We start from the raw sequence: 72089 nt of genomic DNA on the forward strand, positions 1-72089 counted from the left end.
TGTACCTTGTATGCGTAGTGATGGGTGACCGGAGTCTGTGTGTAACGAGTGATGACACTGTTGTGACTTACGGGTAATATGAATGCCTGACTATGTAACGGCTGATCTGACAGTCTGAGTGTGTGCTGAGTGATTTGACTGTCTAGGTACTGAGTGACTGATGTAACGAATCATTAATATCGGAATGTCTGATCATGTACCGGTTGATCTGACAGTCTGACTGTATGCTGTGTGATGTGACTGTCTGACTGTGTGCTGTGTGATGTGACTGTCTGACTGTATGCTGTGTGATGTGACTATCTGACTGTGTGCTGTGTGATGTGACTGTCTGACTGTGTGATGTGACTGTCTGACTGTGTGATGTGTGATGTGACTGTCTGACTGTGTGCTGTGACGTGTGCTGTGACTGTCTGACTATGTGATGTGACTGTCTGATCTGACTGTCTGACTGTATGCTGTGTGATGTGACTGTCTGTTCAATGTGTGATCTGACTGACTGTGTGCTGTGCGATGTGACTGTCTGACTGTGTGATGTGTGCTGTGACTCTGACTGTGTGCTGTGTGTTGTGACTGTGTAAAGAGTGATCTGACTGTCTGTGTAATAAGTGATTTGACTGTCTGTCTATTGCGTCGGACGTCTATGTGTCTACGTAATGGCTTATGCGACTGTATGTTTAATAGGTGATCGGATTGTCTGTATGCGTAATGGTTGATTTGACTGTCTGTCTGTGAAATGGGTGATGTGATTGTTTATTCAGTCGGTGATGCGACCGTCCATGTGTCTACGAAATGGTTATGTAACTGTCTACGTAATGGGTGATGTGACTGTCTGTGGAATGGGTGGCTGACTGAGTGACTGAGTGACTGACTGACTGTCTGACTCATTCATTCACTCACTCACTTACCCTGGTCCTGAAAGTATTATTCATTCAGATCAATCAATTTTCCATCACTGAAATTTTCCAGCATTAATTATTTCAAAGCAGTTATATATGTTATGCAAATATGTCTTCTTGACTGACATGGCATAGTTGACTTCATAACAGCCTTAAATCTTGAATGTCACATTTAACAGTCCATACTATATATGTAAGTACCGGTAATAATAGAATTTCAAAGATTAGAATAAATAAAGCATTACTTTGCAATCAGAACATCCCTAAAGTCTCTGAAATATATCTCTGAAATAGTAAATGTCTACATTGAAGAAGCAATTAACAGTTTATCTTATCATTAAAGCATAATCGCGTTCAGATATGGTGGATGATTGTCTTATTATAAGAACAGTCTATGGTTACTTTTTATCATTATAATTGAACATTCACATCAAGGAGAAATGTAAAGACTTCTAGGTCCGTGATATCATCCTTCAACTCCTTTTGAAATTTTCACGCTTAAGTTTTATCATCCAGTGACATTTCTTATCTGGATATGGTGAGTTCTATGTAATGTCTTACTCGTGTGTTGTGATTATTTCACGCGTACAACCTGTCTGCTATGAACGAGTCATATGTATAGGATGTATGTATCACGTGTATCATGTGTCTGGTATGTACGAATCATGTGTATATAGGATGTATGTATCACATGTATCATGTGTCTGGTATGTACGAATTATGTGTATATAGGATGTATGTATCACGTGTATCATGTGTCTGGTATGTACGAATCATGTGTATATAGGATGTATGTATCACGTGTATCATGTGTCTGGTATGTACGAATCATGTGTATATAGGATGTATGTATCACGTGTATCATGTGTCTGGTATGTACAAGTCATGTGTATCAGGGGGTGGTGGGGTAGCCTAATGGTTAAAGCGTTGGCTCGTCACGCCGAACACCCGGGTTCGAATCCCCACATGGGCACAATGAGTGAAGCCCAGTTCTGGTGTCCCCCGCCGTGATGTTGCTGGAATATTGCTAAAGGCGGCGTAAAACCAAACTCAGTCAGTCAGTCATGTGTATCAGGTGTATGTATCACGTGCATCATGTGTCTTGTATGTACGAGTCACGTGTATCAGATGTATGTATCACATGTATCATGTGTCTAGTATGTACGAGTCATGTGTATCAGATGTATGTATCACGTGTATCATGTGTCTGGTATGTACAAGTCATGTGTATCCGATGTATGTATCACGTGTATCATGTGTGTGGTATGTACAAGTGTCGTATCAGATGTATGTATCGTGTATCATCATGTGTCTGGTATGTACAAGTCATGTGTATCAGGTGTATGTATCACGTGTATCATGTGTCTTGTATGTACGAGTCACGTGTATCAGATGTATGTATCACATGTATCATGTGTCTAGTATGTACGAGTCATGTGTATCAGATGTATGTATCACGTGTATCATGTGTCTGGTATGTACGAGTCATGTGTATCCGATGTATGTATCACGTGTATCATGTGTCTGGTATGTACAAGTCATGTGTATCAGATGTATGTATCACGTGCATCATGTGTCTGGTATGTACGAGTCATGTGTATCAGATGTATGTATCACATGTATCATGTGTCTAGTATGTACGAGTCATGTTTATCAGATGTATGTATCACGTGTATCATGTGTCTGGTATGTACAAGTCATGTGTATCAGGTGTATGTATCACGTGCATCATGTGTCTTGTATGTACGAGTCATGTGTATCAGATGTATGTATCACATGTATCATGTGTCTAGTATGTACGAGTCATGTGTATCAGATGTATGTATCACGTGTATCATGTGTCTGGTATGTACAAGTCATGTGTATCAGGTGTATGTATCACGTGCATCATGTGTCTTGTATGTACGAGTCACGTGTATCAGATGTATGTATCACATGTATCATGTGTCTAGTATGTACGAGTCATGTGTATCAGATGTATGTATCACGTGGATCATGTGTCTGGTATGTACGAGTCATGTGTATCCGATGTATGTATCACGTGTATCATGTGTGTGGTATGTACAAGTCATGTGTATCAGATGTATGTATCACGTGTATCATGTGTCTAGTATGTACGAGTCATGTGTATCAGATGTATGTATCACGTGGATCATGTGTCTGGTATGTACAAGTCATGTGTATCAGATGTATGTATCACGTGTATCATGTGTCTGGTATGTACAAGTCATGTGTATCAGTTGTATGTATCACGTGTATCATGTGTCTAGTATGGACGAGTCACGTGTATCAGATGTATGTATCACGTGTATCATGTGTCTGGTATGTACAAGTCATGTCTATCAGATGTATGTATCACGTGTAACATGTGTCTGGTATGTACGAGTCATGTGTATCAGATGTATGTATCACATGTATCATGTGTCTAGTATGTACGAGTCATGTGTATCAGATGTATGTATCACGTGTATCATGTGTCTGGTATGTACAAGTCATGTGTATCAGGTGTATGTATCACGTGCATCATGTGTCTTGTATGTACGAGTCACGTGTATCAGATGTATGTATCACATGTATCATGTGTCTAGTATGTACGAGTCATGTGTATCAGATGTATGTATCACGTGTATCATGTGTCTGGTATGTACGAGTCATGTGTATCCGATGTATGTATCACGTGTATCATGTGTGTGGTATGTACAAGTCATGTGTATCAGATGTATGTATCACGTGTATCATGTGTCTAGTATGTACGAGTCATGTGTATCAGATGTATGTATCACGTGGATCATGTGTCTGGTATGTACAAGTCATGTCTATCAGATGTATGTATCACGTGTATCATGTGTCTGGTATGTACAAGTCATGTGTATCAGTTGTATGTATCACGTGTATCATGTGTCTAGTATGGACGAGTCACGTGTATCAGATGTATGTATCACGTGTATCATGTGTCTGGTATGTACAAGTCATGTCTATCAGATGTATGTATCACGTGTAACATGTGTCTGGTATGTACGAGTCATGTGTATCCGATGTATGTATCACGTGTATCAGGTGTCTGGTATGTACAAGTCATGTGTATCAGATGTATGCATCATGTGTATCAGATGTATGCATCATGTGTATCAGATGTATGTACCATGTGTATCATGTGTCTGGTATGTACAAGTCATGTGTATCAGATGTATGTATCATGTGTATCAGATGTATGTATCATGTGTATCATGTGTATCAGGTGTATGTATGGGATGTATCTGCTGTCATTCAATCAATGGATTTGAAGGACATGCTGTTATAAACCTGGAACACTGCTGACTGTAGAACATAACATTCACTACGCAGGCATTTGTTTGTTTTATTTGTTTGTTCGTTGTTTAGTTCCATAACGCCGTTATCAGAAGTTTACCAGCAGAATGACGACGTCTGATAAATAATCAAGTCAGGAGTATCGATCTACGCAACTATGATATAATGACATGTGTCGCATCATACGACAAACAATGGTTGCCGGAGATCAATTCTAACCTGGATATACGGTAATTTGTATACCGATCAAATATTTGTTCTCATTTTGTTTCTCCCTTTCGATAGTATTTTATTATGTATGAACGCGACATCTAGAGTGAAATGTAAACGCTGAACTTAATTTGTACATGATATTTCTTTCAAATGCTTATCGAACATGTGATCCTGTATTTGTAACATGGAAATGGGAAATCAAAGACTTGAATGAAAAAACGTAATTCTAACCTGGATCTTCACCTGTCCACTCCTAGGTATGCATGTAGCACACGGCATGTGTGTAATTATCACGATTAACAGAAGGTATATGAGGGTTGAAACTTTAGTATGTTATTTACGGTGCCGTGAAACACAACGGTAAGATACTTCCTACCTTCTCAAATTTATATGGGCGGTGGGGTAGCCTAGTGGTTAAAGCGTTCGCTCGTCACGCCGATGATCCGGGTTCGATTCCCGACGTGGGTACAATGTGTGAAGTCCATTTCTGGCCGTGATGTTGCTGGAATATTACTAAAAGCGGCTCAAAATCATACTCACTCATTCTTAAATTAATACATGTTTAACATATCCTACAGTAATGTAACTTAGGCTTCACGCAGAAGCAGAATTGCCGAGTCAACTGACCCATTTCATATTCAGTTCCAAATAATTTGCAGTCATACTTAGTTACAGTAAGTCTCAAACGGAAAACCCCTCTATAACTCCTTCGGAACCTTATGCTTCAATGTATGACGCTTACTGGGCAATAGACGACCCATTGACATATTTATCGGATCGTGAAATATATTTTATTGTATTTTAATAAAAAGAGAGAATATAATAATAATAATAATAATAATAATAATAATAATAATAATAATAATAATAACAACAACAATAATAATATAATGGTTTACCACTACATTTGTACATTCCATTACCCAATAAAAACTATTTTGGTAAGACCGCGAGACAATCTTTAAATGCACCATTTAACGTTCCTATAAGATATCTAAAACAAGTGTTTTAACATTTGCTGTCTGAAGATGAACATCCAAAAACTGTTGAATACATCTTCATGATTCATCTGACAGTGGTATAAGACAACGTGTCTCGAACTGCTATCAACGAATGTATTTTTTATTCTTCAATATTGATTTTTTATGAGTTGTTAATATTGTCGAATCGTCGTATTGAGGGTCTGCCATCAGACCCCGTTACTATTCCATTCACTTTACAGTACCATTTGAGAAGCCAGTTCAAATGTTTTAATCCCATGATGCGTATCTGGGAGAGCTTTCTATTTTGAACTTGTGAAAATATTTAGTAATGGGGAGACATGCATTATTCATGGACGTTATCTAGCGCTCACAAAATGTCTTTTTAGATGGTAAAACGATGCATTAATAAAACATAAGTTTTTGTAGTGCTTTTTTACGCTTGATATAATCAAACCAATATCATTTCTGTTACATTTGTGTAACATTTGGATAAAATACACATGAAATTTTGATTAAGATGAAATTATTCGAATTGTTTTGAACTAACATTCTGAGAAATTAACCACTTTCAACGTAGATTTTCATCCACACCTCATAAATATTCAACATAAACCTTCAAGTTTTAAACTGAGCATTAATTATTTTAATCAGGAGATACGCACTTGAATATACTGTGATTAAAGTGCATGTGTGTGAACACATATGTTTTGTACATAAAAAGGTGACATCAATACAATTTATCAAGATTAAAATGTCGAAATGCACACTCGTTTATTTTTATAGAAATTAAATATTTTGATATTTTAGTTTTGAAATAAAAAGTCTGCAATAGGTCGGCACAGAATCACCTATTCCCAAACACCTGCTAACATCGCTATTTGATAGAGATTTACAAACACGATCCTTTGAAATAATCGGAATCATACAATTCACTCCGCTTTTTGTAAAGAAACCTTAGGATTATGAGAAAAATTTTGGTGCGTATTTTATTATAAATTTGTTGAACAGAAATGAAACTCACTAATGCTTTGACCCGTGAATATCCAGGTTAGAATTGATCTTCAGTAACCCATGCTTGTCGTAAGAGGTGACTAACGGGATCGGGTGGTCAGACTCGCTGACTTGGTTTATACATGTCATCGTATCCCAATTGTGTAGATCGATGATCATGCTGTTGATTCCTGGATTGTCTGATCCAGACACGATTATTTACAGACCAGCGCCATATATCGGGAATATTGCGGAGTGTGACGTAAAATTAAACTCACTCACTCACTCACTAATGCACTAATGCTTCTGGGACCTTTCTCTGTTGGTCCTCAGTGACGTGACAAGATACGCATATTCATTAATATTTAAATTATTATATTAAAATTGTTTACGAATTATTTTAAACATGAAATTCCGATTTTAAGACTGGCGGGGATTCGAGAATTCGAGCAAGGGTCGTGTTTGGATGGACATGTCTGACTTCATTTATCGAGTATTGACCAGGGGAGATAACTCACATATTCACTCTCCAACACGTGCTAAACAGAGACAAAATATTGATTAAAATATACTGTATGGCATGTTGTTTCAGAAATAAACCACAGATAAAATAACATCATACACGGACACCTACCATGCTTCTTAACAGCTGTAATACTGCTGAAACAAATATATGCTCATGATATAGTCACAATTGTACAATCCACTCTGCTTTTAGGGACCGTTCATAATTTATGGCTAAGGGGGATGATGATGATTTTAAGGGGGGTCACCCATTTTGTTCTGGGGAGGTAGGGTGGTCATCAAGTTTGTACACATGTACTAGGGTGCGGGGGTCACAAATTTTGAACATCACAAGCAGGGGGTCACTTAATTTGTATATAAATTTTAGGGGGGTCATTCACATTGTACATGCTTCTCGATAAATATCATCGTCAGCCCCTAGCCATAAATTATGAACGGTCCCTTAGCAGAGATTTCTTATGGATGTTGAAAGGGTTTTGGCGCTTCTATTTTAATATTTATTCATCATATTCTATAACCTGGTCGGACGGTAGCGTTGGCTAGTAAGCTCTTAAATAGGCAAGAACTGCGACAAATTGTATTTAAGGACAAGCTACACGCGTTTCAGACGTGTTTATCACTCACGTTGAAGTGTCTGAGTTAACTAGAATGATACGAATTAAAATAGTCAATTAGGAGATAAACATACTGTGTTGGAAAATCAGAGATATAACGAAATTACGATAGCTTAAAATTTGATTTAAAACCGAACGCTACGCATGACTATGACTCCCTTAAGGTAGCCAGCCTCGTCATCTAATTAGCGACGCGCATGAAAGGAATAACGAGAATCCCACTTTCCCAGTCTACTATCGAACTCAAAATCAAAATCAAGCGAGCTATTGCTACGCGTTCAGTTTTAGAGCTATTATAATTTCGTTATATACCTCTGATTTTCCAAGACAGTATGTTTATCTCCATTCTTCCATAACCGCGGTGATGTTGCTGGAATATTGCTTAAAGCTAAACTCACTCACTTAAAGCTGTGTTGGAAAATCAGAGGTATATAAAGCAATAGGTATATTGCCTCTGAATGACTCTAATTAACCAATCCCAATCCAGTATTTACTGAAGTCATGGTAGAGTTAGTGATGTTATTTGTTTCATTGGTCAAAATCACTTGTCACTGATCGGTGACTCTCATGTTGACTTATCTCGATGAGCAAAGAATAATGATCATTTCAAGTCAAATTATTGCGGTGGATTCAATACTGCAGGGATTTTCAGTGTTAACGTCGAGAACTAGCGACTGCTTACCCTTTGTTCCGTGTATTGCGTTGCTTCGATAATCGGTTGTTGGTGTGAAGTGAAATGCGATTTAATTATTATGGCAACTATAAAAGGACTTTTTGTGTGTGTGTGTGTGTGTGTGTGTGTGTGTGTGTGTGTGTGTGTGTGTGTGTTCACCTATTATTGTCCTCCAGAGAAGATAGAAGTCCCAAAACCGTCAAAGGAAATTTGAACTTAGCAGATTTTTTAAACGAAGTATATTTTTGTGATTTTAAATTATGGCTTAATTTTCCTACACTCGCCAGCGGCTGAAGTGATGGTGTAAATCCATCTAGGGTCCATGCAGGTAACAAAGGTACTGGAAGTCCCTATGGTCCCTAGAATGGTGATCTACCATCAGTTGTTGGCTATCTACAGCCTGGGTTAGTAAGTTTTAAATTATATAGTTAAACTGTTTTAGATTTAATTATTAGTTTTAAATTTATAACTGTGATAATGTAGTTGTTTTACTGTCCTTCGTTGACAGCTTTTTATAAATTACCTTTAATTGTAATAAATCTATAACTTGATAAAGTCACGATATGACTGAAATACTGCCGATGTGACTTAAACTCTTAACTCACTCACTCACTATTATCACCTTACTGACAAACTTTATAGATAACAACTTCATTTATTTCGTGAGTGCAACGCTTCGATGCAGCTTCTTCACCGTTATCAAGCAGGGCATCGCACTCACGACATAAAATAAAGTTTGTCAGTATTGTACTTCCCAGCTTCTATAATGCCACTCAAAGACGTTAGTAAACCCATTTTGCAGGCGGGGAAATAATTACCATTCTTTTAACGTCTTTGGTATGACGCCACTGGGGATCGAACTCAGAACTTTTGGCTGTATTCAGGTACACGAGTCCTTACCTGAGTGTTCCACGTCAACTATTTATAACATTGCCTTAAGTGGCATTTAGAAGCTGGTATGATGAAGATAATAAAAGTACCAGCCTCTGTATCCAAACAATGCCAACTGTTTTCCTTCCAGGTATACATTTTGTTCATTCAACTTTTTAAATAAAAAGGAACACTTTTCATAGATAGACACCTTCTTTATTGCAATGGATGTGACGTTTCGAAGTAGGTCCTAACACAGTTATCAATCGACACGAATAACGAGATAATGTGACTTGAAATGAATTTTCTTTACTCATCGATCCATCCAGAAATCGTTAACGAGACAGTCCAGCCTGTCAGTGATTGACAACAGTGTTAGGGCCTACACCTAACGTCGCAACCATTGCAATAAAGAAGGTGTCTACAGTGGGCAAAATAGCCACTGGTCCGCTAGCCCGTGGCTAGTTAAAATCCAGTCGGGCCAGTAAATCTCCACAGTGACTGTCACCGGCTCGACTGGCCTAGTGAATTTTCGTAGGGTAATTTTGTAAATATATCACTCTCTCCGACTTAACGTACAACACACTTTTAAATCATGCACGATTATGGCCTGATAAAAATGTTCATCATACCAGTGAGTGAGTGAGTTTGATTTTACGCCGCTTTTAGCAATATTCCAGCAATATCACGGCGGGGGACACCAGAAATGGTCTTCACACATTTTACTCATGTGGGGAATCGAACCCGGGCCTTCGGCGTGACGAGCGAACGCTTTACCCACTAGGCTACCCCACCGCCCCTCATCCTACCAGTAGCTTAATGATGAAAACAGCTTCTACGTTCACTAGTGAAGTATTTTGTGGACTAGTAACTTCCAGGCATAGCTAGCCCGACTGGCTAGCAAGTTTTGGATACTATTTCGCACACTGGGTGTCTATCCACAAAAAGTGTTCCACTTTATTTAAAAGTTCAATAAACAAAATGTATACCTGGAAGGAAGACAGTTGGCATTGTTTGGATACAGAGGCTGGTACTTTTATCATCCAAGATATATAGGTTGATGAAGGTACGAACATTTCAAACAAGATGGTTTAAAAGAGGTGGGTAACAGAATGTTGAGCCTTGTTTCCAAAATAGAGGAAACAGGAAAAACAAACACAACTCAATTTGGTTCAGAGCATCTCGTTCATTTCACATCATTTGCGTGTATAAATAAGCAGATACAATATCACAAGCCGTAAGGAAAATGTTGTATTAAAGCTGGGGAACATTCAGTGAGATCAGAAAGTACAAAAGCTGATATATACACTTGAAAAAGGTTTAGGACCATTCCTCTATAATTTTCCATTCATCCAGAACATTTAAGGATATTTTGGAAATATATGCACAGGGCATTGAATAAATTGTGAAGAATATCTAAAATACTACCGATCCCTGCGAGAGACTGAAGTCTAACCACAAGAATATTTTAAAAACAAGAAACAAGTTCTGAGGCATATAAGACGCCAAGAGCGAGCGAGTATGTTTTTACGCCGTTTTAGAAATATTCCAGCAATATCACGGCGGGGGAAACCAGAAACAAACTAAATGATTTTTCGGTGTTTGCGTTTGAAGACGAGTAACTTACTGTAATATTTTCGTAAACAATGTTTCGTTAGAAAATAAATGCAATAACCGATTTCGAAACGTTTGTATATTTTGTTCTGAAAAACAAATTTACTTAGAAAATAAATCCAAGATAAAAGAGTTCTAAAATGGATCTATAGAGTGAAAGATACTTAGCCTTTTATCAGGTACATATAATATCACAGAGATCTGATCACGTCCAACTCCCATCTCTCCTCCAATCACTGAAGGCATTTCTTAAGGCAGCATTGTTTAACCATCTATATCCACACTCCTTACAAGATATTCGTCAGTTTCATTTTCCATGGTGCCAACACGAAATATAAAGAATTATGAAATATATTTTTATGTAAAAGAGATGGATTATGCAAAACTCTCCTTCATAGCTGATGCACCGAAAGAAATTTAATACCAAGTGCTGTTCATTTGAGAGATTTTAGCAGTAAAGATTACGAACTTGAAGCTTTCGTGAAAAGATATTTGTTTGTTTAATTTTTTTAAAATGGTGTGGAAACAGGATGGACACATAAACAATTTAGAGATGGATCACTGTCGGACTTAATTTGGTGAATTTGACAAACCAAGACGTAAGGGTTCGATTGCCGCTAAACGAAAAAGAGTTGACCAACATCAAGCGGCAAGGATCTACCAACAAAGGGTGAGACAGAGTTCGGTTTCTATTCCGAAGTACCGTACTTGTCCGTTATGTCTTGTGTCCCTACACACACGTATTCACATAGTTAAACCAGTTTTGTGTCACGTGCCTTATCATTGTCTGGTCAGTGAAACCACTTGTCCAAAGTTTGTATGCACTTATGGAACATAATCTTTGCTTTCATGGTTGGTTAGGCTGAACAGGCAAAGTAGTTGTATGAAACCATTGTTGTATCGATCACACAATCCAGCGCTGTTGTTGTACTTCACAGGTACCTTTGGGTCTGTCTCACCACGTGTACTTTGTAATTATAGCACATCAGACATCAGACACATATCTGAGCATCCGACTGCATCAGGAACACTACTAACACAATATGAATACAAAATGGAGAAGTTCGGAAAGAATGTGTCATTACATATTCGATTGGAACTGTCGTGGACATCACAGTAATCTAAAGAAACTAAACATTGATTCCTATTATTGTCAAACGCTGATAGACAATATAATTGTAGACATTGTGTAAGTATATCACGCCGCACATAGGGGTTTAGTATCACACACGTCACATGATCAGGTGAAGGTAACAAACAAGTCCTTCCACCGTAATATGACGTAACACTGTACAAAACGTTCCATGACTCGCCTTCAATCTGAAGGATCTCTATTGTCAATAGTGTAGGACATGCGAGGAGAACTCAAGCCTGTTAGAACATATCCTGCCACATGCGTTACATTGCCAGGGATTGTTGACATTGTGTAATCCCATGTGCAGCTGGAATAGCGTGCGGTCAAGGTAAATGATTTCACAATACTTACAATACGATAAATCTTTGCCTTTTGTTGACAACAGTTCTGCAACACTCTTATCACCTTCCATACACGACGTGTCCGTAACTTCCGGGCTCTTAGCCACTTCCGGTTGTTTCCTGACTTCCGGTGGCCTAGTAAACCGATGAGGCGTCCGGAATGGATACTTCCTCGTCGGAACTCTTGCTTTCCGCAGTTTCCGTATCTTCCCTAGAATCGACGATGTTAGTTGTCGGTCATGTCTGTGCATGACAACATCTGCGGATTTCGATCGGACATGATTGTGTATTGTGTTGTACTCAACTGTCTCGTTCTGTGCGCGTGGAACACGTGCAGGGTTTTCGGTCAGACACTTGATGATGTTGATGTCTGTCTCCTCGCCGTTGACGTTGTTGTTCGTTTTACGCAAGGCGTTGACATCAGCAGATTGTGAACGCAGGAGAGTGGGTGGAGTTTTGGGGGGATCGTATCTGAAACAGAAAAGCCTGTCTCTCACCTCTGTTGGGACAGTCGTCAAATCTGTTATGTCCTCCGAACAGGTCATGCTGATGGGGGTCGCTGGAACCTTGTTACCCTGTCCACTAAATATGTTCGGAGTTTTGGAAATTGACCTTTCCCCCTCCCCTACCATATTTCCATCCTTTTCGTCTTTGGTCCTTGAACTTATTGAAAGATCAAGGCCTTCATTAGCTTCGTCGCTATAACAAGGGTCATCAGACACTCCTTCGCTATAAGGCAATTCCGTGTCATTTGGAACATGCGCTACACCGTCAAAAGATTCCGGCAGAGTATCTTCAATTGGAATCAGCTCGTGATTTGAGATGAGATCCTCGGGGTTTTCCGTCAGGTCGGACATTGCCGAGGCATATATGACAGTCCAACCTCGACGACTGTTTTCCGCTTCAGTTCGCGTATGAAACATCATATGCATGGCAAGCGAGTCTTTACTTTGAAATATTTCCCCACATATTCGGCAGACGATCAGGTCACGTGATCCTCCTGGACTCGGGATAAGATCTGGAATAACAGGTTGATAGTCAAACACCTTACCCTCTGCTCGACTCTTCTGAAGCATCTGAAGATTCCAAAGACCTTGTCTGAGAGCGTCAGGGTTCTTCAACTGGGAATCTCCAAGATCATCTCTGTCTAGCCCCTCATCCCCCATCAACAGATGACGGGGCTTGGTGTCAGCTGTCAGAGCACCACAGTTCTCATCCTTAGCTCGCATCAACATATGCATTGCATAAGTGTCCCGACTGTTAAAAATGGTTTGACACCCATCACATTTGAAGGAAGAAGACTCAAACCCGAGCCTCTTTGGACTATATTGAAGCGTACACTGTCCGACGTCCATGGGGGGTAGACGGGTCCTCAATTCTGGCGCTGCCCCGAACCGATGGACTATTCCATGCCCGCGGAATGCACGTGCAGACTTGAACCTCGCTTGACAAATTGGACACTCATATTTCAGGTCGGATTTACCTCCTACCTCTGTCTCCCCCTCTCTTATAATGACAATCCCGCTATCGGAGCTGTTCGACAGCTGTTCTGATCGATCATTGTTCACTCTCTCTAATGACGAGGTACTTGCTAACCCGCCTGGTTGACAAGCAGCATCTCCGCTAGGTGGCGTGTTGTCACGAGACCCCCCGCACTCCTGTCCCAACGGACCAGGCTGTAGTTTGGTCTTGGTCTGGGTGACGAGGAAGTCGTCACATGGTTCCTGCTTAATGTTAGTAACGGGCACTGGTAGAGCTGATTCCTTCATAGCTTGTGATGATATTGAAGTACACAAAACTATTCCGCTTATATTATGTCAAAACAAGCCCCTGCCTAAATATAGCTGTCTCTCATCATACATTAAATACCTGCTGTTGACGCCTTCTCCTGTTTGTGTCCTGATCACTTACTGAAACAACCCGCGCCGTTTAAAGTTTGTTGCGTCCTGTAGACTTTTCATTGTGTTGCATAATTAATTGAATTCAGATATTGACACTGTAGCGGTAACTGTCCAGAGACAAAATCAACAACGGTTGGGATTTGTCCGTGATGAAACATACCCTTTCACTGTCTTTGATCGTTTACTCAGTATTTAGAAAGTCCGTGTCAGTGTCCCCATGTGGTCATTCACTGGTGAGGGTTGGTTGTGTTCTCGCGCTCCTTTTAAAGATGTACACTTCTTTGTAATTCAAAACGAAATCAAAGTCTTCTCTGATATCCAAAACAGAAAAGTGGTCTTTAAAAACTTCAAATTTGTGATAAAATAAAGTTTCTCTTCAACTGGTCACAGATAATGTTCAGGTTAACATTAGACAGATAGCGGAGTCAGCAAGTGTTTCTTCTCACCTTAGCAGGGGAAACAACTCATCCCAGTCCATTTACAGCACCCGTCCATAAAGATCACTGAACCTTGGCAAGCAATGCTTTTGGTTAACTCACTGTTCATCCAAGCGTACGTAAACACGGGGATCACATTATACGTCCATTACTAGGTTTTTGTGAACGTGAATCTCCAGCATGATGGGAAACGTTACTGCATTGTGTGAGAAACTGTTCTCGGTGTCCTTTAGGCGTGAAACCGGGGTAGTAGACGCGCCATCTCGTAGCTCCAGGCTAACGCTGTGAACGTTTCCCCGATCGCTATCTGTAGTGTGATACTGTTACAAAGGCCTAACTCACCTCACAAATATCACAGTTTAAAAATGCATGACGTTCTTCCACATAATGAATTGAACTATCTTCTCTGAAGAAGTTTACACACCCACATGAAACATATTATCATGTCGAGACGCTGTGTCTACCTCTTCATCTTCAGGTAAATGTATCCAGCAGCACAACGTCGTGCTCCCAAAGTTCCAAAGTCGCGGGGACGACAATTCCTCCAAACACCTCTCCCTCCGTACTGTGTCTCTCCCGCTTCAATGTTCAGTCCACACTGAGCCCAGTGGCTTGTTTAGATTCTGCCAACAAGAATTCTCTCAGAATTAAACGAATATTGCGAAACAATAAGCCCTCCGCTCATGCTAGCTTCAATTATTCAGCGCTATGCCAGGAGGGAAGGTAAATTATTCATGCCTCGGCATATTTAAACAAGCCAGTGCTCTGCCGTACCGCCTGGAAATTGTCAATCTCATCTATTATTCAAAGCAGCCTTATAAGCGTTTTGGTCACTAAATTGGAAAGCGCCAATTTTCGTGAAAGCGTTGGGGGAGTTCACAGTGAGTTATTGAAGCTCGGGGGCACTCGGGACGAGAATTGTACATTTTGGATAAATAATCTATGCGGGTCAACCATCGTAGAAAGTTTACAATATTTACACCAATGTATTTCGGGTCGGGCTGGCCTTGCAGTTCCTGTACACTTGAAAAGGAAAAACATGATCGATACATGAGCATGTTTGTACCATTGTCGCAACTTGAAAGCGAAATTGATTATGTTTGATAATCGAACATTGTACAAAACTGTCAATCATTCGTTTCATCATGGTAGATGGCAATACTTTGATCTTTTCCCGTTACCATGGGGACATGTACACAGACAAACTCCGGATATTCATATTTGAGAAAATGATGGAGGGAGCATGTAAATCACATCGTTTTGTGATAAGACAGCTTGAATTATGTATTTAGCGAACGCAAGCTGAGTGTGTAACTGTTGTCTAAATAGGAGAACGCGGCCGTAAAAGGATAACTAACAGTGGGCGCCCGGCGGACCCGGGGTGGGGTAGGGGTGAGGGTGAGAGTGGGGTGGGTGCTTGGGGGAGCTGGGGGTGCCTCCTTTTTGACATCTGATGACGTTGTTTACCTGCAATGCCTACCGTGGTAGTATATTGATTGTGTCTTTAAAATAACAGTTTTATTGGTTTGCATGCCGTTTGGAGGATGTTTCCACAAAACGCACGCTATTCCTCACGCTGTTACAATTGATCAAACCCCACATTTGTGAGACCCTGAATCTACCCCCGTCTAACGCTGGGCAATCGTTGTAAATAGAAACATGGATGGAGATAGATAGATAGATAGATAGATAGATAGATAGATAGATAGATAGATAGATAGATAGATAGATAGATAGATAGATAGGTAGGTAGGTAGATAGATAGATAGATAGATAGATAGATAGATAGATAGATAGATAGATATAGACATAGTGTGAGTAAGTATGGTTTAACGCCGCTTTAAGCAATATTACAGCAACATCACGGCGGGGGACATCAGAAATGGGCTTCACAGAGTGTACCCATGTGAGGAATCGAACCCGGGTCTTCAGCGTGTCGAGTGGACGCTTTAACAATTAGGCTACCCCACAGCACCACAGATAGATAGATTGATAGGTACGTAGGTAGGTAGGTAGGTAGATAGATAGACTGACTGACTGAGTTTGGTTTTACGCCGCTTTTAGCAATATTCCTGCAATATCACGGCGGGGGACACCAGAAATGGGCTTCACACATTGTACCCATGTGGGTATTCGAACCCGGGTCTTCGGCGTGACGAGCCAATGCTTTAACCACTGGGCTACCCAACCGCCCTCTCCCATGTAAAATAATGATTTGGTCCACATAAGAACTGATATTAAAACCTGACCAGTCACGATTACATTTCCATCATAACGAAGAATCACCGCCTTACACAACATTAGTCCCGATAATGGGAGCCAACAGATTGCCATCGATTACTCACTTACTCGATCACTTGTGTGTAACATTATTAACTTTGCTGGCTGAAACTGTTCTCGACTAAACAAACGCGTAATCTTACAACTCGTATTAATACAAGACAAATCTTATGGATAACAACTTCTTGATTTATTTTTCACAAGTTTCTGGGCTAGTTCTTGCCCCTTCTTCAGGCGGATTATTATTCATAAGTTGTTACCCATAAGATTTGTCCTGTATTACTACACCAACTTCTAAATGCCTTTGTAGAACTTGAAAAAATCTTGCTATGTATATAAATGGAATATTTAAACACAAAGATACATTAATTATACTTCTGGGTTTTTGTTTTGTTTTTGTTTTTATTTGCAATCTTGACATGTTAATTTATATGCATATTTTAATTTTGTATTCTCGTGTATCACCGTGGATGGTGTTTCGAGAAAAAAATTGAAATTGAAAATTGAATTGAAGTATAATGCTTTCAACTGATAGAATAACAACAGTTATTGTATCGGCTTTGTGGAACTTGATGAGTCAGTAATAAAGCATACAGCAATAAGATTTTTATCCATAGTCGTATGTTTTATCATAGACTAACAATAGTTTGTGAAACATAACAACTGCTGCATGCTAGTCTTTCAGCTGATATTGACGTGTATTTGATATATACTACTCACACTATATACTGCTAACCGTATGCCCTTGATACATGAGTAACCATAAATATTGTTGTCATGGCACCAACCAACCATTTTGCAAATCATGGAACGAGTCATTGACAAGTAAACAACACATGTCTATAGCAGGTATGGGATCCACAAGATGCAATGACATACTGAAACCTAGGATCCATGATTACAATAAGCTTAGATATTTAAACCAAATTTGACCCCCACATCATTGTTTTCTGTTGAATCCAAGATTTGATCCTTAGCAAAGTGTCAATAGTATACTTCATTTTGTATCTGTATGGCGGATAATCTGTATGAGTGGGATATCCACCTTGAACTGCAGCTGGAGCGGCTAGCTCATTCGGCTAGCACGGTAAACCCGATATAAGTCCGGGCTAGTTCAAACAGACAGAAACACAAAACAAAAGCACTCACACACGTTTGCAGATAGCGTATAAAGTAATGGCGGATTCGAATCCCAAATTCATGGGCCTGTTCGCTATTGATTATAATACATACATCCTGTGCCATCAATTATTTTCAGCGATCAATTCATATACTTTCCACATCTATTTTGCGTTTTATGATCAATGGAATCAGTTTCGGGACCTAATCTAGGGTTCTTATAGTCAGGTGTTGATGCTTAAGGTTATTAACTCTTCTGTTGGTCATTATGTTCAATGTCAAGAGATATTTCCTGTTGTACAGTATAGGTTTACAGACATCGTTATGGCAAGAATTCAGCTTGAAGAAAACGGAACCCATCTTCATAGCCTATATCACAACATTGAAATTTAATACAAGAATCATGAATAATATGCATACGCCTTGCATATTTGATTACATTTTGAATAATAAATGAAGACGAAAGAAGAACACCCAGAACAAGTCTCAGGGATTGTACATCAGGTTGATAATGACACCACTATATTGTAATCCTCCTCGAGTGCAGTATTGTCTTTGCTGTAGATGGTTGGGCCTTTAAGAGTGCGTGCGTGCGTGAGTGCGTGAGTGAGCAAGTATGGCTTTACGGGCTTTTAGCACTTAGGTTTTGCTGTGCATGGTTGGACCTTTAAGAGTGCGTGCGTGCGTGCGTGAGTGCGTGAGTGCGTGAGTGCGTGAGTGAGTGAGTGAGATGAGTGAGTTACGCTCTTTTAGCACTGTTCAAATCTTTTAGCACTGTTGAAATACGGCAATATTCTGCAAGCTTACAGGGTGTCCTGTCTCCTATTTCGATTATGTGAGTGAGAGACCATTTCAATTTCAAAAGATTGCATTCAAATAGTGAAAAGCCGGACTACTGTAAAATAGGGGAAAGAGTTGCACGGTACTATTCACCGAGAGATGCTTGAAGTTTACTCATATTTCAGCCTCCTCTATAACTTGAATATAAAATGCATTCGTCTTTAAGACCTGTGGTTAAACAGTTTAAGGAGCACGTGGTTGATACTTAGAGTGTTGTAAATGGAATGTTATTGTACCAGTTTATGCAGCATATATCAATATTTAAACATTATGAAGTCATTTATTGGATTTCAATACATTTTCAACAAGAACCCTAATGTGAAAAATGGAACAGTTATTGTGTTCAGCCATCCGCTGATCATTTACAAGCATGCTATAGCCCTGAAAACATTTCTGTAAAACAGTCGTTAATGAACAAGTGTCATCACACGTGAACGAGTCGTGATGCTCGTTATCCAGCAAAACGATATCACGATATTCACTGCGCGCTGATTTAATTTGAGAGTGAGTGAGTGATATTCGCGCTGATTTAATTTGAGAGTGAGTGAGTGATATTCGCGCTGATTTAATTGAGAGTGAGTGAGTGAGTGATACTCGCGCTGATTTAATTTGAGAGTGAGTGAGTGAGTGATATTCGCGCTGATTTAATTTGAGAGTGAGTGAGTGATATTCGCGCTGATTTAATTTGAGAGTGAGTGAGGGTGATACTCACGCTGATTTAATTGAGAGTGAGTGAGTGAGTGATATTCGCGCTGATTAAATTTGAGAGTGAGTGAGTGATATTCGCGCTGATCTAATTTGAGAGTGAGTGATACTCCCGCTGATTTAATTTGAGAGTGAGTGAGAGAGTGATATTCGCGCTGATTAAATTTGAGAGTGAGTGAGTGATATTCGCGCTGATCTAATTTGAGAGTGAGTGATATTCGCGCTGATTTAATTTGAGAGCGAGTGAGTGAGTGATTTTCGCGCTGATTTAATTTGAGAGTGAGAGAGTGATATTCGCGCTGATTAAATTTGAGAGTGAGTGAGTGATATTCGCGCTGATTAAATTTGAGAGTGAGTGAGTGATATTCGCGCTGATTAAATTTGAGAGTGAGTGAGTGATATTCGCGCTGATCTAATTTGAGAGTGAGTGATATTCGCGCTGATTTAATTTGAGAGTGAGTGAGTGAGTGATTTTCGCGCTGATTTAAGTTTAGAGTGAGAGAGTGATATTCGCGCTGATTACATTTGAGAGTGAGTGAGTGTTATTCGCGCTGATCTAATTTGAGAGTGAGTGATATTCGCGCTGATTTAATTTGAGAGTGAGTGATATTCGCGCTGATTTAATTTGAGAGTGAGTGAGTGAGTGATTTTCGCTCTGATTTAAGTTGAGAGTGAGTGAGTGATATTCGCGCTGATTTACTTTGAGAGTGAGTGAGTGAGTGAGTGATATTCGCGCTGATTTACTTTGAGAGTGAGTGAGTGAGTGATATTCGCGCTGATTTAATTTGAGAGTGAGTGAGTGATATTCGCGCTGATTTAATTTAAGAGTGAGTGAGTGAGTGATATTCGCGCTGATTTAATTTGAGAGTGAGTGAGTGTTACTCGCGATCATTTAATTTGAGAGTTAGTGAGCGAGTGAGTGATATTCGCGCTGATTTAATTTGAGAGTGAGTGAGTGATATTCGCGCTGATTAAAGTTGAGAGTGAATGAGTGAGTGATAATCGCGATAATTTAATTTGAGAGTCAGTGAGTGAGTATGGATTTACGCCCTTACAGCACTGTTCCAATAATTTTATATTGAAATACGACAATATTATGTTAGCTGTGAGTGAGTGTGTGTGAGTGTGTGTGAGAGTGAGTGAGTTGAGTGAGTGGTTGAGTGAGTGGTTGAGTGAGTGGTTGAGTGAGTGGTTGAGTAAGTGGTTGAGTGGTTGATTGATTGATTGATTGATCGATCGATTGATTGATTGATTGATTGATTGATCGATCGATTGATTTTCCAGCAATTTCACGGAAGGGAATACAGATGTTCACTTCAGACTTTGTACCCATGTAGTAAATTAGATCCCCGCCTGCGACGATCGAACACTTCAACCCCTGTACCATACCATTGACATGTCTACAACCTTCTCGTACGTCGACTAATAGCATGCTATCTAAACTTCGACAGGCTTTACGTTTGATGTGTTCGGAACATGCAGGGTCAGTGGGACACTTCAAGTACAGAGGGAATTATGATCGCACGAGATGAAGTGTAGTCTTGCTACATCGAATCACACTGGACTGGCCTTCACATCGAGATGCAAAAAGGCCCTGAAAAGTCGACGTTTGACTGGAATTAGCAACACTTCGAGTTATAGTGATTCTCTATAGGTCGAACACAATGGAACACCGTGACGCGTTGTATTTTGTTTGTTTGTGTGTTGTTTGACGCCGCAGCGTTCCAATAATATGGGCCAGACAATCCAGTGATCAACAACATGAGCATCGATCTACGCGGTGTAAAAGTTGACAGTTGGTTGACACTCTTTCACTTTATACCTATGTGCGGGTTACACTAACGCTTAGTCCCTGAATGTATATAATTTTGATAGTAACAAATAAACCCATTTAAATTGAAAAGGTGCCCCAAATGAGTTGGGAAAACCTGGCGAAATCTAGACTAGTTTCATTGAGGGCTTCAGCATTGCAGTGAGGGCTAGGCAGTACGAAAAATAATATGGTTCGTGGACTGTAAGACAAACAGTGGGCGGGCCTTCTTCTACATTGTACTAGTGCCTTTAGCTTTATGGCGGCACAAACAAACAAACAAACAAACAAGCGAACGAACGAACGAACGATCGAACGAACAAATCAACAAACAAGCGAACGAACGAAAGAACGAACGAACGAACGAACGAACGAACAACAAACAAACAAACAAACGAACAAACATAAAACCCCCTTGTACCCATAGCGCAGCTTACCCCCCACACATCCCGACTTTGACCCGACAAGTCCTCCTTTCACCCCCTAATGCCGAGCACCAGACACGTACATGACAGAGAACAAACTAAGTTTATAACTGACAATGAACACAATCAATTAATAATTGGCAATAAACCGACTGAAAGTGGGTGATAACGAACAGATTGAGTTAATTATTGACAATTGACAGCTCGATTCAGTGTTATTAAACATCAATTGTTAACTAATTCATGTTAACTGGGAAATAATTTGTTTTCGAACCAACATTATATAGAAAAGTGGTTTTAAGGAAAAGCGTCAGCCGAAGCAGTTAGGTTCGAAATCGTATCAGAACACCAAGCTCAGATCCGAGTGCACATTTCTACTAGGGATATTTGTGAAACCCATTGTCCCAGAGTGAATGAGTTTTAGTTCTACGCCGCTTTAAGCAATATTCCTGCAATATCACCGCGGGGAACACCAGAAATGGGCTTCACACATTGTACCCATGTGGGGAGTCGAACCCGGGTCTTCGGCGTGACGAGCGAACGTTTTAACCACTAGGCTACCCCACCGCCATCATTGTTCAAGAAGGCAAAGGATCTAAGATCCAGAAAGTTTAGACACGATGTGAGATGATATGGAAGGAAGTTTAAACGTGACGTTCATGATTAATACACAGAGTACACTTGTATAGCGAATTGCATGCCTGTGGCTGCTTGCGTTAGTTGAGACAAAGGCCTGTCTTGGAACACCACACCGAGTTACCATACTTTAATAATGATAATGATTGGCCAGATTTATAGCGTTGAACTCCACACCGCAGGTTCATGCTCTAAGCGCATACAACATAATGGACATTATCACCCGGAATAACCCAAGATGCTTGTGAGGCGCTAGAATAGTTACATGAATAATAGTCACATGAATAAAACCACCAGGTACCCATTTTCTGCTGGGTGAACAGAGGTAGATTTGAGCAAACTCAATTGCCTAACGTGTGACCACATAGGTGCTTCGTTGTGGGGCAGAACTGAAGTCCTAGAAACCCTCAGGAGTCAAGCTGCCAAACACTGTCACCCATCCAAGGACTCTCCGTGAACAACGATGCTTAACTTCAACTGATTTGATGCATCACACAAAAACTAAATATATAAAGTACGACAGTTTCAAAGAATAATGAAAAAGGTACACAATGATTAATCTCTGAATATATATACTTCTGAAAGAAATACATAATTCAGATGGGATTGAAAAGGAGCCCCGGCGAGATTGGAAATTCAGAACAATAGAAAATGACTTGCTTCATTTGGGGCTTTTGCCTCAAGGAAAAGGCTGGGTGAATGGGTTGCGGGACGGTGAGGCTATGATAAATGAAACATGAATACGCTTATCAAAACTATTTCAGGAGTTGTCATTCAACTCGCTAACCAGGAAGATGATGTTGATCACTGGATTGTCTAGTCCAGACTTGATAATGTACAGACCGCTGTCGTACAGCTGGAATATTGCTGAGTGTGGCGTTAAACAAACAAACAAACAAACAAACGAGCGAACGAACGAACAAGCATGCAAGCTCTAACCAGGCTATCAAACATTTAATTGTTCTTTTCAGCCGATTTCAATCAGTATACAATTATTCCATGAGCCGGTGTTATCTCCCGACACGTAGGTGATATCTATATGACAACGCTTCTATATCCGCGGCGATCAGCTACGAATTACCAAACAAAAATCATCAAAAATAAATGCGATTTTGTTGTAACACGATTTGCTTTCAGAACAGGACAAATAAATCATGTTTACTTCCCGAAATAATCACATCGAAGATCGATCACATTCACATGATCGATTTATACAGAGTCATTATAACGCTTACAAGATTACACAAATTTACGCCTGAAACGTTCCGAGACCGAATATCCTTTGCGAGAGATACGTAAGACGTCTTCAGAAGTGTGTGCATATTTGACACAAACACACGACTAAAATCCACCATTAATGTTTAACAAGCACGATGCCTCCATCCATTTGTATGGGGAACAAAGCGAGAGTCTCCCAGCTCACAAGTTCGATCCCAAGTCACGTGACCCGCGCGCGCGGACTTCTACATAGATTCTTTCAAATATTCATGTACATACTGCTGCGGCATTAATAATTAAGTCCAACCGACCGCACAGTAATCAATAATGAGTCTACAACGATTCTGGAACAGCATGCCAAACCCCGCGGGGTGAGGGTTGGGTTTTCTCTTGGTCTGATTCCAAACACGTCCACAGGATGGTTGCTGCAGCTGTTTAATCTTGTTTCAGTCTTATATATGCTACAGCGCAATATATACCCTCTACAGTCTTCAGCCCCTTTTAGTTTAACCTTCTATCTGTTTACTAGTGCTTGGCTACTGTTGATGAGTATGGGGGGTGGGGTGCGGGTGGGGGTTAAGCAGTAAAATAGTGGTCTGGGTGTACGTGTGTGTGCATTGTGGTATTGTAGGTATGCGACGACTGAGCGATCTCAATAAAAGTCAAACCTCGCTTATCCGGACCGTCATCTATGTAAATTCGTAATGAACGCTACCGTCCAGTTTTACGGGAGTTGATTTTACGCTTTTGTCTCATCTTAGTCCTAGCTGTGAGGAGAGGGTAAAGAAGGCTGGGCCGTTAAATCATGTGGTGTAAGTTTGCTCATTCATTTTGTATTTATGAAATTTAAAAAACTGAATCTGTCAATAAGTAGTTTGTAAATGTATCTGAATCAAGACAATGCTCACAAACCTTTATTAAAGCCATCTGATGTCATCTTTGATTTTTAATAATCCCTTCATATATTTTTCTCCGCTATTTTGCATTTTACCCCGCAACGAGTCAGTGGATAATTGAGACTGGTTATTCGCAGTCACTGAATTTAATGCTTCATATTATTATTAAGTCGGGGTGGTGGGGTAGCCTAGTGGTTAAATCGTTCTCTCGTCTCGTCCCGACTCGGGTTCGGTTCTCCATATGGGTACAATGTGTGAAACCCATTTCTGGTGTCCGCCGCCTTGATAGTGCTGGAATATTGCTAAAAGCGGCGTAAAAATAAACTAACTCACTCACTATTATTTAGTTTGTCCTGAATCAGCTGACAGGGAAACACATTTCAAGCGCCGGTATGAATCAGGGAGACAAAATTCAACATTGAGAGAAACTACATTCAACCGCCAGGGAGACAAAATTCAACATTGAGAGAAACGACATTCAACCGCCAGGGAGACAAAATTCAACATTGAGAGAAACGACATTCAACCGCCAGGGAGACAAAATTCAACATTGAGAGAAACGACATTCAACCGCCAGGGAGACAAAATTCAACATTGAGAGAAACGACATTCAACCGCCAGGGAGACAAAATTCAACATTGAGAGAAACGACATTCAACCGCCAGAGAGACAAAATTCAAAATTAAGGAGAGGCAATGATCAAGAAAAATTCAAATAATCTGTCAGAAATAAAGAATTCAACCGACCAAATCAAACAATGAGAGAATTTAAATTCAACTGTCAAACAGCTAGCCAGACTGACAGAATCCCACCGTTATTCATATGTACCGTTACATATTTAAACTATCTCACAGAGTTCGATATCACGTGCAAAGGGTGATCATGGGTTTGTGGAAAGAGATTATGAAGACATACGCTGTCATATATTCTCAGATGTGCTGTCATCTAACGATTGTCAATTCATAGATATATTATTCAGTCCAGTACAAGTCAACTCGCGTGATTATTCGAAGATAACTATGGCATAAACTGAGATTACCAGTCGAATTACGTTGATGTATATAATTCATAAATCCATCGCTAATATTAAACCAAGAAGCCTTTAATACAAGTTTATCCCCAGAATTATAACAACTAAACCGTTTTTGCTAAATATTGGAAAAAGTGTGGGTGAACTATGCTCGTTTTCCAAACCTTCCGATTCCGAACCTACAGATGAGCTTTCTTATTACTGTATTGAAACTAGAAACCCTTTTGAAAATTATTTACTGTTTTCAAAAAAGAACCACAGAGAAATTTCGCCTCGAAAACAGCGTGAAAAGACCTTTATACTATTTTTAAATCGTATATATGTTACAGTCAATGTGGAAAATTGCTTGAAACGTTCAGTCAATTTGTAAATTGCCTGATTCGCGCGGTCAGTTGGTAAATTGCCTGAAAAAATGAGTTGGTTTATTTGACAGATTGATTGAAAGTTAGCTTCTATGAAACACACGCGGTCATATGAATACTTTGCCTGGCTTTAGCCAATCTTAAGCTGACCTTAGTTTTATCGTATCTCATAACATTTTAGCAACATAACATTTTAGCAAAATGTTTATATATACTACAAACAAAAAGTATGAGAACAACCTAAAATGTGATAGTCATATATAAACCTAAACATGGTGAGGTCATTAATACCATAAGGTAAATGCAACTTTTTGTGTGCTTAAAGGGGATTCAATATTCGAACGTGTGGAAGACAGACTTTCCATGCAGTTTGTGGCAACGGTTACAGCTTGTGGCAACGTTTGAATCAAACATGGTGCTGGTGTGTTTCAGCACCCTTGTTTTTCACTGTTTTTGACAATGTTTCATTTCACTCAAACTCAACGAATATTGAATCAGTTGCTTCACTGCATGTTCCAACATGTCGTTTAAAGTGCCTATTAAGCACACAAAAAGTTGCATTTACCTTATATAGAGTATAAATGACCTCACCACGTTTAAGGTGTTAGATGACTATCACATTTAGGGTGTTCCCATACTTTATGTTTGTAGTATATGTCAAATAGTGTTAAAGTAAGACAAATGATCAGTTCTTGGTTAAAACACTGCTGTCGTATCTCCTTGTCTGCACCTTTCACCCTTCTTAGTGCATAGCCTTAATTCTCATCTCTATTTAATTCACCACCCCTTAATCAATGCTCTACCACGTGGGTTAGCCATGGACGTTGCGCTTCATGGTTCTTCTGTAGCGGCCATAAAATTTCCGAATAAGTTGTGAATAAAAGTGAGAAAAAAATATTTCAGCCTTTAATGAAAGATTTTATTTCGTGTCCATGGATACATTTATGAAATTAGTTATGAATTATTAACACTTTTAATATTAATTCATTCATGTTTACAAAAAGTGAAGATTTTTCGTATCAATATTGCATCTGTGATAAGGTGTGACAATAAAATGAATCAAACTGAGATAATCTTAATGAAATTATTTTTTTGTGTTTCGGCGGTAAAGAAAACTATTAAATATAAATAATCTTCACACACATGTCGTGGTATTATCATACGGAACAAATAATAAAGATATATCATACAAAACTTCAGATATTAACTTTTATATTTGTGAAAATGATATCTATTCAGAACCGCCATGGTGCTAATCCAGCTGCGGAAGGAGACCATGCATCCCAACAAACATGCATCCCAACAACGTACATACCAACAAACATGCATGCCAACAACGTACATACCAACAAACATGCATCCCAACAACGTACATACCAACAAACATGCATGCCAACAACGTACATACCAACAAACATGCATGCCAACAACGTACCTACCAACAAACATGCATACCAACAACATGCATACCATCAAACATGCATGCCAACAAACATGCATCCAAACAAACATGCATCCTAACAACGTACATACCAACAACGTACATACCAACAAACATGCATCCCAACAAACATGCATGCCAACAAACATGCATCCCAACAACGTACATACCAACAACGTACATACCAACAAACATGCATCCCAACAACGTACATACCAACAAACATGCATCCCAACAACGTACATATCAACCAACATGCATACCATCAAACATGCATGCCAACAACATGCATACCATCAAACATGCATGCCAACAACATGCATACCATCAAACATGCATACCATCAAACATACATACCAACAACATGCATACCATCCAACATACATACCAACAAACATGCATACAATCAAACATGCATGCCAACAACATGCATACCATCAAACATGCTTACCAACAACCATGCATACCATCAAACATGCTTACCAACAGCAAATCAGCATACCAACAAACTGCATTTTACATTAAACGTGTGCTGTTTCTCCCCTGCAGTCGTTCCAACGTCGCACTGATATCTACAGACGTACAGCAGCTGGTGGGGCGGTGGGGTAGCCTAGCCGAAGACCCGTGTTCGATTCCCCGCATGGGTACAATATATGAACCCATTTTTTATGTCCACCGCCGTGATATTGCTGGAATATTGCTAAAAGCGGCGTTAAACCATACTCACTCACTCACCGAATATGGGATAGTAGTTAACGTTTGAGTGAGTGAATGAGTGAGTGAGTGAGTGAGTGAGTGAGGTCTTACGCCGGTTTTAACATTGTACCAGCAGTATGGAAATAGTTTAGAAATTTGATATAAATGTGAAGCTCGCTGTCGCAAATATGACAAAGAAACTACGTCAGTGATATATACGAGTGAATATTGTTTTACACCTATTCCAGCAAAGTGAAGAAAAATCACGGCGGTTGAACAACAAAATTGTAGCCGAACCCGTGCCGTCGGTGTGACGAACGAACGCTTTAACCGCTTTAACCGCTGGTCTATTCTAATTTCTTATTCACATTTCGGATCGCCTCAGTACATTATGCGATACATCTTTAATTCCTGTTACTGTATTTGACATACGGCCAATCATTTTAGTGACATGATAACATGTGGCCGAAGATATTCTGCACTTATTGACGCAAGATAATGTTTTGTTGTCATGGACTATTCTTTGAACGGCATTTACAAGTGATACACACACAAGCGAGAGTTTATGAATGTCATTTTCTTTATTTCTTATGATCCATGTACTTATATAGCTATCTGTTTCCCAGTTTTTCAATCACCCGATGAAGGAGTAAGAATATACCCCGAAAGGTCGTGTTCCTAATAGTAGAGAAGTTGACATCCACAAATTCGCCCCTTCATTGACGATAACAAAACCCACTTGACATCCTATGAGACAACCATTTACAAACAAAACAATAATAATCTCCTAATCTGTGTTCTTTTTTATCGAGAACTAAACCGTCATTTGGCAGTAGAATGTTTTTAGTTTTAAAGGTACATATCTTTCTTTGTATAGAAAATACACTATTAATGTTAATGAACGGATATTTTTTGTGGTTAAAAATGAAGAACATTCTTCGAATTGATCAGGGTCCAAATTTATACCGTTTGTTCCAAGGAGATAGCCCTTATCAATTTTTAGACTTTCTTTATGAAAGAACTGGCATTTGAATAGACAATGGAATTCATCTCCGATAACCTCAGTATCATGTACATTTCCACCGTCCAAACGGGGACAAGCAAGGAAAGGTTTGAAGGGGTTCAAACGAAGGGGCAAACGAAAGTACACCAAGTATTTTTAATCAATTCAATTTTGAAAGAACTGTTCAATTTGATTAACGTCTATTTTTACCAGCACTCACTTTTGGATAGTTTTGTGTAAAAATAAACTGACTGACTGACTGAGTTTGGTTTTACGCCGCTTTTAGCAATATTCCAGCAACATCACGGCGGGGGACACCAGAAATGGGTTTCACACATTGTACCTATGTGGGGATTCGAACCCGGGTCTTCGGCGTGACGAGCCGACGCTTTAACCACTAGGCTACCACACCGCCCCTGTGAAAATAAACGGTTAAATAAGGAACGGGGTAAGAAATGAATTCCCACCCACGTGGACAACCAAGTTTGAAATGCTGCAAATTTGTGCCGAAAAAGCAAGTTTATTGATTTTCAAAGGTAAGATGTCTAATATAGAAATCAGCAATTATGCATTAAGCGAACATTCTTTAAAGTTTTTCACATTTTGCATCAAATTACGTTTGAAAAAAATCCACCATGAGGAAGTATTCTTTGATTGCTGTCTGAGCGTTCATAATTTGGATGTAATATCACCGTATAAAATCAAGATTATAGATTGGAGTCTTTCTTTTGCCTCTTTAACTTGGATAGTGTTTCCGGGGGTAGTTCATTTATTGAATATATAAGATTTGTTTGTTTGTCGTTAAACGCCGCACTCATAATTACCCTCGTATTAAAATGTTTATTGAATTGATGAGTACAAGAGAGTGATTTTAGTTTTACGCCGCACCCAGCAATATTCCAGCTATATCGCGGTGGTCTAAATATAATCGAGTATGGACGAGACAATCCAGTGATCAACTTCATGAGCATCGATCAACGCAACTGTCATGTGTCTGCGAGCCCGATCACCTGCGTACCCTCTTACAACAAGCATGAGTTGTTGATAGTGGTGGTCCGATTAACTGAAATAATTGAAGATTGGTCGTAGGGACTAAACGACCAAGCAATCGATCATAATTTGTCATAATCGAAACACAAACAATTCTGGAACACTTGTTTTCATTAACAATATTTTTCACATGGTTGGTTTTGTCTGTTACATTTCGTAAGCACTACAAGCTCGTTTCAAGTCATGATTGAATTTATCTTAAAGATTCCAAGAAATTTATGTTCCTAACATACTAGTCATCCTTTAAAGATGTGAAATTTTCCAAAACCCCAGAAGAACTACATTTTTTCCCCCTTATTTTAATGTGCATTAACAAATTTCGTAAATGACGCTAACTAATTATTTTCGATGATTGATCGGTAGTAATGAACCAATCATCAATTATGAGATATTAACCAATTCCCAACACTAGTTGTTGAAGTTGTTCTAACCCGGTGTTTCTAACGAGTCCTGATAATAATACTAGAAGTTCCCCTATTGTTTGACCACGGAATTAATTAGTACGTGCCATTTTTCAGTTCAAGAGTAGATAAGACAAGATAGATAGAAAAGAAATTTTAAACTTAAATACTTAATGCGGTATGTGTTACCTTTCTCATTGTATTTTCTCCAAATATTAAGTTGTTTGCAGTAAATAAATCCTATGGCGAAACAAAGCTCTCTTACAATTTTTGACTGAGGTTGGATGATCATTTCGACAGTTTAATTCAATAGCTGTGTCATTAAGTTTCACAATCAGTCGAAACATCAATAACTGATAACCGTTTCATATGTTGCTAAGAGCTGATCTATTTAAATAAATTTAGCAACGAGTTTCAAAACAATATGTTTTTTTATACAGCTAATAAACTTAAAGGTTAAATAACTTGCTTACTATTCACATCATCGGGGATATTTAAGCCGTAATATATTCATGTATTTTACAAATTTTATACACTGAAGGTATATATTCTGTGTATGACGTGCTAATTTCACGATAATCAAAAGTTATTATTGTAGAGCATGTTCTAAAGACTATTCAAGAGTTATACCTTTCCATAAGCCATGCAATAAATGGATTTTTCATTGATGTAATATCAATACAAAGTAGATATCCATTAAAGATTTGACGATTCCATTTTAGAAATATACATCTTTAAGTGGCCCCGCACATATCCTAACGCATCTGGTCGTTTTTGTTATCCCTGTTACATACAATTATTATGTTAATAGCAGATTTCGGATGAAACATGATGTTTATGGGTAATTTATGTTTCACCAATAAGCTTTTAAAGTTACAAACTTATTATACAGATCCATATCCTATTGTTTATGAATGTTTATGAGGGAAATATGAATTTTCAGAGTTAAGAATAATGAGCTCGCGTGCTTTTGTCTTTGCGTGTATGTGTATGCAATGACACTTGAAACACAATCCCAATCAAATTCTGAATGTTTCACAACTAAAGGTAACTCTTTTTTATCAATTTAGAGCAATAATTGCTGACAGAATTCATGGCAATAGATGTGATGAATATATAGGTGTTAGATGTCCAAATATGTACATAAATGTATCTCCTACTGACAAACGTATACCTTATTGGAACTTACAACACCTGAAAAATAAATTATTTTAATTGCCTATGCAAGGAAAAATGTAACATTTGCGATTCTTAAATGTCAGGTAAATTGTAAGAAGTAAATTTGCACTAAACAATCTTTTCTACTTTAATACGACATTTAGAACATGAACCACAGAGAATAATTTCGTTAGAATATGTTTCAACAAATTGTTATTATAAGTAACATTTACACATCAATTTCGTTAGAATATGTTTCAACAAGTTGTTATTATAAGTTACATTTACACATCAAAATACATGAATGCAACAATGAGGGGTCCGGTGAAAGTGACTTTGTCAGGCTGGTCAGACTCATCATCTGCTCAGGACCCTTGTCCCCTCTACATCAGCCCAGACAGCTAATAGGACTTCTCTCAGAAAGCGCCGTCTATTGGAGTCCACTTTGCAGAGAATGTGTAGACTCCCAAACACCGCAGCTTTCTGCATTATGCAGAGCGTTAGAAGGGGATGTGTTTCTTGGTAACAAAGACCTGCAATGTGTAGACTCCCAAACACTGCAGATTTCTGCATTATGCAGAGCGTTAGAAGAGGATGTGTTTCTTGGTAACAAAGACCTGCAATGTGTGGCCTCCCAAACACTGCAGCTTTCTGCATTATGCAGAGCGTTAGAAGAGGATGTGTTTCTTGGTAACAAAGACCTGCAATGTGTGGCCTCCCAAACACTGCAGATTTCTGCATTATGCAGAGCGTTAGAAGGGAATGTGTTTCTTGGTAACAAAGACCTGCAATGTGTGGACTCCCAAACACTGCAGATTTCTGCATTATGCAGAGCGTTAGAAGGGAATGTGTTTCTTGGTAACAAAGACCTGCAATGTGTGGACTCCCAAACACTGCAGATTTCTGCATTATGCAGAGAGTCAGAGTGGTTTTGTTTCCAGATACCAAACCCATGCACTCGAGCTCATTCAGTCAAGAAACATAAGGCACCAAGGACAATGGGAAGTCGGACAATCGTGACATTTCGTAAGCGAGGTCCGTAAGTTTGCCATGTTTTCTCCTGAATTCTGTCAAACATATATATCACCCAGATTGTCAATGTTAGCTTACAGTCTGGCATATTTCCAGAGGTTTTCAAAGAAGCAGTTGTCAGACCATCACTTAAGAAGGATAACCTTGATACTAATGTACTGAAAAATGTCCGACCTGTCTCCAACCTGAACTTCATCTCTAAGTTGATTGAAAGAGCAGTTTACATCAGACTGTCATCACACCTGACTCAGAATCGACTATATGACAAGTTCCAATCCGCCTACCGGCCCAGACACAGCACAGAAACAGTTCTCCTGAGGGTGCTCAATGACCTCAGATGCTCAGTAGACAGTGGCAATGTTGGATCACTTGTATTGCTAGACTTGAGTGCAGCATTCGACGCGATTGATCACAGCATTCTCCTCAAGCTTCTTGAACACCAAATGGGCATCACCGGTTTGGCATTGGGATGGTTTTCATCATATCCGACAGGACGCACTCAGAGAGTCTTGATAAAGCAGTCTTCATCCACAACAGCAGATCTCACATGTGGAGTTCCGCAGGGATCTGTTCTGGGGCCCATCCTCTTCCTCCTTTTCATGACCTCCTTGACCGACATTTCGGACAAGTATGACACTCCTCATCATTCGTTTGCAGACGATACTCAGCTGGTAGACTCTTTTGCTCTGAATCAGATTCAACATTCCCTAGAGAAGACAGCTATCTGCACAAAGTCCATCAAATCCTGGATGTCATCTATGATGCTCAAAATGAACGATGATAAGACAGAAGCTATGCTTGTCGGCAATAAACATCGTCTGAACAAAATCACGACTGAGAAAATCACAATAGCTGATGCAGAAATTACTTTAGCTTCATCCGTGAAAGATCTTGGAGTGTTCATAGACCAGGACCTATCACTTGATGCTCAGATCAACCATCTTTCAAGAATCTGCTTCTTCCACCTGAGAGCTATCAGTAACATTCGTCATAATTTAACAACAGATGCAACCCATACTCTCGTCAGGTCCCTCGTTCTATCTAGACTGGCTTATTCAAACAGCATTCTGTTTGGACTCAGCTCTGCACACTTGACAAAACTCCAGAAAATCCAAAACGTTGCAGCCCGCATTGTATCCCTAACATCTAAAAGATCTCACATAACCCTGTTCTAAAGTCTCTTCACTGGTTGCCCATCCAAGCCAGAATCGAATTCAAGATCTTGACCATTGTGTTCCAATGTCTACATGACCTAGCGCCTCAGTACCTCTCTGAACTCATCTCAGTGTACACACCGCCACGACAGCTGAGATCACACCAACAGTTTCTCCTAACAACACCCCCTGTCAATCTCAAGAACTACGGTCACAGATCATTCAGCTATGCTGCTCCTTCACTGTGGAACAGTCTTCCCATAACCATCAAAACAGCAAAATCTCTTGACTTATTCAAATCTTCATTGAAGACCCATCTTTTCAGGAAATATTACGAATGACTTGTACAATTGCTGCAGTTGTATTTTAGCTGTACACACGGGGCGCCATGAGCATACACTAGTGTGTGGAAACGGCGCCATACAAGTGGACATTATTATTATTATTATTATTATATGAGTCAAAAGGGATAGAAAATTCAATTGTATCAATAATTTCATTGGTTTTATTACAAACGTCTCAGACTCTATAATTTCTATAATTGTCTTTTACCATGACGCCCTCTTCATATTCTGGGTCGATCCCCGATACTCTGTTTGTGTCAAAGCTGGGCATTCAATGACAAGCTGTTGGACAGTCTCGTTAGATTAGTTATAAAATCTACGCTTCATATTTACATTTGACGCAAAATCAGACATGGTCGGAAACGAGTGGGATGTGAGTGAGTGAGTTAAAATTAACGTCACCTCGGCAATATTTCAGCCATATAGTGACGAGAAATGTTGTACATACACAATAAATACAAGTAGTTAAATAACCAGTAATACGAGTGTAAAGTGACTGGTCCTGAGCAAAAAAACCTTCACTTTCAGGCAAGTCGACTTAATCTAAGTGAAGGACTCAGCACACTGATCATATATATATAAACTCGGAGGTCGTTCAGAGTATGTTCAGAGTATGTGTTCATTTAAGGTGGCACTACGCTGCATTGACACTTATTTCTGTGCGGTTAAGCGGTACAGAACCATCAACAAAACCAACATTAGCTTTGAGACAGTACAACATCCTTGGGGGCGGTGGGGTAGTCTAGTGGTTAAAAGGTCCGCTCATCACGCTCAACAGCCAGGTTCGATTCCCCACATGGGCACAATTTCTGAAGCCCCGTTTCTGGTGTTCCCCGCCGTGATGTTGCTGGAATATTGTTAAAAGCAGCGTAAAAAAACTAGACTCACTCACTTACTCCTGGGCTGGTTTACGAAAACTGTGGGATGCCTTGTCATCAAAATTCTAGCTAAACCCTCATATTGTTACAAAGATTATGGTTACAATCCTACTATGAAATATGAACCTAAATGTTACACGCATTCATAATACGATGTGGTGGTGTCACAAGCTTGTTGCCATTAATACAAAGACGCAGGAAAACACATACAGACGTTCAGGTCACATCAAGGTTGCATCTTGGTCCCATGTTGATTGTGTATACATGTACTGCATATTTTCTGTCCCAGCGACTAGGGAATCCTTTTTACACTCGAGGATTCCATGTGAATCCATAGAGATAAGCTTTAACATGAGGAGGCAGGCACCCATATGAGTTGCCTGGCACTATAGCCATCTACCTAAACTTTGAACAATGACATGTTTATTTAGTGCACTAACAAGCAAAAGATGTGTACCAGAAAAGAAATATGTATCCCTTGTGAGATATAGTGTGTTTAGTTGTTTCCGTGAAAAGTGACGCTCATAAATGTTTACTGTGAGGAATAAGTGTACTGTCTTCTGAAGACAATAAAAGGAAAACTGTTTGTCAGCTGTGGTGGAGCAAACATTTAAAACCTTGATCTACACGGAGCGACACATGCAGGTCGTGTGATCCCAGACTGAACCAGTGAACCTGAACCCGAGAACTCCTTAGAGTCTTACAGGTCACACTGACTGACATAACCATGCAGACTAGCTTAGGGCCTTACATTTCACACTGAGTGACATAACCATGCTGACTAACTTAGGGCCTTACATTTCACACTGAGTGACTTAACCATGCTGACTAGCTTAGGGCCGTACATTTCACACTGAGTGACATAACCATGCTGACTAGCTTAGGGCCTTACATTTCACACTGAGTGACTTAACCATGCTGACTAGCTTAGGGCCGTACATTTCACACTGAGTGACATAACCATGCTGACTAACTTAGGGCCTTACATTTCACACTGAGTGACTTAACCATGCTGACTAGCTTAGGGCCTTACATTTCACACTGAGTGACATAACCATGCTGACTAGCTTAGGGCCTTACATTTCACACTGAGTGACATAACCATGCTGACTAACTTAGGGCCTTACATTTCACACTGGTGACTTAACTAACTGACACTGACATTTACATGCAGACTAGCTGACTAACTTAGGGCCTTACATTTCACACTGAGTGACATAACCATGCTGACTAGCTTAGGGCCTTACATTTCACACTGAGTGACATAACCATGCTGACTAGCTTAGGGCCTTACATTTCACACTGGTGACATAACCATGCAGACTAGCTTAGGGCCTTACATTTCACACTGAGTGACATAACCATGCTGACTAGCTTAGGGGCCTTACATTTCACACTGGTGACATAACCATGCTGACTAGCTTAGGGCCTTACATTTCACACTGACTGACATAACCATGCAGACTAGCTTAGGGCTAGCTTTACATTTCACACTGAGTGACATAACCATGACTAGCTTAGGGCCGTACTGACAGCTTAGGGCCTTACACTGAGTGACATAACCATGCTGACTAGCTTAGGGCCTTACATATCACACTAACTGACACGTTCATGCAGACTAGCTTAGGGCCTTACATTTCACGCTGAGTGACATAACCATGCTGACTAGCTTAGGGCCTTACATTTCACACTGAGTGACATAACCATGCTGACTAGCTTAGGGCCGTACATTTCACACTGAGTGACATAACTATGCTGACTAGCTTAGGGCCTTACATTTCACACTGAGTGACATAACTATGCAGACTAGCTTAGGGCCTTACATTTCACACTGAGTGACATAACCATGCTGACTAGCTTAGGGCCTTACATTTCACACTGAGTGTGACAGCTTAACTTACATTTCACACTGAGTGACATAACCATGCTGACTAGCTTAGGGCCTTACATTTCACACTGAGTGACATAACCATGCTGACTAGCTTAGGGCCTTACATTTCACACTGAGTGACATAACCATGCTGACTAGCTTAGGGCCTTACATTTCACACTGAGTGACATAACCATGCTGACTAGCTTAGGGCCTTACATTTCACACTGAGTGACATAACCATGCTGACTAGCTTAGGGCCTTACATTTCACACTGAGTGACATAACCATGCTGACTAGCTTAGGGCCTTACATTTCACACTGACATAACCATGCTGACTAGCTTAGGGCCTTACATTTCACACTGAGTGACATAACCATGCAGACTAGCTTAGGGCCATTTTACATTTCACACTGAGTGACATAACCATGCTGACTAGCTTAGGGCCTTACATTTCACACTGAGTGACATAACCATGCTGACTAGCTTAGGGCCTTACATTTCACACTGAGTGACTTAACCATGCTGACTAGCTTAGGGCCTTACATTTCACACTGAGTGACATAACCATGCTGACTAGCTTAGGGCCTTACATTTCACACTGAGTGACATAACCATGCTGACTAGCTTAGGGCCTTACATTTCACACTGAGTGACATAACTATGCTGACTAGCTTAGGGCCTTACATTTCACACTGAGTGACATAACCATGCTGACTAGCTTAGGGCCTTACATTTCACACTGAGTGACATAACCATGCTGACTAGCTTAGGGCCTTACATTTCACACTGAGTGACATAACCATGCAGACTAGCTTAGGGCCTTACATTTCACACTGAGTGACATAACCATGCTGACTAACTTAGGGCCTTACATTTCACACTGAGTGACATAACTATGCTGAGACTAGCTTAGGGCCTTACATTTCACACTGAGTGACATAACCATGCTGACTAGCTTAGGGCCTTACATTTCACACTGAGTGACATAACTATGCAGACTAGCTTAGGGCCTTACATTTCACACTGAGTGACATAACCATGCTGACTAGCTTAGGGCCTTACATTTCACACTGACTGACATAACTATGCTGACTAGCTTAGGGCCTTACATTTCACACTGAGTGACATAACCATGCTGACTAGCTTAGGGCCTTACATTTCACACTGAGTGACATAACCATGCTGACTAGCTTAGGGCCTTACATTTCACACTGAGTGACATAACCATGCTGACTAGCTTAGGGCCTTACATTTCACACTGACTGACACAACTATGCAGACTAGCTTAGGGCCTTACATTTCACACTGAGTGACATAACCATGCAGACTAGCTTAGGGCCTTACATTTCACACTGAGTGACATAACCATGCTGACTAGCTTAGGGCCGTACATTTCACACTGAGTGACATAACATGCTGACTAGCTTGACATTTCACACTGACATAACCATGACTAGCTTAGGGCCGTACATTTCACACTGAGTGACATAACCATGCTGACTAGCTTAGGGCCTTACATTTCACACTGAGTGACATAACCATGCTGACTAGCTTAGGGCCTTACATTTCACACTGAGTGACATAACCATGCTGACTAGCTTAGGGCCTTACATTTCACACTGAGTGACACAACTAGACTAGCTTAGGGCCTTACATTTCACACTGAGTGACATAACCATGCTGACTAGCTTAGGGCCGTACATTTCACACTGAGTGACTTAACCATGCTGACTAGCTTAGGGCCGTACATTTCACACTGAGTGACTTAACCATGCTGACTAGCTTAGGGCCGTACATTTCACACTGAGTGACATAACTATGCTGACTAGCTTAGGGCCTTACATTTCACACTGACTGACACAACTATGCAGACCAGCCTAGGGCCTTACAGGTCAGACTAGCTTAGGGCCTTACATTTCACACTGAGTGACACAACCATGCAGACCAGCCTAGGCCCTTACAGGTCAGACTAGCTTAGGGCCTTACATTTCACACTGACTGACACACCCATGCAGACTAGCTTTCTTAAGATGTCACAAGAGAGATGTTTCATGACAGAGTGTCTATCTTATGCCACCAGATGTTTAATGACAAAGTCATCTGTTTTAATCTAGATGTTTTATGAGATCTTTCTATCTTGTATCACGAGATGTGTCACAAGAGAACTGTTCATCTCATACCGTTAGACATTTCATGACAGAGTTGCTTATCTTACACCACTAGATAATTCATGACGGAGTTGTCGTTCCTATTTCACCAGATATTTCATGACATTTAAAGCACAGCCTCAGACCTATCCGGTTGTACTTACACTTAGCTAATGGTACCAAGGTCAGAACGGAGTAATGTTTGCACCATGATTGGTATATACTAGTTCATTGATTGCTGAAGTAGCGATAAGCGAGCCCCGGGTCTTGGAAATACCAAACCTGGAAATATATAACGAAATGGATATTTTAGTGAAATGTTCATATATTTTTCAGAATAATAGATAAATCACGAGGCTAATATGAAGAAAGTTATGCGTATTTATGATACATTTAAACGGAAGATATCGACGATATTCATATTTTATCGTATTTTGCTGTAAGTAGATGAAACGTAGTTTGAAACTTCTTCATTTGGGTCAAAGTCATAAATATCAGTTTGTAGAGATTTAAGAGAAACGTTCATATGATACGATTAAAATGATCTGTGTTAGAGCACGCCATGTAGAATAACTGTCGATTGTCTCAAGCTAATTTCTCTAGATGTTGAGTCCTGTGTTTGATAAGTGAGTGAGTGAGTGAGTGAGTGAGTGAATGTGATTTAAGACTGCTGGGACCCAATTTCTGGTTAATCACCACGCTTGTTGTAGCGCTCTATACGTACAATGATCCTGAACGCAACGCTATTTTTGAAAACCAATTTGACCTCAGCACTTCCTAGGGCTGTGGGGTAGACTAATGGTTAAAGTGTCCGCTCATCACACTGAAGACCCGGGTTCGATTCCCCACATGAGTACAACGTGTGAAGCCCATTTCTGGTGTACCACGCCGTGATATTAAGGAATATTGTTAAAAGCGGCGTAAAACCATACTCACTCGCTCACTTCCTATTTTCGTCACGAGAGTTTTTTCCCTTAACATGTACTCGTTTGACCCAACTAGATGTGCCATGATTTTTTCAGTTAGTCTGGACTAATATTTGTGAACCTTTTGCTGCAATCATGTGTCTGATAAAGATATTTGTAAGGGTGATACACCATCGCAAAGTAGAAAAGGATAAAAATATTCAGTAAATCGTATTCACCTGATTTTCGGAAGGAGGCAGAATATTTAAGAAAATACGATTTGTTCCTGAAAATGCTGACAAAACATTCTTGACATAAGGTGAACAAAATTACATCCTGAGCAAGCTGGGTGTCCTGGATGAAATGAATTATGAATAGAATTATTTCGTGTCAAAGGTACATTCGGTTGTAAAATAAGTCAAAATGACCTTCAAGTGAACATGTTTCTGTCCATGACCCATGATATATATTTCAACGTCATGGCAAGCCCTGAAACCAACCTTATGAAAAGTTTAATAATGCCCTATATCACTTAGAGTTAAAAGAACAAACATGTTAGATTATTCACATGTAGAGAAATGATGGTTGTATTTACGATTTCTAAAAGCTTGCTCATTTATAGCTCCTGTTGACAAACGGGGCCTCGTCACTGGCCCATTCATATTGTGATTTTTCACGGCTAGTTTGCCCTTTTCAACAAATGGAATCTGTTCTGAGGAGAGTTGTGACTGTGTATCAGTTTGTATGGACCTTTCATTTGACCTCTTCCTTTGGTTATAATGGTCGCTGTTTATTTGAGTAAGTATCAGGAAAGGTAACGTGTAAACACGATGGGGCGACGACGGGTCTATTGCAACTTCATCATTTATGACGTATAGATGGGCATGAGGTCAGCAGTACAACAGGTGTCAAATAATTACACAAAAACATGTGTATGCGTTATACTGAGAATATAGATCTTATTACTTCAATAGATAGGATTATGTTTTCCTAGAGATGTGTTTCGATCGAAATACAAACACGTTTTAGGAAAGATACAAGTTTTAGTGTCTATTATTATGTGTTGTTCTCGTAAGAGGCGACTGACGGGATCGGGTGGTCACTCTCGCTGACTTGGTTGACACATGTCAGCATTTCCCATTTGCGTAGATCGATGCTCATGCTGTTAATCACTTGATTGTCTGGTCCAGCCTCGACTATTTACAGACTGCCGCCATATGGTTGGAATATTGCTGAGTGCGGCGTAAAACTAAACTCACTCTCTTGTTCTCATCAATTCAATAAACATTTTAACACGAGGGTAATTACGACAGTATTCAGGTAAATACCTAACACGATACTCATTGTAAAGAGGACATACTAATGTAATGTGGAATTCATCTTCTACTTCAGTCACACAGGAACTACAAAACGCAGGTCAAATTTGCGAATGTTTGAGCTTTCAATGTGTATGTGTGAAAACTGTTTGAAAACGTTTATTTAAGCATGAACAAATGACAAAACAGTCGACACATGGATACACTTTATTATTAATACCGGTTTTGTTTGACATCCACATCCAAGGTGATTTGCATATAATCGATCGTGTCATCTGATTTATTCATTTCCTATCAATAACCGATGCTGCTTCGATGTAAATTGATAATGAGTATAAAAATCAATGCTGTGACATTTTTCTAAACTCTCTTCTCTCGTCTGTTTTAGCTCGGTAAACATGAGTCAGAATGGCATAACATTTGAACGCTCATATTCTACTTTTAATGTGAGAAAAATGTGTTTATTTTCAAACACTTATATCAACTTATTCTAAATTTGTTTTGTTCCTCAAAAGAAAGATCGTGCTTGTTTCGTAAATACTTCCCTTTAGACTATCAACAAAGACAAAATCTAAAACATTTCATGGTTAAGATAGCCAGCAACCAATTCAAAGTTAGGGCTCAAGACTTAGAGTGAGTGAATAGGTTTTACGCCGCTTTCAGCAATATTCCAGCAATATAAAGTCGGTGGACACCCGAAATAGTCTTTACACATTGTACCCATGCATGAAATCGAACCCAGGTCTTCAGCTAAAGGGCACTCTGATGTCTGATAAAACAGCAGGGAGTGAGTGAGTTTAGTTTTACGCCGCTTTTAGCAATATTCCAGCAATATCACGGTGGGGGACACCAGAAATTGACACACTGCACCCATGTGGGGAATCGAACACGGGTCTTCGGCGTGACGAGAGAACGCTTTAACCACTAGACTACCCCACCACACATGATAATTTTTGTGTACTTTATTGGTTAACTAAAGTGGCCTCCATTGGCTTCATTTTATAAGTATTAATTTTCAAAATTTGAAACGAAGCCGTACGTTTCAGTATGTTTGTCTTTACGTATGTGAAGCCCATTTCTGGTGTCCCCCGTCGTGATATTGCTGGAATATTGCTAAAAGCGGCGTAAAGCGAAATTCAGTCAGTCTATCCGCAACACCACGGGGGCTGTCTACTGTCTATAGTTGACCATCAATTATAAAACTGTTCTCACTCACTCACTCACTTTGCGTTTGATCAACACAATTTGATTAATACTTGACATAAAACACCATTTAAGTCCTCCACTGTCTGATGATGTCATTTCAGCCTTAATAAACATTTGCCAGGTGTTATGGAGGCCAAATCAAAGTTTCAGTCTTGAAAGACGTAGCAAGAACCGTAGGTTCGTACAATACGCACACGCACGCACGCAAGCACACATTCACACACCATGGTCACTGTTCAGGTTGTTAATACGGATTACATTGCCCATATCTATTCACTAAACTCAAATATTATCAAGGATAATAAAATTTTCAAATTCAATTTTTTTATGTTCATTCTTAACATTATTTCATTTTAGTAACTTCAGATTACATGAAGAGAAAGGTTTAATCAAAGTCCACACAGAGATAATACTCTTCGATCCCCCTTCTCTCACCTCTCTCTTCTGTGTTTTACGTCTCACGAAAGCAAGAATTCGAAATGAGACAATGCATCTATATTGCTCCTACTGAAATGTATATTATGAAATATTTACACTGCACAAGAGGAACGATTAATTGGAAAAATTACAACCCCACCATATATCCGATTTTAATGCACATGATCATATTAATCAACGACATGTGACATTATCCGTTAAAAGTAATTTCTCGCAAATGCTATATACAGTGTTTAATTTTTCAATTACGTTAAGTTTAGATTTTAACAAGTCGATATTAGCATGGCCATATATCGGTTGCTTTGTTTGTTTAGGTGGTAGCTGTTGCATTAACGTTGGCGTGGAAACTTTGATGTAGTCCATCAACATTCACTTGTCCCGTGAATATTTCTTTTATCGGCCATATAGATGGAATATTGCTGAGTTGCGTAAAACTAAACTCACTCACTCACTCTTGTATCGAACAATAGTCGTGAGAGGGGCGGTGGGGTAGCCTAGTGGTTAAAGCGTTGGCTCGTCACACTGACGATCCGGGTTCGTTCCCCCACAATGTGTGGAGCCCATTGCTGGTGTCCCCCGCCGTGATATTGCTGGGATATTGCTAAAAGCGGCGTAAAACATTACTCACTCGCTTGCTTATAAGTGAGTGAGTGAGTGAGTGAGAGAGTTTAAATTCAAGTCACATCGGCAGTATTTCAGCCATATCGTGACTAATGTTGTGTAAGGCAGTGATTCTTCGTTATGATGGAAATGTAATCGTGACTGGTCAGGTTTTAATATCAGTTCTTATGTGGACCAAATCATTATTTTACATGCGAGAGGGCGGTTGGGTAGCCCAGTGGTTAAAGCGTTCGCTCGTCACGCTGATGACCCGGGTTCGTTCCCCCACATGGGTACAATGTGTGAGGCCCATTTCTGGTGTCCCTGCCGTGATATTGCTGGAATATTGCTAAAAGCGGCAAAACCTTACTTACTCACTTTATTACCTGGGCCCCGTGTCTCGGGAAATCACCGTTCTGACGGACAACTACATGTAATCCGGTCCCAAATTGACGAATATTTATCAATTTTACTAATTATGTTAATTTTATGAAGATGAGGATTTCAGATTTATGAAGATTGTAAGTTAGCAGGCTAGAGTTCCCTACCTTTGTGAAATATCAATTCAGTCCCGATTCCTTTCTATGGCAATATGAATGGCAGATGCTATTTAGCTTCATCAACTTTGGGAAGTTACGATATTTGATAGATCTGTCATATACATGAATAATACAACACAGTTGATTCGTTGGTTTCTTGTTGAACGCCAAACTCAGCAATATGACAGATATTTAGCGGCGGTCTGTAAACAATCGCGTCTGGACCAGAAAATCCAGTGATCAACAGCATGAGCATCGATCTACGCTACTGGGATACGGCGACATGTGTCAACCAAGTCAGCGAGCCTGACCACCCGTTCCCGTTAGTCGCCTCTTGCGACAAGCATGGGTTACTGAAGATCAATTCTAACAACTTTGGGGTGGGTGGGTGTGTGTATGTGGGGTTGGGGGCAATTGTATTGAGTATGACTCTACTATTGTATGTATGTATGTGTGTGTGTGTCTGTGGATGTGTGCGTGCTGGTGTGTGTGTGCGCGTGTGTGTGAGGTATGTGTGTGTGTGTGCTATGTGGGTATGTTCGCGTGCGTGTGGGTATATATGTAGGTGTGTTCATCTATGCATGTATGTATCTGTCTGTATGTATGTACGTACGTACAATTTTAAAACTATTTTATCCATGTTTATATTTTAAATATATATACACATATATTCAAGTAATCTAGTGTCTTGTAGGCCAATTGGCCGGGTGCTGTTTTTAATGTATTATTATCATGACCATAAATTCTGTAACACGGCATGTGGCACTTAAATAAAATAATTTTCTTCTTCTTCTTCTCTAACACGGATCTTCAAGGGTCCATGTTTATACGAACGTATATATGTATATATACATATGTTTTTATGTCATAAGGAAAGACAAAGTTGTTTTTTTGTGTGTGTGAATGTGCGTGCATGCGCGTGTGAGGGGTGGGGGTTTATGACGTTGTGTGTGTGTGAGAGAGAGAGAGAGAGAGAGAGAGAGAGAGAGAGAGAGAGAGAGAGAGAGAGAGAGAGAGAGAGAGAGAGAGAGAGAGAGAGAGAGAGAGAGAGAACGTCTCACACAACACATCAGTGTATAACATATATTGTATAACAGCTATCGACTTGGTTTATACGAGGTCGCTACATGACTACACACTGAAACATAAACTGTGACATCGGCTATGTGTAAGAGTAAGAGTACTACTACTACTACTACTACTACTACTACTACTACTACTACTACTACTACTACTACTACTACTACGATCGATTTATCGCGTATCTGCCAGTGTAGTGAAGATAGTTTTACTTCGCTATTTTTGATTAAGGTACGGTACTACTTTATACCAAATTGGGGTTTTTTCAGTTTGATAGTGACAAAATAGGAGAGTTTTAGTCACGCTTATCCTTCGTTAACAGTGGTTGTCTCTTCACACACAAACGCAGTCCGCGGTCCACGGTAAGCCAAACCTTGAGGAGTTATCTCCCTTTAATCTACCTTGGGGACCCCATTGGCTACATTAAATGAAACTCGGATGAAGTTAAAATGTATTGTCACGTTGGCAGTATTTAAGCTAGATCAAGTTATACTGTTTTACTATATTATACAAACTGCCATCGAAGGACAGTGTAATAGCTACCAATATATCACAGACTGATGTAAAATTAGCTTTACAACATTAAAACTATTTGACTATTTGTTAAAGATACAATATAAGGTGGGGTGAGGTGAGGTGAAATTGGGTTTTACGTCGTGCTTGAGAATATTTCGCTCATATGACGACGTGCATACGTGTGTATGTGTATGTGCGGCTGCTTGTACTAGCCCAGACTTAAGCTGGTTTTATAGTGCTAGCCCACTGAGATACCATACCGCAGTGAAGCATGAATACCCCACTCAGACACATTATACTGACTCCGAGCCGACCAGTCCTTGATGTACCCATTAATGCCGAGCGCCAGGCAGGGACCAACAAGTAAGATACAATATAAAGTGGCTATAGACATCAGTAACAAAGGTAAGGACACCGTTATGAGGATTTATGATACTTCTGCTACTTCTGCAAGATTCCCCGGATGTACAGCTTTAAACTGGATTTACACCGGATTTACACTGTGTTTAAAAATAAACAAATTTTGTTTCTTTTGATTAAGGTGCGGTACGGTGGGTTTGATACAAAGGCCATCATTAAGAAACAATCATAATTTATACTGGATTAAGTAATTAAAAAGACCAATGATATAGTGCTGAATTGCCCCTGTTCACCCAGCAGGAAATGGGTACCCGGTGGGATAAGTCATATGATTATTAACCTTCTAACACCTCACAGGCAGCTTGGCGTTATTCGGAGTAATAATGCCCATCATGTTGTATGCGCTTAGAGCATGTCCGGGTGGAGATTATAAAAATGTTATTACACTCTACAAACAAAGAAACGCATAGGCCCAAACTAAGGAAATGTATTAAACGTATTTTAGTGTACATAAGTCGAATTAAGCTTGCCTGCAGCGCGTTGGCAAGTTCTGCAAGTGTCTGAGGACGATGGTGACGTTTACGGACGCGCCGATCAAGTTCGTCCCATAGATGCTCGATCGGGTTCAGATCAGGCGATTTGGAAGGCCAGTGACGTTGGCATTGGCGAGATGGGTACCTGTCACACGAGCTGTATGGGGTCGAGCGTTGTCGTGTTCAAACAGCTCCCTCTGGCGGTTAAAACGTGGGAGGAGGTGAGTGAGGTCACAGGATTTGGTCGATGTAGCAATTTGCTTTAAGAATACCTTGAACCACCACTAGCTCTGGATACCGTGTAGGAATTGGCTCCCCACACCATGACGCTTTCTACACCAAATCTGTCCACCTGTCGAACGCAGTTCGGCGCAAAATGTTCGTGTTGACGTCAGTAGAGACTATTAGACAGGTTGTCTCCCATCCCGACGTTGCAGGAGGAAACGCAATTCATCGCTGATCCAAACGCCAGGTTCCATGCCTGTACCCTGTTGCACCACGGGACACGTAGTTCTCGGTGAAGTCGTGTCAGGAAAGGTCCTTCTTTTGGTCGACATGCTCGGATTCCCACTTCTCTCAGACGATTTATGATGGTTTGGTCGGAAATTCTTCGAAGACCAGTCACCAGTCCTGCAGTGTCCGTTGCTGTAGCAAATCGGTGACGTAGGCGAAACACCCGCATGAATCGGTCCTGAGCAGGAGTGGTCACTCTTGGTCTTCTACTTTGGGGACAATCTTGGGTCGAATTGAAGTGGGTATATCGATGTCATAATCGAGATATGGTGCTGTGGTGGACGTTGACGTGTCTTGCAACGGCAGACTGGGACTCCCTTGCTTCCAAACGTCGATATTTCGCTCAGTAGAATACAATCTTCGCAGTTTTGATCTTCGTTTACGTAAAGTTTGTAATGAAATGATGAATTTGGTTTGGCCTTTTATAGATGTCTCTACTCATGTGTCCGACACATTGCACGTGCCACATGTGGAAAACGTTTTCTGCATGCACTTTACACGTATCATTTTCATTTTTCACGACAAACGTTTTCAAACACATTTTGGGAGGCATTTGCTGCAATACACAACAACCACGACATGATTAACGGGATTCAAACATAGGAATTGTCTTAATGACGATTGCTGTCAAAATATATCGAAATGAACTGCTGAAAGTGTCAATGTGTTTCTGTTTTGGAGAGGTTTGCGGGTGTTTGATTCTTCACGAAGCGTCCGTAAAATATCTTTGATTTGGCACTCTCTGCCAGTATCCCGGTTGAGGACACAGAGTCCCAGTGACGTGTAAGCTGAAAACACCTGGACGTATAAAAGTCTATAGTATTGCTCTGTCCATCTGGGTACTTTATGTTCTTTTGATCACATTATTTATCTTAATCTTACTTGGGTAGGACGATGTTAAACCGATTGTTTCATGTGTTAGGAGTAGTGAGATTCGCCAGTAGGATATTTATTACAGATTTAATTACGGGATATATGATCTGGTGTGTTTTTTATTTTTGTCAACTGTTTTAGTTGACAACAGTTTTATAATTGATAGTCAACTATCAAGACAGTAGACAGCCTCCGTGGTGTAGCGGATAGAGTGACTGAATTTAGTTATAATAATACAGTTTATTTGTAGAGCGCTGGACTCCATGCACTAGTGTATGCTCAAAGCACTACAAAATTTGTTTAGCAGGAATATGCTTTCCTGAACAAAAATGTTTTGAGGTTGGACTTTAAAGAATCTAAACAGGTGGCAGTCCTGAGTTGAACAGGAAGATCATTCCACAGTCGAGGGCCAACTGTGCTGGATGGCCTTGTAGCCATAGGTGTTAAGTCTGTATGGTGGCACTTCGAGCTGCTGTGTCCTGTGACCGTAGAACCCTGTTTGGTTTGTAGGGCTGTATCAGGTTGTATATATACGTTGGTGCCTGTCCATAGAAACACTTGTAAGTTAGAGACCAGACTTTGAAATCTATCCTGTATTTCACCGGCAGCCAATGTAGCTCCATCAGAACTGGTGTAATGTGGGATGTCCTTGATGTTCTTGATACAATATGTGCTCCCGTAGAGAAGCACCGCTGATCCCCCACATGAGACTATTTGCATAGTCTAACCTGGACAGAACTAAGGATTGAACAAGAGTCTTTGCTGCACTTGTTGTAATGAGATGCCTTATCTGGCTATACATCTGAGGTGGTAGTAGCAAGTTCTACATGGGCTGCTAACCTGTGCTTCCATTGATAGTTGTGAATCTATCGACACTCCCAGATCTTTCACTGTTCGGGAGAACTTGATTGTTGACTGACCTACAGTAACAGTGTCATGATTCGTCAGTTCAAGTTCACGCTACGTACCAACCAGTAATGCCTCTGTCTTATCTTCATTGAGCTGTAATTGCTCTGTCATCCAGGACTCTATTTGGGTAGTGCAGTTGGTGGTTTTCAGCCGAATTTAGTTTTACGCCACTTTTAGCAATATTCCAGCAATATCACGGCGGGGGACACCAGAAAATCGGCTTCATATATTTTATCCATGTGTGGAATCGAACCCGGGTCTTGGGTGTGACGTGCGAACGCTTTAACCACCAGGCTACCCCCTTCTGTTCGAACGTCTGCGAAAGATCCTTGTTTCGCGTATAGGGGCGGTGGGGTAACCTAGTGGTTAAAGCGTTCGCTCGTCACGCCGAAGACCCGGGTTCGATTCCCCACACGGGTACAATATGTGAAGCCCATTTTTGGTGTCCCCCGCCGTGATATTGCTGGAATATTGCTAAAAGCGACGTAAAACTAAACTCAGTCAGTCTGGTGTACCCCACCGTGATATTGCTGGAACATTGCTTAAAAGCGGCGTAAAACCATACTCAATCACTCACTGTTTCCCGTATACCAAAGTACCTCGAAATATTGTACTTGTTGAAGCCTTGTCCGACAGTGGTCAGTAAGGGATAAAACAAGGCTTGGCCATGACCGAGTCAGGATCAACTTACCGAGCCCAGTAGAGCCGATTGATCACCCTAACAAACATTGTTGCTCGGAGCATCATGTAATCTGAAAACGCCCGCAAAGAGGGTCATCATCTGACCTCGAGCTGGTTTTGTACAACTGGATTCGCTTGACGTATAGATCAAGTGTAATTTCTCCCCTTGATGAGCTTTATTTAGAGATTTCGCCCCTGGCGTCAAGAATACTCCTATTAAAACAACGTCAGCTGTTAGTTATAAGACAGACCTTAAAGGCAAACACTTGACTGTCCAGCTCAATTAGGGGCCATTTCTGGTCTCCCCGCCGTGATATTGCTGGAATGTTGGTAAAAGTGGCGTAAATCTAAACACACTAACTCACTCACTCCAGCTCAATTATGACATGTAATTGGAACCTGTGAGATCAAGGCATATGATTGTTGTTTTATGCTGCACACCGTATCACAGCGACCTGTACACAGTTACGTCGCTACAAATGACTGAAAGCACGAGCAATGAGTCAGACAGACAGACAATACTTTATTACCTTAAAAGGAATTCGTTTTGGTTCACAGAGCTTGACAATAATACAAATGAATAACAACATAAAATATGACATTACTAAAAACATAAAAAGATATAAATATGTGCTTAAATAGAATTAAATGAATTAAAGATGATAACTTGACATTCAACATTTGTTTAAAATTGCAATACTTTGAGGTACAAAAGACGTTCGAGCTCATTTAGTCTTGGTAATTGGCACTGTATAGCGGTGGCCCAAAGGTAAAAGCTTATACTCTAGATTTATAAAATGTGTTGTGTCATTAATGATTTTTTCAGACGTTGAAAGTACTTGCCGCTGATAGAGAAGTGAAAGATTATCGAAAGTGACCCCGGCTATTTTACTAGCTGTATTTACAATTTTGTTAAGTTTTGATTTGTTTTGACTGAAAGAGACTCGAACCAGCACTGAGAAGAAAAAGTGAGTATACTCTGAATAAAAGTGGCATAAAATTACATCATAACAGATTGGGGAACGTTAAAAGATCGTAGTTTACGCATTAGATGGAGGCGTTGTTGACATTTACTATACAGGGCATCTGTGTTGTATTCCACGTTAACCTGCTATCAATAAAAGTTCCAAGGTACTTGTATTCAGTGACTGTCTCAATTGGTTCATCATTAATGAACAAAGGGGGTACTGTTGGGGAGTTAGTTCTGAAATCAATACAGAGTTCTTTTGTCTTTTTCACATTTAAAATCAAATAATTCTTTGTACACCATGATGTGAAATTCTCTATATACTATTCCAAAAAAGAAACGCATAACCCAGAAATCTGTTGCGAAAACGTTGTATTTATAAACATGTATAATTTGTCCACAAATAGACTTTAGTACATGAACTTTTACTTCAGTTTAGAAGAAGGATATATTATCAACACCTTTGTTACATATTTTGACGATTGTTTGAACACAATTGGTAATTAATAGTTTTTTTCAAAATACAAAACGCCTATGCGTTTCTTTTTTGGGATAGTATATTATCTCTGTATCGTCGTTGTGATTCGTAATCATACATCTGACCAACAATGGTTGCATCATCAGCAAATTTCACATTTATACAGTTATTTTCTACGCTAGTGCACTCATTGGTGTATAGAGTGAACAGGACTGGCGACATAACACAACCTTGCGGCACTCCTGTATTGATAACCTTCATGGCCGATACACTGTCTTAACTTTCACACACTGAAATCTTGCATGGAGGAAATCTCCGATCCATCGAATCAGTTGTGAATTCACTCCCATAGTTTGCAGCTTTCTTACCATGATGTGGGGTTGGATCGTGTTGAAGGCTGAAGAGAAGTCAACGAACAGTATTCTAATGTAGGACTTGGGGGTCTCGAGATGCTTTATACGTTGTTGAGAACAGAGAGTGTGGCGTCAACAACTCCGCGCTTGGATCTGTATGCGATCTGCAGAGGGTCTAGTAGATGGTTTACTTCTGTCTTCAGAAACGTCAAAACGATGCGCTCGAGACAATCATAGCAATGGAGGTTAATGCCACTGGCCGATAGTCATTTAGTTCTTGTGGCTTCTCTTCTTTGGAACGGGTAGGATCTCTGACGTTTTCCAAATATTGGGAATGGAGTGACGGCATTGGGTATGGCGACCAGTGGCACCTGACCACCCGATACCCTTTTCAGTCGCTAAAGATAGGCATGATTTCCTAATTCGAGGATAACTTCTACTGAGAACATTTATCAGTAATTTTCCCAATGTTCAGTGTCTGATACTCGCCATTAAGGGTTACAATAAGGACTGACAGACATGGAATGAGTATTCGGTGTCTCAGAGAGTATCCAATAAAATTGACCATCCCTTAAAAGCGGCATATTGTATATCCTTAGGCATGCAGAATGCCATTTAGAAAGTGATGAAATGTAACATATGTTATACTTGGGATTACACTTTCTCAGTGAAGTAAGATTCTAGTACTTGTGTGGGGTTGTGTTAGTCCCATCCGGCAGTCAATCATCTAATCGCCAGCCCTGAAAGACAACGATCTAACCCACTCAGCCACCTATTTAAGACAATGCAATGCGGGTTATAGACAACCAGTAAGGCAGGTCAATATACTAGGCACCATTGGAACTTACAGTCCTTGTTACAAGCATGGACAGATGCCAGATTCACACCATCCCTTTAGGAGCGATGGTTAGCAGTTTTAGTTAAAATTAATATGACAAACTTTTCACTTCTAAAAGAGTGGTAAAATATATATTATAACGTTCTTTGAATGATACGGACTCCACCCAGTAACTTTACAGTACTTCAGCCCCCACAGTAATGAAGACGCATTACTTTGTTAATGACATTTTCAAGCAGTAAACATCAAAACAGTGTTAATTGGCGGAAAAAGCGAAAAATAACCAAGTTATATCCAGAAGAATCCTGAAACCACATCTTGGTTAATTCTGTTAACTTAAGCCCTGGAGAGATCTTTGCAGGAGAACGCACTGGCTAACTGAGATGTACAATGTCCAGGTTCCGGTGCCGATACAGATCTTGATTTGTTGGTGAACGAAACGCCCACTGGGACTCGCACCGGACATACACCTCTCTGAAATACCCTCTGTGTCGGACTTCGGTCAGAGAGGACAAGCACTTAAGGACAGTATTGAATTGCACGAGACTGGATTAATCGTTAGAATTAAATGTCATTGGAATAATGCCAACGGAAATGCTGGGAGGTTTGTATGCGAACAGACAAATATACCCTTGATGCCATGTTAATCTGTCTAAAACTGTTTCAACTTCACCTGGGGAATGACACCGCGATCTCCTTTAAGGTTGCCTCAGTTTGCGTACTGGTGATCTGAGTTTGTTGTTAAAAAAGTTCACTAGATTTTTAAACGATACTTTAATGGCGAATTCAATGTAATTTGTCGCCATAAATGCTATATATTGCAACTGAGTCACGTTATGACTTAACTAATGACAAGACGAGACTTAAAATTATATCTCGCTCATTCCACCGTAAGGAAACATCTGGAATCTCTCCTTCGAATTAGATGCAGTCGACAGGGTAGAAAGAAGTTGTTTTCAATTACAGTTGTGAAAGAAGATTTCATTTCATGCTTCATGAAAGGTGGTAACAAAGCGACACGTCATCGCCAAGATGGCTATGTTCAGTAACAGCTGAGCACCCAGTGGATGGAACAACAATAATCCCACACCACCCAACAGGTTGCAGAGCTGTAGCTGTTCAAAAAGAATGAAAAACCCAGTCTAAGTAAACTTAGGCTCAGTATTATACGTTACACTGCTATACTGAGTCTAACAAAACCTTGTAGAAGGTCGCGTCAGCAAACCTTTTGGACTGACCAATCAGAACACAGCGTACCAAATCGCGAGAGTTAACATTCGCACATACCCTTTGAACCTTTACCTAAAAAACTCGCAATGGAGACCGGACGTTTAATTACACCCAGGGCAAACCGCTTGAAACTTAGAATTGTGTAATCCAAAGAAACTCATTTAATACAATGTGTAAAGCAGCAGGCTAGAGTTTATGACCCGTGAAGATCCGGGTTAGAACTAATCTTCAGTAGCCCATGCTTGTAAGATTCGACTAACGGGATCGGGTGGTCAGGCTCGCTGACTTGCTTAACACATGTCATCGTATCCCAATTGTATAGATCGATGCTCATGCTGTTGATCACTGGGTTGTATATTCCAGACTCGATTATTTACCGCCGCCATATAGCTGGAATATTGCTGAGTGCGGGATTAAAGAACAACCAACCAACCAACCAACCAACCAACCAACCAGCCAATCAACCAACCAAGAGTTTATGGCAATTGCATAACACAATACCATTCAGTCAGCCAAATCTAGCTTGGAATCAAAACGGAAGAAAACATCTGCCTAAACAAACTGGTTATGCCCTGGTTATGCAGGAGACACCCCCTCATAGATCATTACAGGTCCTATATGCGTATCTGCCTCCACTGGCGCATGTCAATACAAAGCGTTAATGGTGGAGTTACAGCTGCCGCCGTATTTTGGATGAGACACTTTACCAGCCCAGAAATAGCTAGTGCGTATGTTCTGTTGCGCTTTCCACTACCAGACATTTACTTGTTTCTAACATACAGTCATTCTCTTCCCACAGAGGTTACTCCTGTCATATCTTCCTACGTAACCTCTGTTCTAATACGGCCCTTTCATGGTGTGAGCGTTCAAGACTCGTGATTGGAGGCAATCAGATTTAGTTGTGCAATCAGCGACGTTGTTTCAAAAGTGATCATTCGCAAGGCCTCGGTAATTTCCGTATACTTCGAGAAAACTAAACCTCTTCCCCTGCGCGATGAGCAAACGTTTCTTCTAGACAGAACTCAGTCATGTTATGGCGGATCAGTGGCGTCTCCATCGCCCTCGTTGACAACGGAGAAGCTAGCCATTAAACGTCTTGTGTGTAACATCAACACAAGTCCCCGGCAGATGGGGGATATTTGTGGCCTCACATTTGCTTGTGTTAGTCAAGTTGAATCTAAGTCGATGTAACAGGTGTTCTGATTGGATAGAAAGAAGGGAGATAATTCGTGTTGCGATCTTTTGCCGCTAGGGGATTTTACGAGAACCGGGAAATATGGCCGTATTAGAACAGAGGTTCGTAGGAAGATATGACAAGTAACCTCTGTGGAAAGAGAATGACATACAGTGGGCAGTGGGGTAACCCATTCGTGCAATGTGTGAAACCAATATCTGGTGTCCCCCGATGAGATATTGCTGGAATATTGCCAATAGAGGCGTAAAACCATACTCACTCACTCACCCTAACATGAAGCTATGATTCATCCCACCATATGGAACGTTCAAACATCGTATTGTCGCCCTTTGGATGAATACAAAATGCGACAATGCGACAAATGGCGTTGACGAACTTTGGTTAATTTTGTCACTTTTGGCTTGTTTTTTGTTAGGGCGAAAACGCGACACTTCCCTTCTAAGTTTCCATATTCAAGTGTTACAAATGTCCCTTTAATGCACATACAGAGTTTCTAGAAGTTATTGCCTCGGCCGCTGTTGCTCTTTTTTGACACATTCTGGCATTGATGGCAGTTTACACGTCCTCCTATTGACTGGAAACAAGGTCGCACCAGAACGGCGATGAACATAACATCAAGCAGATCAGAATTAGATAAAGATCGATACCTCTCTTGCTAACCCGAGGACAGCAGTAAGAGGGTCCGAAGATCCTGTTCCATCCATCTATCAAGGGAAGCTTTCAAGTAAAGGAGGTGTTTTATCGTTTAATAGCTACGTATTTTACAGATTTGTGCATGAAGGCTCCAAGTTACGTCCTAAGTAAACACCCTCAGAGCATAGTCGTTCATGTTATTTAATGCCACTATTTATATGTATGGAAAAATGTATGGACAAAAGTATGGCAAGTTCCCATATTTTCATATTATCAATATTTCACATTTGTCATTAAGGAACAAATCCAAACCTCAATTTGACTTATTATCTGGATAATTTGACACTAAAAGGATAATTAAATGGCACTCTAAACACATACAGGACGAAAAACTGGAATTTATTCACAGACATAATGGCCAATATCCCGATATTCTCTGTATACAAGATTCCATGTACTGTAAAAGGTCCAAATACATCCCGCCTCTTCCCCGCAGTCGTTCCTACGTCGTACCGACATCTACAGACATTACAGCTGGTGGGGCGGTGGGGTAGCTTAATGGTTAAGGCGGTCGCTCATCACGCCGAAGAGCCGGGTTGGATTCCCCACGTGGGTACAATGTGTGAACCCCATTTCTGGTGTCCTTAGTGATATTGCTGGAATATAGCTAAAAGCGGCGTAAAACTAAACTCAGCTGGTGATGGCTTCCTGAAATCATCAGATGGGGACCACAACAAAGTCCCCAACTTCGCCACCGACAAGAATCTCCGCCTACTTGCCAGTGGAAGACAACGGAGACAACAGGCACCTAATTAATTTTGTGACGTTACGTTCGACAAATGTCCATCCATCTTCACGGTTGATTTATGATATATACACATAGAAACACGCGCACAATGAAGCCGGCCTGTTGACCTTTTCTGAATGTCGGTATTATTATAACATATCAAATGAATTGTTATACATATACTGTCTACTCTGTCTCATTTATGACAACGCAGCAGTTTGGTATAAATGTTAACGACCGCAACTAGCATAAAATGACCCAAAGCATGCAGCTATAAAGTTTCATTGCTGCCGACTGGTATATTCTTCATAAATATAAATGAGGATTGTCGTAAATGTGCAAAGATAATATGAAGCATGATGAGTCCTTTTGTGCGTGGGTGTTTTTCGTATTCAGCGTAACCTCCTAGTTTCCTACCCGTGAAGTTCCGGGTTAGAATATTGATCTTCAGTAACCCATGCTTGTCGTAAGAGGCGACTAACGGGATCGTGTGGTCAGGCTCGCTGGCTTGGTTGACACATGTCATCGGTTCCCAATTGCGTAGATCGATGCTCATCATGTTGATCACTGGATTGTCTGGTCCAGACTCGATTATTTACAGACTTCCGCCATATAGCTGGAATATTGCTGAGTGCGGCGTAAAACTAAACTCACTCACTCACTCCTAGTTTCCTAGTTCCCCACCTTGAGGCTGGTTGGTTAGTTGGTTGGGTGGGTGGTTGGATGGTTGGTTTGTTTGTTTGTTGGTTGGTTGTTTAACGCTGCACTCCGCAATGTTCCAGCAATATGGCAATATTTGTAAATAATCGAGTCTGGACCAGACAATCCAGTGATCAGCATCATGAGCATCAATCTGCGTAATTGATTGTTGGTTGCTTTGTTGTTTAATGCCGCACTCAGCAATAGTCCAGGTATGTGGCGGCGGTCTGTAAATCTGGACCAGACAATCCAGTGATCAACAGCATGAACATCGATCTACGTAACTGGAATGCGATGACATATGTCAACCAAGTCAGCGAGCCTGACCACTGTAGTGCACCCGATCCCGTTAGTCGCCTCTTACGACAAGCATGGGTTTTGTGATTACTAATTCTAACCCGGTTCTTCACGGGTTACCTTGAGGTTGATTCTGTTCGGAACGTCAACATCTATAGAACACGTATTATACTGTAATTGGGACTTATTAGTCCATACGTTGGGAAAATCAGAACGAATCATCTGTCCTGAATACGGGGTTGATCATGCTACAAGGCCCTGTGAATGTTTGTTAGGGCCTAAACGGGTATTTTAAGAGTAGTTATAGTTTTCAAATTTGAAATGAAATTAACAGGAAATAGTTGAGCCCTAATCTAAAATATATGTTTCTCTTGTTCGGAGATTTCTCATCGACGTTGTTGTTTTATTTAAAGTCGTTCTCAGCAATAGTTTAGCAGTTTCTGGACAGTCGGATATTGATCCAGTCTGGACCTAAAATGATAATCTTGAGTAAAAAAGTTGTTTTGTTGTTTAACGTCACACTAAACAATATTCCAGCTGTAAGGCGGCGGTCTGCCGATAAAGTCCGGACCAGAAAAGAGTTTTTCATTTGAGATTAATAGCAATCTGATAGATAATGAAAGCAAATGCACACGAAATAATTGAAGCATAAAATCTAACAGATTTATGCTCCATATTCGGGAACATTGTCCTCAGTTTTGACGGCCTTTGGGCATCCTAAAAAGGACACTTGGTGAGTGAGTGAGTTTAGTTTTACGCGTACTCAGCAATATTCCGGCGGCGGTCTGTAAATAATCGAGTCTGGACCTGACAATCCTGTGATCAACAGCATGAACATCGATCGGCGCAATTGGGAACCGATGACATGTGTCAACCAAGCCAGCGAGCCTGACCACCCGATCCCGTTAGTCGCCTCTTACGACAAGCATGGGTTACTGAAGGTTTATTCTAACCCGGATCTTCACGGGTGGAACATGCACTTGGTGGTGATCGTTTTGACTGTTAGATGGCTTGATGCCGCGTCCACCAAAACGACAGAGTACAGACTCAACAGACTGCTCTACCGAAATCCGGATCCATGACTGTAACAACCCGCTGGTTGATAACGACGTGGTACATGCGACTGTTCCAAGACCTCATGTATGTATGGAGCGAGAAAGAGGAATTAAATTGGGTTCTACAAATAGAAACATGATTAAAATAGAACTTGTCGGGAAGTTGTTTAGAAACTATGAGTGAGTTTGGTTTTACTCCGCTTTTAGCAATATTCCAGCAATATCACGGCGGGGGACACCAGAAATGGGCTTCACACATTGTACCCATGTGGGGACTCGAACGCTTTAACCCCTGTGCTACTCCACAGCCCCTAGAAACTGAAAATATTATCTTGAAAAATGTACGACAGACACTATATCATTTCCTTTGCACTCTGTGCGTGACCCTAAACATCTACAATGTCGTTCTTGTCCCGTTGGGTAGCCTGGCAGAACCAAACAACTTTATTAACAAACGTTGTTATATGCAATCTACTTTTACGTAATAATGTATAATGAAATCCACACTGCCGTGTAAAGTTCCCAAATATAAGTATATCTTGTAGATGAACCATTGTAGAGATAAAAATGATTGAGCAATACCCTCAAAAGGTGATATATGACTTTCTATCGTGACATAACGTCATGGATCGCCTCTGATGCATTCTAAAACCGGCTCATAGCAAATACAGGAGAAGGAAATTTGTGAAAATCCGATCAAATGACTCATTCCTCACTAGAACCGAAACCCCTCAGCGCCACAAAAGGTTAGAATGCTCACATGAAATATATGCATCCTGATTTTGAATTGTCAAGTAAGTGGCAAATCCAACAACATGTCATAGCACAGTGGTTAAAGCGGTCGCTCGTCATGCCGACGACCCGGGTTCGATTCTCCACATGGGTACAATATGTGAAGCCCTTTTTCCGGTCGTGATATTGCTGGAATATTGCTAACAGCGACGTAAAACCATACTCAGTCACCCACTCACTCAAAGTTATTCCAGCTATATGACAGCGCCCTGGACATAATCTAATCTGCACCAGACAATCCAGTGATTGACATCATGAGCATCCATCTACACATCTTGAAGAAAGATTAACAAAACATCCCCTCAAAATTTGAGTGAGTAAGTAAGTTTTACACCGCTTTTAGCAATGGCAATATATGTGATTACAGTTGCTTTTGTGTCAAATTGGTGACTGCAGGGAGTCTGGGACTTAACAAAAAATGATGCTTCAGAAAAATAGAAATTGTCTGCTACAAAAATTACACTGTTGCAAGGAGTTATTTTGGTTGAAAAACGAAAAAAATAGGATCCTAGTTCTCGTTAATAACGCATCCATACAAGATCCCAGCCTGGTCGAGCAGAGCTAATATAAGCGAAAACTGGTGAATTATAAAATTCTAGTCAGGACAATGTATATTTCCCTAGTTTTTGCTAATGTAAATAGTTATGGTGCTCTGTCATAACCCTAGCGTGACATCTTCTTGTCAGCCAATGAGAATACCGAACAACTTTCTCGGCACACACTACTGACAAATAGCGAGTCTGATGTCGATGTGCGTAATTAGACAAAATGGAAAACAATGAATGTAACAAGTCCTTCATGATTTGCCGTTGTATTCGGCAGTATTTAGGACTCCAAACCGGAACGAACTTATAGCGAAATCTTTTACTGATTTTGATAATATATATTATACACAATCGGACTTCATTTAATCTATGTTAAAAATACCACTGACAGTAAGTTGTAACATGGAATGATGTAGTATTAATGAATCTCGTTGGTACTTCTTACTTCTTCAGCCCAGCTTTTGGATTTTCATACCCCATGTGTGCATGTCTCTTTCAAATGATCGGAACATTTCTCCTGCCTAAATCTGTCTTTTCGCTTTAAAAAACGGAAGAAATGGTGTCTCTTTCCATTGTTCGATGATTCCGTGCATCCCCAGACAACGGAATACACCATCGTACCATTTACAAAAACGACAGAAACAACACTATTTGTATTACTGAAGCGCTTGGTCCTTGGCAATATGGCGGACTCTTGTCACATATATATGACGTCACGAGCGGAAAGGTCACGTGAGTTCAAGCGGAATATGCACAATGGCCGAAGCTCAGATAACAGAACATTTTTTAGCGATTAAAACATAAATAAACATATTATTAAATTAAGAATTGGGGTACATGTTTCTGATGACTTTATCTTTCATCCAGCAAATTATTGCAATTTTCTAGTATTCCCCTTTAACCACTAGGCTGCCCACCGCCCTTCTCAGTGTTTGAGAATATGTTGCTGTTAACATTTCATTCCGTGTGCAGCCTTAAAGAACAGCAGCAGCTTAATGGAGAAGACTTCTGTCATTTGTCAAATTACACCAACGAGACATGTCAGTACAGCAAGTACACAGTGACCTTTTTATCTCAAGGATCCATCAGAGTTGTCACAGAACCCTCTGATCGACACATCAGCTTTCTTGAAGAAACACAACTCGAGTCTATTTAGTATAGTTAGATTTGACAACGCCATTTGCCCTTGAGTCAGTTGAGTCAGTACCATCCATTGGGGCATGAAGCTGTAGGCACGCAGAATCTTCCTTCACTGACGATGTCCCCTTGTGATTTTAGGTTACCATTGGTTTTCAGAAACTGTTGCTGGTTGTGAGAGGCGACTTATATTTGTGGAGGTTTATGGACGTCAGTGACTTGATTGATATCAAATCTGACTTTTCCCGACTGCGTAGTTCGTTGGTAACAACATGAATCATTTTACTGATTGGTCCAAGTCGATTATATGCAGGCCGCCGTCATATACTTGGAGTATTAATATTGTTGATTGCGGTGAATATGCCCCATGAGGGATGTTTTGCCAGAGCCTGAAATTAACCCTGCGCTCATGTCAAGCTCAGATCATTACCAGCCCCGTGAAGATCCGGGTTACAATTGGTCTTCAGCAACCCATGCTTTTCGTAAAAGGCGACTAACGGGATCGGTTGGTCAGGATCGCTGACTTGTTTGACACATGCGTAGCTTGATGCTCATGCTGTTGATCACAGGATTGTTCTGGTCCAGACTTGATTATTTACAGACCGCCGCCATATAGCTCAAATATTGCCGAGTGCGGCGTAAAACTAATCTCACTCACTCAGATCATTACCCCTCTCACCACCCACTCATACATACAAAGCGCTGGAGTATGTGAGTTGGGGAAGACGACCGCCTTGGAATATTCGACGTCTCGGCGTAATGTGGTGGGAAAGTTCCACACCTGATGGAATGTTTAATGTCGCACCAGCAATCTTGCAGCTATTTGCGGCGGCTTTGGCATGGTAGTCTTCTCGAACATAAGAGTCATTCGTCTGTTCCAGACTCAATTATTTAGACACCGCCGTAATACAGCCGTGACTGCAGCATATATGTTTCTGTATAAATAAAAGAAATAAATAAATAACACATTTTCTTTCCCTCGATGTCGTTTCCTGCAAACAATTTCAGCCAAATAAATGAAAACCTTCACCGATATGTAATGAAAGATTGCCCGCTCACAGAAGAGCCGTTTCGGTTTGGCTTGCCCTTTTTGATAATCTGTGGATTGCGGTTTCAGTGTTATATACTTGAAGAGACAATAACAATAGCTGTAATATTGCTGACCAAGAACAGCCGCCTTCTGATTGTCTTTCATCATCATTAACTGTGCACCTATTAAATAACTGTGAACCAGTGATAGGTTGGTCTGGCGTTGACCTCGTACTTATAAGACAGAACACATTGTGTTGATGTATACAAGATCCAAATCATGACCTACATCAACAAATTGAATCCTCGCGAGTCAGTAATTGAATGCCCCACGGGCCATCAATTACCAGCCCATCTCATTTGCTAACTCTAATCCCTCTGTATAATGATGTAATTTGAAAGTAAACTCTACAGGGCATTGCGATTAGTGGTGTAGATGTACGCCCCCCAGACCGAGGGGTCAGAGGGTGCCAGTTTCATCCTGTTTGTGAGTGGGTGTTTGTCAGTTCTCAACCAGTGCTGCGAGGGTAGCACTGTGTGTAAACAAGATGATACCGTCATACATAACTTCTTGCTTTCCCGTCAGATTACACTGACAGACATTCTCCGTCTGTTCATTTACACTTCTCATTTCTGAACATTCGTACACAACTGACTTCAAGGCTCACTCTCAGTAGTACAGGACTTTCAGCTGATGAGTGGCATTTAAAACAGAAACACGCACACACACACAACACACACTGTATAAAGACTCATTCTCGGTCATAAGGGTATTTCAGCTGGTAAATGATATTTAACACACGCACACACACACACACACACACACAGAGTACAAAGGCTCATTCTCAGTAACAAGGGACCTTCAGCTGGTATATGACATTGAACACACACTCTCCAAAGGCTCACTCAATTTAGTAAGTGACCTTCAGCTGATAAATGCCATTTCTCTTTCTCTCTCATTCTCTCTCACTCTCAGTAATAAGGGAGAAATTTTGCATTTCTTAGAAACAGAATTCATTTTATCTGTTTTACACTAAGTCAAGTACCTGTAATAGTAACATTATATCATAACATGTACATTCACAACTGTCTTCAATTAATAAAGAGGGTATCCCTGCTGGTTTTCTGCTGGTGGCAAGTTATGACATAGGCTGAACTCTTAATGAGAATAGATGGCTACGGTACTGAGACTGATAGTCGAGTGTTGTCTGGTAAATAACTATAAAAATAAATCTAAATACTGTTAATCTCATTTCAGTGTATGTAACACCAATAAGGTAACATACACTTAGCGTGAAATGAGATGAACATGATCCTATTTTCTGGTTGGTTTAGAGAATGAGGTATATTTTCATCCATCTATCCTGCCAAGAACCGAAATTCCGTTTCATGTTGCTTAATATGCTGGAGCTGTTATATCGTATTATTCGAAGGAAGAAATGGTTAAATATTAATCTGAATGTCTGGAAGATAATGTTACCTTATATCCGTTGTGAAGGAGAGTGTATAATAACAGTCAAGTGTGTTTTCGTATAGTAAGACTGACTGACTGAGTTTAGTTTTACGCCGCTTTTCGCAATATTCCAGCAATATCACGGCGGGGGACACCAGAAATGGGCTTCACACATTGTGCCCATGTGGGGAATCGAACCCGGGTCTTCGGCGTGACGAGCCAACGCTTTAACCACTAGGCTACCCCACCGCCCCCGTATAGTAAGAGGTTGACAGTACACATTGTCTTGTACTGAGACCTTAAAGAACATGTGTTCGATTTATAAGTGTTCCTGCTTCTATGCTTAGTATATGGCACTTTACAAACAAAACATAATTATGTGTACTGTTTTATTATTTCTTTATTGAAATAATGGTGATTTGAAGCAGTATTTCTTTGCATAAACATTCTCCCAAAATCTCCCAAAACTCCTTTCTTAGCACACTTGGAATGCCAACGTTACAATACGCAGTTACAGTTTCTGACAACGGATTTGACAAAATTCAACATGCAGTTATCATGAATATATGCTAAGGATGACAAATTGAGGAAAAAAAACGTTTTCCGAAAACTCAACATTGGAACTAAATGAGCGAGAATATTTACTTTTGCTCTAATGAACGTTTTTCATGTAAGTATCATGACACAAAATATAACTCATTTTGACTTAATTCGGTTGATTTAGAGCGCTATTAAAACATCTCGCCCATGGGCGAGAATATTTACTTTTGCTCAAAATGAGTCGAAATGTTTGAGTGAAGGTATTTATATGTCACAATAGAATGGATGAAGGATATACTGAAAATAATGGGATGAAGTAAACTTTTTTTCCTTTCAATGTCTTTATCCGGGATGGAATTGGTCTTAAGCCATCCATGTTTGTCGTGAGAGTCGACTAACGGACTCGCGGACTTCGTTGGTCGTGTCCGAATTGCGTACATCGATGCTCATGCTTTTGATCACTGGACTGTCTGGTCCAGATTCGATTATTTACAGACCGCCGCCTTATAGCTAGAATATGAGTGCAGCGTTCAACATCCAACTATAATCCACTTTGTGAGCATGTCCCCAGATCGCATATGGATACAGCATCAGTCTGCTAAATATAATATGGTGCATAAATATCGGAGATAATCATGTGTACTTCCAAGAAATTCACCAAAGCGTACGCGTTAGTATAACTCTACCGATTAATATAATTTTACGGAATGACATTTATGTTAACTGCAAACCACATTACCTTATAAACATGATACATTTAGTCTGGATCAAACATGACTCCCCAAGACCTTTCTGTACTTCCTTATATCCTGATGATACCATCTTCAAATGTTCGCTATGTGCTGTTCAGCCTTCGCCCGAAATCCTCGTGAAAGGACTTTTGCATCCTTCAAACAAAGGTCTTCCAGTGAAGGGGCCTTTCTACAGGAAGTTCTGACATCTCTTCATGACCAGTACAATATCTTCCTGCGTTGAAGGGCCACAGCCAGGTGTGGACTCGATGTCAGAAGGACATAGCTGTGATAGACAACACATGCTAATTGATGTATATATAGAATCTGCGAATATCGACTAAATACATGCAGTACAAACATCATGCATTTCAAGCTTTTTTTCGTCATTATCGCTGTAGTTTTATTTTCTACATAAGTGGTTTTTGTGAATTCGATGCTCTAATTGAGGTGTCATAGGCGGAAATTGAAGCCTTGTGGAAACGTTTTCAGAACATTTATGGCGGAGTTGCATAAAAGCCTCAGGTGTCCAACCAGACTCTGAGGGTGACAAGACACAACTCACCCAATAATCAGACATTTTTATGTACCGAAGTTAAAGGCAGGTATATCAGGATTAGAATGTACACGTAGTGATAAATGGAGACGGAGAGTGGATTTCGGCTAGGTGTGGATAAGAAAATTAGGAGTTTCACAACAAAATGCAGAAAGACGCACTTGGAAAGAGAGACACACTGAGGAAGATGGCAAACGAGAGTCGAATACACACATGCAGGGAAAATATTGTGATTCAGGAACTGTAAGACAGACTATGAAAGCGATTGAGGAAGGGAGGGAGGGAAGCGACTTAGAGGAGAAAAAGGAGGAGCGCAATGAAAGAGATAGACTAACGCTTAGTCTCTGAATGTATATAGTTTTGATCGTACGAAATAGACCCATTTAATTAAAATTGAAAAGAAGCCCCAGTCAGATGGGAAATTCAGAGCCCGAGGGAATCTAGACTTACTTCATTTAGGGCTTTAGCAATGCAGGGAGGGCTCGGCAGTAGGGAAAATATTGTGGTTCATTGACTGTGAGATAGACTATGAAAGCGATTGGGGAAGGGGAGGAAGGGAAGGAAGCGACTTAGGGAAGCACATAGAGACAGATCGAAATGTGAACGGGAGATTGGTAAAGGGAATTATATTGAATGTGATTTTGCCTTGTGAAAAATTGTTTGTAAAGTATATGTTAGCTCTAAAACGTCAACAGAATGACAAGACCAAATCTGTTATTGTTCATCACTCCAAATGACGAGATATGAACGGTAAAAGTCAGTCGAATGACATGAGAAAATCTGTGACGCGTGATGAATATATATATGAAGGGGTACTGTCTTCATGTACTTTTCCTTAATACATTCACAACATAAAAAAATCCATTGTCAACAAGTGATACCAAGTATAAGCAGTTCGTTTACCCATCAATATGAAACAGTGATGTTAACAGGACAAGCCTGTACCCGTGACGAGCCGGATTAGAATTGGTCTTCAGTAACCCATGCTTGTCGTAATATAAGAGGCGACTAACGGGATCGGCTGGTCAGGCTGTCTGACTTGGTTGACACATGTCATCGTATACCAATTGCGTAGATCGATGCTCATGCTGTTGATCACAGTTTTCATCAATATTCCAGCAAACTACATACTAGGGATGAACTGAACCTGGGTCTACGGCGTGACTAGCGAACGTTTTACCACTAGGCTACCCCACCGCCCCAGAAAAAATATTCTATGAGATGTAGACACTGTTATACTCTAGTTGACCGTGAAGATCGAGTTGACAATCTGGTTGTCTTCACGCCCCGCGGCGAATGACGTTGCTCATAACGATCATTCACTGGATCGTCTGGTCCAGATGATTTCCAAGTCGAAGGGCAAAATAACGAATCCAATTTAATGAAACATAGCTTTCTCCATTGTCATTTCCGAATGAACAACCTCGTGACTGAGTAGAATGGGTTCACGGTCGGTTTGAGCAGGATTTCATTAATATCATAGGGTGTCGGTTTTATTGGGCAGAAAGTCTTAAGTGGCTCAGGTCACCGCGACATTTATCGTTATCACGTGGTCTCCAAGAACTTTAAGAAGGACGGCTGCTGATAATGACGCTGCCAACATTGAAAAATCCAATAAAATGTAATGGAGTAACACTATGTGTGGGCTGGAGGCAAGCCCGTTTCATTAAAGAATATCAGGAATCGTTGAAATTAACAAAGTCAATTCTAAGATCTCAAATGGTCATAATTCACATCAAATTTCAAATTACTATTCCTTTTTATTTTCGGTGTGGCGTAGAAGCTATTTTTGTGCTTGTGATTGGATCAATTTGCCAATTGTCATTGGTTGTTTCTAATTCTATTTGGGAATTGAATCAGGTTAATATGTTTTTAGTGTATTTCGATGTGTAATAAAACGTGATCATTCCAGCTCAGACTGACATTCTGGTTCACATTGTTATGAGAGTGTTTTTTTAAGTTTGTAATGTCACATTGATTAAGGGATAGTTATTATGGGTCACAATGTTTAAAGTTTTGAGTGTGGGTTCTGGCTCGCATCTCGCATCATATATGTTCAGTGGCTATAGTATACTTTCCCAAAAAAGAAACGCATAGGCGTTTTGTATTTTTAGAAAAGCTATTAATTACCTTTTGTGTTCAAACAATCGTCAAAATATGTAACAAAAGTGTTGATAACATGATTTTACACAATTGCACAAGTGAAAAATCGACTTTACCTGAAAATGTTGATTTTGATGAGATTTCTTAAAAGGATGAAAAAGGCATCGCCACAACGCAACAGAAATCACCTTCCAGTTGAAATTGTGCAGCAAAGAGCATGTACTGTCTGGCTATAAAAATCCAGATTACTTTCGGGAATCGGCATTCGTTTTGAAAGAGTTTCAAGGTCAAATCACTACGCCACGTCTTGACTCTGCGACACGGAACATCGCCATTGAAAGAATGCACGCCGGAGATTATCAATTTTCTGTTGCCAGGCGTCTGAATATTAGTCTGAGCACAATATCACTGCTTGCAGCTCGTTACAACCAAACAGGTATAACAAATGGCCGTCCCCGTACAGGCAGACCTCGAGTCACCACTGCAGCCCAAGATCGGTACATTCGGGTACTACATTTGCGTGATCGTACTGCCACGGGTGAGAGCACAGCAGCCAGGGTGCCTGAACTTCGGAGGATATCCGGTCAAACTGTATGGAACAGGTTGAGAGAGATTGGATTGAGAGCCAGGAGTCCCGACGTCGGAACCGTGCTACGCCTTCACCATCGCGCTCAACGTCTCCGTTATCTAAAATTATCCACTTGGTTGTATAGACATTTCCTTCTTCTAAACTGATGTAAAATTTCATGTACTAAAGTCTATTTGTGAACGAGTTATACATGTTTGAAAATACAACATTTTCGCCACAGATTTTTGGCCAGTGCGTTTCTTTTTGGGGATAGTATATTTACAGCGACAGGCCTTTTTGATAGCGCTTTAGAGTTGCCTCCCTTGCCTCCTTTGTTTATCTTGTTGACTTCCGGTCTTGTGATTTCGATGGTGTTCGTCATGCCGTGGAATTTTTTCATAACATTCTGAGAGAATAATGATGGAGCCTAGCTTTGCTAGAATGCTCGAGAACTGTGTAAGAGCTATATAAAGGCTGGTTGTTGAGTTGTGACACGGAATTATGGCATGACTGGAGTTATACACCTGCTTGTATTTTCAACTGCTGTCATTGTAAACAACCTTCATTCAGTATATCTGTTCTCACTGTAAATGTCAGGACTGGTGAGTTAATATTTTATGTTTGTGACCCTATATTTTAGATCTGTGACTCAATTGCATTTGTACTAGAAATCTGTATTGTCATTCATTGTAGCTAGCACATTGTTTGTTCAATATATTATTGAATATTTAGACTTGTCTGTGTTCTATTTTGCTGGTTCAAAGGGGACTCTTAAACCTTTTGTCACGGGAAATTGTTAACCTTAACAACATTCTTACGTGACTATGAGTCAGTATAATGTTCTCGAAACCCTGTTCTACGACGTTATTACTCGTGTATGTCCATATTCTCGTTGTCCAACTAAATTTAGAACGTCAGGGCAAAAGAATACCCAGTCTTGACTATCCCCACTGATGAATGGATTACTGATGAATGGATTACTGATGAATGGATCTGTGATGAATGGATTGGTGATGAATGGATTGGTGATGAATGGATCAGTGATGAATGGATCTGTGATGAATGGACCACTGATGAATGGATTGGTGATGAATGGATCAGTGATGAATGGATCTGTGATGAATGGACCACTGATGAATGGATTGGTGATGAATGGATCAGTGATGAATGGATAAGTGATGAATGGATCAGTGATGAATGGACCACTGATGAATGGATCAGTGATGAATGGACCACTGATGAATGGATCAGGGAAGAATGGATTAGTGATGAATGGATCACTGATGAATGAATGAAAAGATCACTGATGAATGAATGGATCGCTGGTGAATGAATTGATCGCTGATGAACGGATTAGTGATGAATGATCATTGATGACACCCGGGTTTTTGCGAAAAGTGTAATCATGTCCTGCCCTACCGCTATCACCCACCATTCACAACTTTTTCTATGACACATTTTACGGAATATACCATCATGGTAAAGATAACGTTTCATCAATCGGACTTCTTATCACCAATGACGAAGTACAGTGGAATCCATGCCATATTTCATTCCAAGATACATTAGGGGAACATTTTTCCAAACCCAAATATAATCTCATTTGTTGTTCTATACTGCTTTTATACACTCCTTTTCTCATCTCTGTATATAGGTCGGGGCGGTGGGTGGCCCAATGGTTAAAGTATTCGCTCGCTACGCCGAAGACCCGGGTTCGATTCATCACATGGGTACGATGTGTGAAGCCGCACTCACCAATATTCCAGCTATATGGCGGCGGTCTGTAAATAATCGAATCTGAACCAGACAATCCAGTCATCAACAGCATGAGCATCGATCTGCGCAATAGGGAACCGATGACATGTGTCAACCAAGCAAGCGAGTCTGACCACCCGATCCCGTTAGTCGCCTCTTACGACAAGCATGGGTTACTGAAGGCTCATTCTAACCCGGACCTTCACGGGTTATGAATTTCTGAAAGAACATAAATGTATTATAACAAAAACATGAAACACACATCATGAAACCCCAATATCATGTAACATTCACGACAAACTGCACTTGGTTTGAAGTTCAACATCTGAACAACTTTTCAGATATACAGTTTCGGAAATATTTGACGAAGAAAAATTCACTTAGAAAATGTGTTTTAAAAGTAGTCAGATTAAAATCGGTATGGTTCAAACACTGGCAAACTGTAGCGCAAATAGGCCTAGGGTTGCGCAGCAGAGAGAAAAATGAGCAATCTTCCTAAATACGAGCGAGGCGCCGGTTGATGATTTAGGCTTTTTTGCATGTTATTGTACGATGTTTGTTTTGATGAAAGATATCGTGATATTAACATATAACACACAAGTTCGTGATTAACTTAGTCTCGTCTTCTACACTTGATCCTGCCTACATTATATATTATTAAGTCGTAACAATATGATCACATATTAAGGTTATCATTTTCACCATTTCCAACACCTCTGATGATGATCATGCGATGGATATATGCTGAACTATTTTTAATAGTTGGTTTGATGTTTTAACGCCGCACTCAGCAATATTCCAACTATATCGCGGCGGTCAGACAATTCAGTGATCAATTACAAAATCATGAGAATCGTTCTTCGCAAATAGGATACGATGACATATATCAAGCAAGTCAGCGAACCTGGCCACCGATGCTTTTAGTTACCTCTTACAACACGCATGGGTTACTGAAAATCAATTGTAACCCGCCATGTTTAATAAGCAAATCGTCAAATATCGTGCCGTATGCATGCCTGGAAAAACATTTTCCATATTGGTATGATTTACATGTATAAAAGTATTTAACCCTTGTCTGATAGTTTAAATTTTAAGAGATATCTGTATAATTTGTTCATAATTGTTCATAAAGCAAAGGTTTTACATAGCCAAAATGTTAATAAGTTGAAAGTGATCAAAACGATATTTCATCACGTTCCTGATAAACATGTTAATGTTATTGGTTTAGAAAGAAAGTAACCTGGGACAAAACCTACTTCATGGTATTTACTCTGTACACAATTATTTCTGACATTAGAAATGCAAGCGTTTTTCTAAAATTCCTAGATGCATAAATTAATAGGTTATTCTTCAGTTTCTAAAGATTCCAGTACACTCGCTGAACTAAAATCAAGTACTTTTATTTGAAGATGGAGAAACAGAATGTTTTTTCCTTTTATGAGCAAACACAGGCAGACATGTTTAATCGAGCATTGAGAAAAGCACTGGACATGTGAGTAGAACAATGTTGGTTTCTCTGCGGGGTCTGAAAGCACAGTCACGGCTGACTATCACAAATGACACTGGGGGAGATACGTTTTAAACTTGTCTGCGACATTAGTATGTTGGACTATTTGAAGAGAACATGACAGAAACGTGGGTACATCACAAGTAAACATGACAGTTTTATACAAAGTGCTCACTGTTCGTGTTTAAGTCGTTTATTCATAATGGCGGCATGTACACAGGCCCGGTTATACGTACATCCAGTCATCCTGCCAGACACATACAAAGCTAGGATCGTTACCTAACACGGAATAGGATTGATCTCGCAGCATTTACCTTTTCGCGAATACATTGTACCTGGTATCATCATTATGTCATAGTGATTCGTAAACTAATGTTCTGTCACCGTGTGTGGTGACAATCACTGGATTGTGTGGTCCAGACTCGATTTGTTCACAAACAACATCGTACAGCTGCAATACTACTGAAACAAATATATACTCATGATATTATCACAACTGTTCAATCGACTCTGCTTTAACCAGATATTTCTTATGGATGTGGAAAGGGTTTTGACGCTTCTATTAGTGCGTGAGTGAGTGAGTTTAGTTTTACGTGGCACTCAGCAATGTTCCAGATATATGGCGGCGGTCTGTAAATAATCGAGTCTGGACCAGACAATCCACTGATCAACATCATGAGCATCGATCTACGCAACTGGGAACCGATGACACGTGTCAACGAAGTCAGCGAGCCTGACCACCCGATCCCGTTAGTCGCCTCTTACGACAAACATGGGTTACTGAAGATCAATTCTAACCCGGATCTTCACGGGGCAATCAATGGATTGTCTGGTCCAGACTTGATATGTTTACAAACAACATCGTACAGCTGTAATACTGCTGAAACAAATATCTGCTTATGATATAGTCACAATTGTACAATCGACTCTGCTTTTAGCAGGGATTTCTTATGGATGTGGGAAGGGTTTTGTCAAGACAAGACAATCGTTCATTGTATTTTAGGCCACCGGCCCTTATACAAGCGAGTTACATACATTAAGACATGGTTAATTGTAAGTGCTCGTTACGACGAATAAATACATATTTAACATAGAAAGCTAGATTACGTTGGGTGGATTCATTATTAGTTGTTAATAAACTGGTAAAAGCTATCAGTGGTGGTTCCGACAGATAACGTTCTGGGATATACTTGTAACGTTAATCTTCATAAAATGGACAGTCAAGGGTAAAATGTACTTCATCTTCTACTCAAGAATTACATAAACGACAAGATCTTTCAGATTTTGGGATGGACATTTTTCTGCCTCTATTTATCAATAAGTCCAACAAACCTATCCTATATTTGACAAATATATTTCTTGTACACTTAAA

The sequence above is a fragment of the Haliotis rubra genome, unplaced genomic scaffold, assembly GCF_003918875.1.
Source record: "Haliotis rubra isolate DU_JTF1 unplaced genomic scaffold, ASM391887v1 Scf272, whole genome shotgun sequence".
Classification (NCBI taxonomy): domain Eukaryota; kingdom Metazoa; phylum Mollusca; class Gastropoda; order Lepetellida; family Haliotidae; genus Haliotis; species Haliotis rubra.